This window comes from Amborella trichopoda, chromosome 3, assembly GCF_054954075.1.
Source record: "Amborella trichopoda isolate Santa Cruz 75 chromosome 3, AtrichopodaSantaCruz75HAP2 v2.0, whole genome shotgun sequence".
NCBI lineage: Eukaryota > Viridiplantae > Streptophyta > Magnoliopsida > Amborellales > Amborellaceae > Amborella > Amborella trichopoda.
The window spans coordinates 7661882-7733970 of record NC_142338.1 but is presented as its reverse complement, the minus strand read 5'-3'; the positions used below and the strand labels follow the sequence as shown (position 1 = coordinate 7733970).

Below are 72089 nucleotides of genomic sequence, written 5' to 3'. Positions count from 1 at the left end.
TAGACTAGTTTATAAAGCTTCTCCGAAGCGAGTCGATTCCTCCTAGTAGTGTGCAACCACTGAAACGTACTCTAGTTGCGCTCACAGCCAGTAGCAGAGCATGTCTGAGAGAGCACCTTGATTGCTATCCTCTTTAGGTGAGGTGCATCAGTACCATATAGCTCCCACCATTCAGCTGGATTAAAATGCAAAAAGCATTGTAAGGGCAAGAACAATTCATAAGATTAAATATATGAATGAACAAAATATTAGCTAGAGGATAACCTGGATCCATCTTAGTTCGAGAATTCTTGGCAAGTCTAGTTTCGAAAGATCCTATAGCATCCCTATACATAGCAAGCTAAAACAAATATATTCCGTTTTAGTTCATTATTCCTCACAAATACAACAACTCAATGAAGTTCTTACCCAAATATTAAATAATACCTCTTGTATTGCTGCTACTTGGTTTCGATGACTTCTCTCCAACCTTGCAATAATGTATCTGACCCCTTCCATAATCTTGTAAGGATGTTCAAGTGTCAAATAGAAAAATTTTGGGTTGAAGTAGTAACCTAGAAAATATATAAATAGAAAAATGTCATTTACAATTTCATAAAAAAGATTTAAAATGAAACATTCTAATGATATAAATATATATTTACCAGCATAATGAATTGGACGTCCAAATTTGGTGTTCCACCTCCTTTTTATAATCTCGATAACTTTGCTAGCAAAACTACACTTCTCCCCAATAGCAAATTTCGCCCTCTCTATACCTTCATAAAGGATGCCCATGGTAGCTTTCTTGTCAGTATGCACCATTCTTAACACTGTGACCAAAGGGACAGTGGCCTCTACGACACTTGAATATCAAGACCAGAACCTCCTATTTAAGACTATGTCGTCCACTTTTATATCGGTACTAGACTTTGAGAGGCGGTCATTTAACCACTCTTCACAGGTAAACAATATCTTTAATACATCTTCAGATTCTCGAATGGAGTCCACAGCTAAGTAATCGGATGCAAAGCGGGTTATGGCAGGCCTGATTATCTCTTTTTTCTTAGAGTGTTATCCGAAAAAAAATAAAATTTTAGAGTGGTTGTATATAAATCTCGACACTAACCTTGCTTCCTCTAGAGTCTCCTTTACAATTTTGATCTCACCGATCTCCTCTAACATAAGATCGATGCTGTGTGCAGCACACGCGGTCCATACTAGATGCTTCCTCTTATCCCTCAACTTACCGCCCGTAGAAACACATGCACACGCATTATCCGTATTAAACTGAATTACATGTTTATCTCTCACCTCCTCTACTATCTGATCATATAGTCGTGCCAAGAAGTTTGCGTCCTTTTTTATCCCTGATACTTTTTTGCTAGACAAAAAGGTTGTACCTTTTGAGGAATAGGCCAAGAAGTTTTAAAACTCCTTTTTGCTAAGTTTATTCAACCAACCATCACTCATGAGAGTAATGCCTGTCATTGGCCAACTCTGTTTATATTCTTCAGTCCACTTTGTAACTTCCTCCACCTCTTCATCTAATATTGGCCCACTGAGCTCATATGTCGTCGGGGGTTTTACCCTGGGCCCTACTTTCTGGATTGCACTGACTATAGGTGGAAAATATGGGCTATTGGCTGCATCAAAAGAAATCCCTTTATCGTATAACCATTACCAACATATTTCCTCAACATGTTTCTTGTACTTTAACCATGCCTTTTAGGGTCAACTGTTGTGACTTAGGCTTTGAGAGAAATGAGTCTATACGACCATGACCTGCAATACTGACACTCCTAGATAAGCTAGGAACTGTTTCTTCAACGTTTGATTCTTGTTGACACATACCGCCGCTAACCCCTCCATACATATTTGAGTTGGGCCCTCCATACATGCTCGACCTGGGCCCACCATGCATATCTAAGCTGGGCCTACCATACATGTCTGAGCTAGATCCCCCATGCATGTCTGAGCTAGACCCACCATGCATTTCCTCTGATATTGTTCATGTAAACTCATTCTTGTGGCCATCTCCAGGTCATTATTATATTGCTCTTCTAGGTCATTATTATATTGCTCTTCTGGATCATTCCTGCTTGATAGCGTATCCTCATTTATCTTATGTTTGGTAATTTTTTTACCTTTGTTAGCCTTAAGAAATGCCGCCATCTGTTTTTTTACATTACTAGGGAAACTGCTGCATGCAGAAACATCTCCCTTAATCCCTGCCAAGTGTTGCTTGAACCTATGTACCCCATTACTTATCACTCTTTGGCAGCAATTACAAATAATTTTGTCTTTTTTGTTGGGATAAAGTCTGACCCCATGTTACCATGCAGGGTCTTCTGCAGATCTTGACATGATTCAACTGTTTTAATATGTAAAAATTTAAAAATTAACTTGACAGTTCAACAAGAAAAATAATCCCAATGTGTAGTGATAATATGTTGCTGTAGTTCATGTAGTTATATTTGTTATTGCAAAATACTTCTATTGACTATAATATTTTCGTACATATCAATTACAAACATACATGATAATATAATAAAAAATGCAAACTCCAAACATGGCTACAACTCAATTATCAAGAATATACATTTTTTGCATTAAAAATTTAATAATAAAATTGAAAAAATGCAAGATAATATAATTGTCATACATGCGATGATTTTTTTACAATGATATTCACTTTAATTCCTCACGATAATACAATTTAAGAACATGTATTTTTTGCTTTCAAAATTTTAAAAATTGAAAATACATTTTTAATGCAAAACTATATTAAAAATATAATACAGTTTTGCATTATAAATATAATAACATGTATGTTTTTACATAAATATTCTATCAACATGTACTTTTTTCAACAAAGACTTTAACAATAAAAATTAAAAATATGGTTTAATACCTCATGATAATCAAAACCTGGTCACTATTTTCACATCTTTTCGGAAAATCATGATTTTTCAAAAAAAATCGATCATGTACTAAACAAATAAATAAAATAAAAACAATTCTTCACAGAGCCACCTAACATCAGTCATTCCAACTCAAAAATGCATTAACAACAAATTCAAAAAGTACAATTTTGTATTAAAAATATAATAAATGCATTTTTTTGCATAAATAATCTATGAATATACAATTTTTTCAACAAAAACTTTAACAATAAAAGTTAAAAAAATGATTTAATACCTCATGATAATCAAAACCTGGTCACTATTTTCACATCTTTTCGAAAAATCACGATTTTTCAAAAAAAATCGATCATGTATTTAAAAAAAAAAAAAAAAACAATTCTTCACAGAGCCACCTAACATCAGTCGTTCCAACTCAAAAATGCATTAACAACAAATTAAAAAACTTCAGTTTTGCATTAAAAATATAATAACATGCATTTTTTGCATAAATAATCCATCAACATAAAATTTTTTCAACAAAAACTTTAACAATAAAAATAAAAAATATGGTTTTATACCTCATGATAATCAAAACTTGGTCACTATTTTCACATCTTTTCAGAAAATCACGATTTTTCAAAAAAAATCGTTCATGTATTAAAATAATAATAATAATAAAATCAATTCTTCACAAAGCCACCTAACATTAGTCATTCCAACTCAAAAATGCATTAACAACAAATTAAAAAAATACAGTTTTGCATTAAAAATATAATAACATGCATTTGTTTGCATAAATAATCTATCAACATACAATTTTTTCAACAAAAACTTTAGCAATAAAAATTAAAAATATGGTTTAATACCTCATGATAATCAAAACCTGGTCACGATTTTCACATCTTTTAGGAAAATCATCATTTTTCAAAAAATTCGATCGTGGATAAAAAAAAAAAAAAAGGTACAGCAAACTCAAACAATAAAAATTAAAAATATGGTTTAATACGTCATGATAATCAAAACCTTGTCACGATTTTCACATCTTTTCGAAAAATCACAAATTTAAAAAAATTCGATCATGGATTAAAAAAAAAAAAAAAAAAAATATGTTTTTCACAGAGCCACCTTACATCAGCCATTTCAACTCAAAAATCCACTTCCAAACGAATAAATTACATCCAAATGAGTATATGTTTTGATGAACAATACTATAAGGAATCAAAACCCTAAATTATGAACACATTATCATCAATAAATCAAATCAAATCGATTAAATTAAGCAAAAAAAAAAAAAAAAAACGCAGTTCTTTGCAAACAACAGTCATTGAATCTAAAAAATGAAGCTCAAATTGAATAAATCAGATCAAATTGAATACATCTGATTATAAACAAGACTATACGATTCAAAACCCTAGAATCTAACACATTATTTGTAATATATTGTGAACAATAGATCGAAAGGCGGAAAAAAAAAAAAACAGCAGAATTTTTTTTTCCACTGACATCACTGTGTTCTTCTAAAAACTCAGGCTGTAATTGAGTAAATTAAATAAAATTAAAAATGTTAAATGATAAAAGACACGATAAAGATTTAAAACCCTACAAATTTAACTGATTATTTTCAAAATATGGACTGAAATTGATCAAATGGGCGGAAAAAAAAAAAGAAGGCAGAGTTCTTACCTGGTTTCGTGAAGCCGTGGCTTCAATCTCCAAATTAATCTGTTTTTCTCAAAGATAATCACAAATTCGTAACATAAATTTCTAGGGAATACATTTACGATCAATATGCCTCAAACTTTTCACAGATTCATGCCCTATTTGGCATGAAACAAAACGAAAAGCGGAAACCTTAAAACCCGCAACTTTCATGATCGAAAAAATTGAAAATTTTCCTCCATTTAATGTATGAAAAAGCTGAAAAAAACTGCATAAAGCCTGAATATTCGATCACATGGTAAAAAAAAGAAGAAAAATGATAAAAAAAAGACAAAATTTGAAGAAACCCGTGAAGAATACTGTGCAGCCCGTGTTCTTCACGGGACTCACTGATTCGGTACAGTGAATCGGCGATTCACTGTACAGAATTGCCCGGTTCTCTCTGGATCCGGGCGATTCCGTGTAAAATACCGGAACCGGCACGGACTGTGCCGATTTTCGAGTCGAACAGGGTGAGTCCGGTTCGACTCGGCATTTTTTAAAACACTGGTATGACCACATAAAAATCTTTTTATTTTTTTTAACATTAACTGTTAGTAGTGGTTTAATAATTTTTGAAAGTATAAATTAACCCCAAGAAACATATCAATTTGCCAAAACTATTGTGGACAACGTCAAAACAGAATATATATTATGTTACAAAATATTACGACACACAATAATTGTAACTTATATCTATGATAATTGACATGCATCGAAGTATCAAGCCACAAATAGGTTATTGAAGTGTCTCCAATTTGCGTTTGCATAACAACACTGCTTTTTGAATAGTGGTAACGTACATCTGCTCCCTAGGTTTGAAGTCCTACTTGGGAAGATTTGCTTAGTATGAAATGTTAGGAACTGAATAAAAATTATTAGATAATTATTATTAAAAAAAAAAAAAAGAATTATGAGTTTTTTAATGCTTCGATGCGCGTCTTTAATCAATTGTGGGAGTTTTTTTACAAGGGCATGAAGTTGTAATTATGATTTATTTATTGATTTATTTTTGAGATTAGGTTGGTTACACTTCTAAATTTTGGAATCCTAAAATTAATCCTTGATAGTATAATACCGTTTTTGGCTCTTGGACATCTCCTAGACATTTTATTTCCTTGAAAAAGTTACACCATACCGGAAGGATATCAGAGAGAAGAGTCCAAAACTCTGGTGTGTTCACATGCTTCATAGATCGTACCTTGTCTGAATTTCAGAAAATATCTACCTGGATACGTTGATGACTAAAAATAAGCCAATTTCATTTCACAATTAGAGCCCTACAAGTTCGGAATGGAGTTGAGATCTTGGTCGTAGCAGCAGCACCGGAGCTTAGCTACGGAACCACAATTACAGGTCTTAAGTTTTTATTCCCACTTACACGTTTGAACATCATTAACTATTTTCTGAAAAACGGGTAGGGACCTGTATTCACCAGACATACCCGAAAGGGAAAAAAAAAGAAAAAAAAACAAAAACAAAAGAGTGAAAGTTAAGCACCGTATATGCGTTGTTAATACTTTATAAGGAAAATTACACATATATCCGTTATATTTTACATTATTACGGATGTACCGAATAATTTTCGTTATTACATGTCTATTCGTTTTTTACCTTTTATAACGTAATTTTTTTAAAAAGACGACTTTACCTTTTTCGGGTGTTCAACATTCGAATTGAAGGGTTTTTCGGATGTTCAACATCCGAAAATAGCTGAAAGTTTAACGTTTGTAGTCAAAATAATTTCGGATGTTGGACATCCAAAAATGACACATTTTCGGATGTTGAACATCCGAAAAAAACATGCGAAAAAAAACCTTCTGGAATTTCACAGGCATACTTTCGGATGTTGAACATCTGAAAATGTGACATCTTCGGAGGATGTTGAATATCTAAAAATATGACATTTTCGGATGTTGAACAACCGAAAAACGTGACATTTTCGGAGTTTCAACATCCAAAAAACGTGACATTTTTTGATGTTCAACATCCAACAATAATTTCGTATGTTGGACATCCGAAAATGGCATATTTTCGGATGTTGAACATCAAAAAATGTGCCTGTGTAATGTGAACGTTAAACTTTCAGGCTATATTTGGATGTTGAATATCTGAAAAACCCTTCAATTCAGATGTTGAACACCCGAAAAAGGGTAAAGTCGTCTTTTTTAAAAAATTACGTTATGAAAGATAAAAAAGAACAGACATGTAATAAAAGAAACTTTTTGGTATATCTGTAATAACGTAAAATATAATAGATATATATGTAATTTTCTCTACTTTATAATATATCTTAATTACATTAACACACGTCCCCAGATACTATAATCTGCATGATGTACCTTCTGCTCAATATATTTAGTGTAGGAAAGCACTACTTGGCCCCATAACCTGGCCATGGGTTGGGCCGACTAGCTAGAGTCGAATCCAAGAAAGTCGGCTCGATTTGGGTAGGTCTTGGCCAGATCAAAAAGTGTTAAAAATAAAAAATACAACACATATAAGGTATTTAAAGTAAAATTAAATAAAATACATTTAAATGAGATTAGAAACGTATTAAAAAATGGCTTTTGAAAAAATCAATTTGTGATCAGGGGCATTTTAGAAATAATCTGAAATAAGGGAAAAGGTCAAAATAAGTATTCATAGCCAAAATAATTAAGAGGCAAATGATAGAAAACATAAAAAGCATCTTACAAATAAATTTTTTATTTTTAAATTTTTTTATAATTTATTTTGAGACCTTTTTTAAGATCTCAAGTTTGATCACCAAAAATAGGATACTCGGGCTTGACAGGCTAGCGAGCCCGATTTATTCGAGCAAGTCCGTGTTGGCTCACCCAAGTAGTCAGATGCTTATTTGATCATTAAATATATTATGGAAAGTATACAAAGTGACCATTTACTTACAATACAAGGAAGTCACAATCACTTATATCCATCAGTATTCAAACAAGAAGGTTGTGAACTAGACTCCAACTTTAAAAAAAAATTTATTGAATTTTTTGACACAATTTAAGCCATCCAATTTGACTTCTAATTATTAATACCAATTATGACCTTGTTATGCAAAAATAAATGGTAGCCTAGTGTACAATCCCTTATATTATAGGGTGGGAGTTGAGAAATTGCCCTGTCATAAAATGCACGTCCCGGAAGCTATACATACACAATAATATTAAATTATGTAGTTGGTTAGATAAAACGATACTCAAATTGGGGATCCCTGCATCTCCCTAGCATTTGTATTTGATTTTTTCCACTTCAAGTGGCACACTCTGGACCCATGAAATAATTTTCTTTGTAACCCCTAAAACGTTTGAAAAGCCCATATTTCTCTCTCTCTAAATTATTACGACTCAAAGTACAGTCAAGGTCTGCCTCTCTCTCTAAATTACTATGTCTCAAATTAAAGTCAAGATCTCCGCCCCTCTCTCTCTCTCAATCTTGTCAAAGTCATGCGAGGACCATGACAACAAGCTGGTTGGTCCTTCGAAATCATGTTTCACAGTCATGTTCTTGTGGTTGGTAACCCCAGGTGCAGTTTCTCTCCCCCTTTTGACGACTCCTAAGGCTTTGAGCAAAGAACAATGAGCCTTCTTCACACTTGCCTCGACCCTTCCCACATGAATAATTCCACTCCATTAACCCGAAACAAAAGCAATCTCCTCTAATTCTATAAATAAGATCCCTCTCCATCAAACCCATTACCATAACTGAACCAAAACACAACATGGCTATTGCCTGTCAAAACCCTTTCTACTCTTCTCTCTCTTCCTCTCCTTCATCTTCTTCTCTCTCTTCTTCACTCTCTTCTCAATTCTCTTCTCTCTCTTCTTTGTTGAGTTCAAAGAGAGGCAGCAGCGCATGGATCTCGATGTCTAGGCACAGGGTGTCGCCATTGTTGAGCTTGAAACTTTTAGAAGCTGAGGTGAAGAGGAGGACTGCTCCATCTTTGGAACCTTACATGAATCATATCCAGATTTGCAACAGTGGTTTGGTAAATAAACAATGATCTTGAAAACCATTTAATAGATTTTTTTTCTTGTTCTATTGATTTATAGTTTTATAGTTGATCAAAAGGTCGACTTTTTTGTGTAAGTATAAGATGGGGGAGCTAAGATTTTGTTTGTGCGTTAATGCTTACAGGAAAAGAAGGCTTTTCTCCTCCCATTTGTTTTTGATGGCCAAGTGATTGGTTACATACACCCAAAGTAAGTCGATCGTATAATTATACAATTCCATCTTCCAGTCTCTCTTTTCTTGTTGAATTGTCCTGTGAAATTCATCTCTCTCTCTCTTCCTTCTTCCCTCTGAAATTCATCTCTCTCTCTCTCTCTCTCTTTGGTTCTTATGGGAAAGGGTTATGTTAATGTAGGTTCGCAGAGCATCTTGGTGATTTCGAAGAGGTATTAGATGTTGATAAGAGCGGGGGATGGCGACGGGAGAGATTGAAATTGAGGTTGAATCCGTCGTTTGAGACGCGAGAAGAAAGAAGTGATGCAATGGATTATGTTGCTAAAGAGTTGCATAAGAAAGGATTACTGCCAAAGCCTCATGGAGAGGTGAGCAGCATACAAAAACTCTCTCTCTCTCATATGCACTATGGTTCTTCCCATGAATTCTCTACCTTTCCAGAGAGAGAGAGAGAGAGAGAGAGAGAGAGAGAGAGAGAGAGAGAGAGAGAGAGAGAGAGAGAGAGAGCTTAAGTGTTTGCTTGCTTTTTTGTAGACGAAAAATAAGAAAGGATGCCTGGTTTGCTTCTATACTGATTTATATGCATTGCTTTGCATGGACGCAGCGCTACGCAGTATCTACACACTTTGACGGGGAAACTCTCTTTTCTGTTGATAGAAACTATGCGCCATATTTTGGCATACAAGTGAGTTAGAGATTGTAAATAGCTCAATACTTATTCTACTAATACATCTCATAAATCTCTCTCTCACGCATCAATGGTGGTGTTGGTTATAGTTACCAATACTGACACTCAACTGACGGTCCTATTGGACCGCTGACCGGTGCCATTATTTCGAAAGTAAAAATTAGATTTGATTGAAAACTAATCAAAACTAGTATTGGCTGTTTTTAAATGGACCAAACCTTTCGTGGCCCGTCCAATCCTCCTAACATTGGTGTTGGTTACTTTGCAGGGATACGCAGTGCACGTTAACGGTTTTGTAAAGTTCAGAGGAGAGGAGAGGATTTGGGTTGGGAAGAGGAGTATGTCTAAGAGTACATATCCTGGCTTACTCGACCAACTCGTCGCTGGTGGACTAGTAAGTGCTGATCTCGATCTCGATCTCGATCTCGATCTCTCTCTCACATCGGTTGAATGACTATGAACCATCATTGCTCTAAATTTGCAGCCTATGGGATTAACATGCAAAGAAAACGTAATAAAGGAGTGCTGGGAAGAAGCCGGAATTCCACATGAAATAGCTTCCACGTAAGATACATCTCCAAATTCTCAAGCCTTTGTCTTTGTATTTCATTTTTTTATTTTATTTTTGAACGACTGTGATTGGAATATTATTAGGAAAAAGTTTATACAAGGATCCAACCTTATTATGCAGAACTACATATGCACCTCAAAAATCCATCGGAAAATGTTGTTTTAATGTTGAAAAGCCCTTTGATTGATCATATCTCAACATCGAGATGTCTCATAAATAGTGTATTTTACAACATATTATCTACACTATCCATTTTGAAGATTTTCATATGTTTATAGATCTTCTTGATTTTAACTATTTTTTAAATTTAAATTTTTATAATTAGATATTAAAATAGATTTTGAGATAATCCTAAGAACATTTTATATCAAAATTATATACCATAATAAAATTTGAAGGTGCACCTTACCTCTACACTTACGGATACATCTGTATGCCAACTGCACCCATATTATTATTGGAAAAACGTTATACATGGTTACAACTTCTGTAGTAAGGTGCACCTCAAAAATCAACAGAAAAGAGTGTTTCAAAGTTGGAAAGCCTTTCAATTGGCCTCTTGACCTCAAGATTTGTGGCTATAAAGAAAAAAAAGAAATTCAAGTTCTAAAATAATACATCTTGTAATAAGTTATCTAACCATCTATTTTCAAGATTTCACATGTTTATAGACCTGCTCAATCTGCATCATTTTGAATTTTTAAATTTCTTAATTAGGCTTGGATGTGAATTTTTAAACCATAATAAAGTTTCATACACCATAAATATATCATCAGAGAATATTGAGAAGGTGTATGTTACTTATATAATGTAAGGTGAGCACCTTATACAAAACTTACCCATTATTTTTTCCTTATTGTTTTTCTATGGTTTATTATTATGTCCTCCAAAGAAGAGTGTGAAATGATGAGAGCCTCTCTCACGTTCATTACAGGGCTGTGCCAGTGAGTGTCTTAAGCTATGAGCAAATTGAAGGTTGCAAGTTTGAGAGATATGTGCTCTTTTGTTATGATCTACATCTTCCCCTCCATTTTCTGCCTCAATGTAATGGTTAGTGGCTTTCTCTCTCTCTGCTGTATTTGTGTGAGATAGAAATCTAACTAAAATTTGTGTCCACAGATGGAGAAATGGAGTGTTTCAAGCTTATGTCAATGTATGAGGTACAATCAGTTCTTGAAAGGTCCACCATGTTCAAGCCTAGTTGTGCCATTGTCACCACAGATTTTCTCATACGCCATGGGTATGAAAACACTCTCTCTCTCTCTCTCTCTCTCTCTCTGTTATTTCTAATTTGTGATCTACTTTTGGCAGCATGATCAAGCCGGAGCAGCAGGGGTACGTAAGGTTGTTGACATGCTTGGGAAGGGGAATTACCAATGACTTGATGCGTTAAATCAAATGCATGCAACTTCAATATTCATTTGTGTAAAAAATTCGCCAGTTTCCACATTTAATACTCGTGTTAGTGTACAGAGGAATATCGTCTCCATTGTAATTCGTCTCCATTGTAATTTCCTATAGCAGTGGAGTATACTTTTTAATAATACACGTCAAAACATTACATTTGTCCCTCTTGTTTCCTTTCTTGAGGATTTATTTACGTACGGACAAAGTTGGAAAGCCTTTCAATTGGCCTCTTGACCTCAAGATTTGTGGCTATAAAGAAAAAAAAGAAATTCAAGTTCTAAAATAATACATCTTGTAATAAGTTATCTAACCATCTATTTTCAAGATTTCACATGTTTATAGACCTGCTCAATCTGCATCATTTTGAATTTTTAAATTTCTTAATTAGGCTTGGATGTGAATTTTTAAACCATAATAAAGTTTCATACACCATAAATATATCATCAGAGAATATTGAGAAGGTGTATGTTACTTATATAATGTAAGGTGAGCACCTTATACAAAACTTACCCATTATTTTTTCCTTATTGTTTTTCTATGGTTTATTATTATGTCCTCCAAAGAAGAGTGTGAAATGATGAGAGCCTCTCTCACGTTCATTACAGGGCTGTGCCAGTGAGTGTCTTAAGCTATGAGCAAATTGAAGGTTGCAAGTTTGAGAGATATGTGCTCTTTTGTTATGATCTACATCTTCCCCTCCATTTTCTGCCTCAATGTAATGGTTAGTGGCTTTCTCTCTCTCTGCTGTATTTGTGTGAGATAGAAATCTAACTAAAATTTGTGTCCACAGATGGAGAAATGGAGTGTTTCAAGCTTATGTCAATGTATGAGGTACAATCAGTTCTTGAAAGGTCCACCATGTTCAAGCCTAGTTGTGCCATTGTCACCACAGATTTTCTCATACGCCATGGGTATGAAAACACTCTCTCTCTCTCTCTCTCTCTCTCTCTGTTATTTCTAATTTGTGATCTACTTTTGGCAGCATGATCAAGCCGGAGCAGCAGGGGTACGTAAGGTTGTTGACATGCTTGGGAAGGGGAATTACCAATGACTTGATGCGTTAAATCAAATGCATGCAACTTCAATATTCATTTGTGTAAAAAATTCGCCAGTTTCCACATTTAATACTCGTGTTAGTGTACAGAGGAATATCGTCTCCATTGTAATTCGTCTCCATTGTAATTTCCTATAGCAGTGGAGTATACTTTTTAATAATACACGTCAAAACATTACATTTGTCCCTCTTGTTTCCTTTCTTGAGGATTTATTTACGTACGGACAAAAAAAAAAGTAAATAAATTACAAAATGAGTCTAGTTTAGCCAAAAACTTGCATGGAGCCCCGATAGTTTTTTATTTTTCCCATATTGCCATGGTTTAAGAATGTCATCTTTGGACTACTTTTAAATTCTGTTTTTTAAATTTTTTTCGATAATATGGCTGTGTTGTGGGGTTTATGCCTATGCCCAAACTGTCTGAAGATGGGGACCTCAAATTGCTCTCTATATAGCTGGGCTGAGGCCAAATGCGGTCCAAGTTACCCATCCTCAGCCAACTATGTTATGCTATTATAATGGGGACTTCGGACCGCTCTATTGTTGGACTTTTGATGGGAAGTGATAAAACACCAAAGCACCCAGGATTACTGCAGTGTCGCGAGACTAAAGATCGTAGAGGTCAGGTCATTTCTCATAACAATGAGAACTCAAAATTAATTCTCTGGTCTGCCTCTCCATGGCTATGAAACCCTTCTTGAAAAGGGAAGGGAGGAGGCCGTTCTCCAACGTTCGGTTTTTTTCCTTAAATCTCTGAGAAACATGGTCATGTAATCCTGGGAGGTGGGTGGTTATTTTTACCTGTTAGATAATGTTACTTTTTCTCTCTAAAAAGCCTCCCTATTATAGTGATAAGCATAGATTTTTTAATAATATAAGGAGAGAAATATTTGAGGGCCTCATGGCCACCCATACGTGCCAACATTCTCCCACTTGGCCATGCGGGCCAGGTATATTGAAATAATATCACTTAGTAATTTAACATTTATGAACATATCATTGTCATGAGGCATTTCACGTTAGTGCGGTTATAGATCTCATAACAAAAGATATCCAAAGTCATGTTATGGGTTTTTCAAGTTAATGCGGCTTTTCCTATCATGACCAAGATATTAAAAATATCCCATTTGGGAGTTTTTGACTTAAATATTTAAACTCCCATCAAAGCTACATGCTTTATAATACTTCTACACTCAATCCCTTTATTAAAGGATCTGCAATCATATCTGAAGATGAGAAATAACTTACAATTATTTCATTCTTTCTAATAATATCATAAATGTAATGATAATCAATTTCAATGTGCATACCCTTGGAACTATGAGTTCCATTTCTAATTGATGAGATAATTGCCTGATTATCACAAAAAAATTTAACTGGTCCGTCGGTTATATCTAGCTTCAAATCATTTATGAAGAGTTTAATCCATACGGCATAAGTTAAGCAATATATTCGGCTTCCGTAGTATACCAAGCTACACAACCTTATTTCTTGCTAGACCAAAAAGCACAACCACCTCCAAAGAGGAATACAAATCCTGAGGTTGATTTTCTATCATTTGGGTCTCCTGTAAAGTCGGCATCATAGTACCCAGTAACCTCCAAGTTATCAGCTTGGAAGCACAACTTGTGATTTTTAGTTTTCTGAATATATCTGAGTATCTTTTTTACAGCTTGTCAATGAGCCATCCCAAGATTACTTTGAAATCTACTCACAAGACTATATGCATGACTCAAATCATGTCTTGTACACAACATGACATAATTTATACATCCTACAGCTTGAGCAAATGGAATTTTCTTTCATTTCAGCTTTGTTAATATCATTTAATGGACACATTTTTTTTGACAATTTCAAGCCTTTACAAACAAGTGTATCTATGGGTTTACAATTTTCCATCTTAAATATCTTTTAAAATACTTTCTAAATAATTTTCTTGAGATAAACATAAAACTCTCTAACTTCTATCTCTTGTTATCTTAATGCCCAATATATATGAGACTTCTTCCATATTTTTCATCTCAAAATGGGAATTTTGCCATGATTTGGTTGGTTAATCATATCAATATCATTACCGACTATCAAAATATCATCTATATATAGTGACAATGTAACAAAAGTGCTTCCACTATTCCAGACATATACACAATGGTCTAACCTATTGGCTATATAACCAATCTCATTGATTGCATTATGAAAAGTAAAATAGCATTGCCTAGAAGACTGTTTTATAACATATAAAGATTTCTTAAGTTTGTATACGTTGTCTTCTTTCCCTTTAATTGCATATCTTTCTGGTTGTTTCACACACACACACACACACACACACACACACACACACACACACACACACATATATATATATATATAATTATCCATTTAAGAAAGTTGTTTTGACATCAATCTGAAATAATTCTAGATCATAATATACAACTAATGCTAGGATGATCCTAATAGATAAAAATTTTGCTACAGAAGAATAGGTCTCTACATAATCTATGCCCTCCATTGGGTAAATCGTTTAGCTACCAACCTAGCTTTATATTTAATGGATCCGTTTGCATTAAGTTTTATCTTTAGGACCCATTTACAACCGATGACTTTTTTATCTTTAAGGAGGTCAACCAACTCCCAAACTTGATTTCTTTTAAAAGAGTCAAGTTCATCATCCATAGCTTGAGTCCATTCAGCTGAGTCATGTGAGCTAATAGCTTCATTGCAGCTTTGATGTTCATCTATTGTATTTTCATTCATTGAAGAATAATTAGCTTCATTCATAAATGCATAAAATTCTTTAAAAGTCATAGGTGAGGCTTTAGTTCTTTTAGGCTTGTCTGGTATACTTGATTCAATTGAATCATTCTCACCAAATGTAGAGGGAATATGAGAAACATGGTCTTCTAGACCCTTATTTTTATCAATTTCATGTAAATCAATAGGCTTATTTAAAATATTTTCATCATCTATATTTTCTAAGAAATGAGCATCACGACTCTCTACTAATGATCTTGTATCATGGTTATAGAATCTATACCCATTAGAACTTTCTGAATAATCTATAAAAGAGTATTTTATAGTTTTACTTGGTAGTTTATCTCTATTTTGTGGTGGTATAAGCACAGGTGCCCAAGAACCGAAACTTTTAAAATAATAAGGTAAGGATTTTTACCTGTCCATAATTCATATGGAGTCAAGTCTATAGATTTAGTTGGAGCACGATTAATAATATATATTGCAGTGTTAATTTCCTCACCCCAAAATTGAGGTGATAAATTTGAATGGCTCATCATAGACATAACTATGTCCATTAGAGTTCTATTTCTTCTTTCAGCTATATCATTTTGTTGTGGTGTATATGACATGGTTGTTTGGTGAATTATATCATGCTCTTTACAAAATTCAGTAAATAAGGCTAAGCAAGATTCACGTTTTCTATTTATTCGAAGAATTTTAATATGTCTACCTAACTAGTTTTTAACCACAGCTTTATATTCTTTAAAAGCTTCTAATGCATCTAATTTCGTACTAATTAGGTATACATATCCATAACGTGAATAATCATCTATAAATGTTATGAAATATTTCATAGCTTTGTGTTTTTACATTTAATGGGCCACATATATCAGAATGAACAATACTAAGTAGTTCACTGGACCTTTTCCCTTTAGAGAAAGGCTTTTTAGTTAATTTGCCAAAAATACAAGGCTCGCATGTTTTGAACGCAAATTCTCCTAAATTAGGCAGCAAGCCTCCTTTAACCATTTGATTCATTATGTCTTTATTTATATGTCATAATCTTAAGTGCCATAAATATGGATCATCCATACACATAAAAGCATCAAAAGAGGCATCAAAATAACCAGAAAAGGATGAACTTTCATTAATATTCGGTCGGTACAAATTGTCAACTTTAGTATTATACACTAATGCTCTAGAATGCTTCCCAATGGTGACACGATTAGACATGGATCTTATTTCATTACCCTTGTCGTCTAGCCTAGGAACAAAAATCAAATTACGTCTCATATTGGGTGCATATAAATTATCAGTCAATAGGATGTTTGTTCATCCTAGTAAACACAGCTTGAAAGTACTGCCACTAAGTATGTCACAAGAGGTGTCATTCTCATATAAATCTGCTGGCTACAGGCTGCAATCTCTTTCAACTCTGTGAATCCGTCCTTGGTCCTCGAGACATGTCGAGTGGAGGCTGAGTCGACCTACAAATTTCTCAAGTCATGCTCGACAACTATTAATTTTAGGATTACACAAATCATGTCCTTTCTTTTATTTTGATTATTTCGAACATGGTTGTTTTTCTAGTTTCTATTTTTATTTTTCAGCTTAGGACAATTAAACTTGATATGTCCAATTTCCTTACAATGAAACAGGTCTTCTCAACCTTATTCTTTTGATTTATAAAATTTCTCCCCTTTCCTTTATACCTATTATTTTTTTTATTATTGTAAGGTTTCTTGGGAATCTGATATGATGAACTTTGGGCAAAATGGAACTCATTAGACTTTTTCCTCATTTCTCTCTCAGCTTCAATATTGAGGTGCATGAGAAGATTCAACATAGTTATCCCTTGTGCAGAGTGGTTTAAAGCAATTACAATGGACTCCCAAGATGGAGGGAGACTGTTAAGACAATAGACACTTGCATGCTATCAGGGACTGGATTCCCGGCCGCAGCAAGGTCCTTTGCGAGTACCGTCATTTTATTGATATGCTTAGACACTAAGTTTGATATTTTCATTATGCAAGAATTATATTTTTCTAGCAACAATTGCTTATGGGTCTCAGAAGTGGTCTCATATTTTTCATATGGGCACTCATCATACTTTGAGCTGTGGTGTGATCCTCAAAGACTCTAATTAAATCATCATCCGTAAAGCTTAACATAGTAGTCATAGCTACTTTATCATCTTCTAACCATTTGTTAATTCGGCTTCTGGCTTGACCATTGGTATTAAACTATAAAACTAGTGGTTATGTATTTAGGACATAATCTACCTTATATTGGAAAAGAATATATCCAATTTTTCTTTTCCACAGAGAAAAATTGGTCCCATTGAGTTTTTAAAGTTTGGATAGTTCTGACATGACTAGCTTCGATGTCATTTTAATTTATTTATTTATAGATAGTACATAAAAGTTCAAAAAAATTAATTTTATTTAAGGAAGGGTTGTCTGCTAGCTAAACCAATAGGTTTGCCGACTCTCAATAAGCTGCAACCTCAAAAAAATAAAAAATTCTCGAACAGTTTATGTTCGCACTGCTATGATGCAACAAAAGATTAATAAAGTAAGGCAACAAACTACTTTATGTCAAATCTTGCATAAGAATAATTTTCATAAATATGTGAATATGTTTTAGCATAAGAGAAAGAGTTTGCATATTTGATATTTTTAACAAAAATATGGGCATCACAAAAATGAATTCACAAAATCAAGATCATGAATTTTTTTACTTAAAGAGACCAAAACATAGGATAATTATGCAATGCAATGACAATTATTATTCAAATAGAATATGTATAAATATCCCTAAATTATAGTCCAAGCATAAAAAAAAATGTACTAATAGAAAATTAAATTATCGACAGCAGTTATATGTCTCTTTGTCTTTCTCTCTAAAATTTCAGCAATAATATCGTGTGTATCTTTCTAAAATATGAAGAGTTTTGACTCTCCTCTAAAAATTCTGCAGCACAAACAATTTAGGGGGTCAATAATTTCACTTGCAAAGCACGGATCTACTTGCTTGCTAAGAAATTTTCTATTAAAGGTGAGTGAGGCGCACAACAGGATACAAGAGAAAAAATAAATAAATGACGCATGATCTCTTGATATTGAGCAAATATAGTAGGTCAAAACAGCAATCAACAGTGGTTCAATTTTATTAAGAAGAGCAGTATTCTAAGTGCAAGATGGCAAATAAAGAATATCTTAGAGAGAGAAAAAATATTGCAATTAGGGTAGAGAAAAAAAAAAAAAAGTATAGACCTTTTCTTCTATAAAAAGGTCTTTTATTTTCTAAGAGGGAGGGAGAGAGCAACTATTTTGGAACTCATGTATTGAGGTTAAATAGATATTAATATTCTGCAACAGATAACTTTATTGTGCTTCCTAAGAAGTAGATAAGCACTAAGTTTTGTAATATTAAGATTAAATAGATACGCACTAATATTATGCAAGAGATAACTTTATTGTGATTCCTAAGAAGTAGATAAGCACTAAGTTTTGCAATGGGTAGAAGATATGCTTCTCTCAAAGTTTTACAAGAGATAAATCTATGCGGGCGATGGACGCTCTGTAGCCGATGATGGTTTAACAAAGAGAAAACACTAAAAACCATATTTCAGTAAAATTCAAAAGATTTCCATAAAATTTTCAATGAATAAAGTTGCACTGTGAACAAATGGTCTCGCTGAGCTGTCAACAATTACTTCTATTGAATCAGTTCGCCTCAAAAAAAATATTGGTTACACAGTAGCACGCTGAAAAAAAAAAAAGTCTAACATTAAAAAAATGTTACCTTGATGATGAACAAGAAATAAAGCGGAGAGAGAAAAAAAATTATGTGGTTTAATTCTTGTCTTTGCGTAATTAGGTTGCAAAATTAGATGAAAAAAAGGATAATCGATGAGCACGAATTAAACATGAAAATAATATAAAGAAAACAAAGATCACATAAAATAAATAAATAAATAAATAATGAAACTTGAGAGCAAGGATAAAAAATAATAATTAAATAAATATAAATAATGGAACCTGCTTTGATATCAATGTTGGACTTTCGATGGGACGTGATAAAACACTAAAGCTCCCACGATTACTGGCAGTGTCACAAGACTAGGGATCGTAGAAATCAAGTCTTTTTATCCTGAAATATCTGAGAAACGTAGTCCAGTAATCTTGAAAAGTGGGTGGTTATTTTGTACCCGTTAGATAATGACACTTTCTCTCTCTAAGAACCTTCCTAGTTTAGTGATAAGCATAGACTTTTTAATAAGATAAGGAGAGAAATATTTGAGGGTCCCATGACCGCTCATACATGCCAACATCTATGGAGTCACCAGGGCTGTCCAGATACAGTATGAGGTCCCCATCCTAGGATTGTCTAATCTGAGTTCTAATAGTAGAATATAGGTAGTCCGAGGATGGAGACCTCGGACTGTTATTTGCACTGCCCTAAACCCTAAGCCTTAGGTCATAGCCGTATTATCGAAAAAAATTTAAAAAGCAGTACGAGTTCTTGGACTAAAAGGCAATATGAGAAAAACAAAAAAAAAAAAACAAAACTCAAGGAAACCTACCTTCTGCATAAATTTTGATTAAATTAGACCCATTTTATATTTTATATAATTTTTTTATATCCGTACATAATTTCTTATTTATATAAGGAAGTAACCGAAATATCATGCCTTCCCCATTCAACCCATGCACAAGCCTGGTCACCTTAATATTTGAACATTTGATGTGAAATTGGGTGGTTGTAATTATTCCTTTGACCAAGTTCAAACTTAAAAAAAAAAATTTCGAACTTTATGCCACATCCAAGCTATCAAATGTCACATCGGATGGTTGTAAGTAATTGTGACCACCTTGTATAAAAGGTAAATGGTCGCATTGTATACAATCCCCTCGATAAAATACCTTTAGTTTCATGGCTTCGTATAAAAATTAACGTCAACATTGAATAGAGATCGCCTGAGTTATGGAGGTTGGCATCCATATGTTGCATAACCTAAAATTTATATTTTTCTATTGGAAATAATGGTATCGTGATTCTTAAGTGGACTCAAAGCTTTATATATAAAAAAGGGTGAGGTTTATATAGGGTGCCCACCATTTTTCCTGTGCCATTCAAATAAGATGGACATCTAAATCTCATTGGAAGATGTAATTCTGATGTTGAAAATCTTACGATAGCTTAAAAATTCATGTTCAATCTTAATTATGAAATTTAAAATTATAAAAATATACCGATCGAATAGATATATAAACAATTGAAAATCTTTCAAATAACTTGTTACAAGATATACTGATTTTAATATTTGAAATTATCTCGAGGTTGAGATGATTAATTGGATCTAAATTCGAAACACCCTTTTCTATTAGAATTTTGAGGTGCACCGTACTCCTACAATATAAGGTAGCGATCTTAACAGCTTTAAATATATATATATAAGGTAGCGACCTTATATAAACTTTTTTTCCTCAAAAGAAAATTATCTCATATAACTCTTTCACCATATACTAAGTATGCAACCTTAATAGAAAAATATCTTGTATTTTGTACGAGTCCTCTGTTTTATACCAGCATACAGTTGGTACTCCCACCGAACATCCATTATCCGTGTTTATTTACGGAAACAAGTTGCTTCTCTATTTTAAGGCGGGCAAGCTTTCTATGCTTCCGTTACCGTGTATAAGTTTTATCTTCCCCTTTATCCAACAGTCTATTTTGAATGGAAGGCTAAGATTGTCCCAATCACAATGTCCAATCTCTACACTATTTTATTTGTAGCAGGCCAGATCAACTTGGCCCTAGCCCCGCCCTAATCCCCAGAAGGCCTGCCCATCCCGGTCTAGCCCATGCCAAAAAGGCCTTGACCCAAGCCAAGCCTAGCCCTGGCCCTGGCCCTATTAGGGCCAGACCAAGCTAGATAGAATTAAAAATAATAATAATTAATAAATAGAAAAGAGGACCAAACTAGGCTGACTTTGTCATGGCCCTAGTTCTGGCCGAGCCTCACCCTTGGGCTGTGGTGGTGGCTTAGCCCTGGCTCAGTCCTTGGGCCACATTTCGTGGTCCTTTTAGCTTTTCAGGGCCGACCCTGCTAGTTGGGGCCATCTAACCCTTTGCCACCCCTTTTTCGGGGAGCTCGACCTTGTAGGTGGTCAGGCTCACCATGTAATATGCACCCTTTGTACATTTGAAAAAGGATGAGAACACCTCCCCAAGTTAAGGAATTTAAACTTATTACCACGGGCAAGAATCTGCTTTTTGGGGTTTTGGTTTGCTGTGGCACTAGTCCCAAGGCTCAATCTTGCGCAAATTTGAAATCACATCCTAAAGAATAATTCAAACCAGTGTTTTAAAAAATGCCGAGTCGAACCGGATTCGCCCGGTTCAACTTGAAAATCGTGAAAAGGGGACCGGATCGCCTAAAAAATCGGAAATCGTCCAGTTCTAGAGAAAACCGGACGATTCTGTACAGTGACTCGTCGAGTCACTGTGCGGAATCGGCGAGTCCCAAAAGAACACGGGTTGCACAGTGTTCTTCACGGGATTCTTTGAAATTTGTCATTTTTTGATCATTTTTCTTGTTTTTTTTGCATGTGATCTAATTTGCAGGCTGTAAACAGCTTTATTTAGCTTTTTTAAGGATTAAATGGTTGAAAAATTTGGTGTTTTTTTATCACGAAAAATTTGGTGTTTAGGGTTTCCGCCTTTTTTGAAAGTTTCATGCCAAATAGGGCATGAATCTTTCAAAATTTGTAGGCATTTTGATCGTAAAGCTGTGAATCAAAACCTTTTGTTACTAATTTGTGATAATCGTCGAGAAAAACAGAGTTTTTTGGAGATTGAAGGCTTCGGTTCACAAAATCAGGTAAGAAGTTTGGGTTTTTTTTTTTTTTTCCGCCCTTTGATTTATTGCATGGCATATTTTGAACATAATGAGTTCAATAATTATGGTTTTTAATCTTTATTGTGTCTAGTATGATTTAAAATTTTCAATTTTACGTAATCTGGTCAATTGCAGCATGAAATTTGAGATGAACACTGAGATGTCTGCGGAAAAAAAAAATTCCGTTGTTTTTTTTTTTTTTTTCCGCCTTTTGATTTTGTTTTCATGATATATTAGAAATAATGTGTTAAAATTTTAGGGTTTTGATTCCTTATATTGTTGTTTATCAGAAAATATACTCAATTCGATGTAATTTATTCACTTAGAGGTGGATTTTTGAGTTAAAATCGCTTATGTAAAACGGCTCTGTGAAGAACAGAATTTTTTTTTTTTTGTTCTTTTTTTTTTTTGTAACCCATGATAGAATTTTTTGTAATCCATGACTGAATTTTTTGTAATCCATGATCGAAATGTTTGTTTTTTTTTCTTGTAATCCATGATCGAATTTTATTTTTTATTTTTTATTTTTGTAACCCATGATAGAATTTTTTGTAATCCATGATCGAATGTTTTGTAATCCATGATCGAAATGTTTGTTTTTTTTTTTGTAATCCATGATCGAAATGTTTGTTTTTTTTTTGTAATCCATGATCGAATTTTTTGTTTTTTGTTTTTTATGTAACCCATGATAGAGTTTTTTGTAATCCGTGATTGAATTTTTTGTAATCCATGATCTAATTGTTTTTTTCTTTTTTTGTAATCCACTATCAAATTTTTTGTTTTTTTTTGTTTTTTTTTTGTAATCCATGATCGAATTTTATGTAATCCATGATCGAATTTTTTGTAATCCATGATAGAATTTTCTGTAATCCATGATCGACTTTTTTGTAATCCATGATCGAAATGTTTGTTTTTTTTTCTTGTAATCCATGATCGAATTTTTTGTTTTTGTAACCCATGATTGACTTTTTTGTAATCCATGATCGAATTGTTTTTTTCTGTTCTTGTAATCCACGATCAAATTTTTTGTTTTTTTATGGTTTTTTTTTTTTTGTAATCCATGATCGAATTTTATGTAATCCATGATCGAATTTTTTGTAATCCATGATCGAATTTTTTGTAATCCATGATCGAATTTTTTGTAATCCATGATCGAATTTTTTGTAATCCATGATTGAATTTTTTGAAAATTTGTGATTTTTTTTTTTAATCCATGATCGAATTTTTTTTTGTAATCCATGATCGAATTTTTTGAAAATTTATGATTTTTTTTTTAAAATCCATGATCGAACTTTTTGAAAATTTGTTAAATTTTTTTTTTAATCCATGATCGAATTTTTTTGAAAAATTGCTGTACTTTTTTTTTTAATTTCTTTTTATCCATGATCGAATTTTTTGAAAAATGATAATTTTCTGAAAAGATGTGAAAATCGTGATAAAGTTTTGATTATCATGATGTATTAAACCCAATTTTTAATTTTTATTGTTTGAGTTTGCTGTAATTTTTTTTTTTTTTTTTCCATGATCGAATTTTTTGAAAAATGATGATTTTTCGAAAAGATGTGAAAATCGTGACAAGGTTTTAATTATCATGAGGTATTAAACCATATTTTAAATTTTTATTGTTAAAGTTTTTGTTGAAAAAATTGTATGTTGATGGATTATTTATGCAAAAAAATGCATGTTATTATATTTTTAATACAAAACTGTATTTTTTTTATCTGTTGTTCATGGATTTTTTAGTTGGAATGACTGATGTTAGCTGGCTCTTTGAAGAATTGTTTTTATTATTAATTTTTTAATGCAAAAAATGTATGTTCTTGATAATTGAGTTGTAGCCATGTTTAGAGCTTGCATTTTGTATTATATTATTCTGAATGTTTATAATTGATTTGTACGAATATATTATTGTCAAAAAAGGTATTTTGCAATAACAAATAACAATGAATATGACTACATGAACTACCGCAACATATTATCATTACACATGGTGATTATTTTTCTTTTTGAACTGTCAGGTTAATTTTATACTTTTTACATCTTAAAACAGTTGAATCATGTCAAGATCTGCAGAAGACCCTGCATGGGAACATGGGTTCAGACTTGATCCCAACAAGAAAGACAAAATTATTTGTAATTACTGTCAAAGAGTGATAAGTAGTGGGGTACATAGTTTCAAGCAACACTTGGCAGGGGTTAAGGGAGAAGTTTTTACATGCACTAATGTCCCTAGTAATGTAAAAAAACAGATGGTGGCAATTTTTAATGCTAACAAAGGTAAAAAAATTGCCAAACATAGGATGAATGAGGAGATAGCTAGTTTATATACACCATCAAGCAGAAATGATACAGAAGAGCAATATAATAATGACCTAGAAGAGCAATGTAATAATGAGCTAGACATGGCCACAAGATTGAGTTTACATGAACAATATCAGAGGGAACGTGGGTTTAGAATGCCCGGTGGGTCTAGCTCAAACATGCATGGTGGGCCTAGCTCCGATATGCATGGTGGGCCTAGTTCAGATATGCATGGCGGGCCCAGCTCCAGAATGTATGGCGGGCCCAGCTCAAATATGTATGGAGGGGTTGGTGGCAATATGTATCAAGGAGAATCAGTTGTTGAAGAAATTGTTTCTAGGTTACCTAAGAGTCCCAGTATTGCAGGTCATGGTCGTAAAGACCCATTTCTCTCAAAGCCTAAGTCACAACAGATGACCCTAAAAGGCATGGTTAAAGGTACAAGAAACATGTTAGGGAGATATGTTGGTAAATGGTTCTACGATAAAGGGATTCCCTTTGATGCAGCCAATAGCCCATATTTTCCACCTATGATTAGTGCAATCCAGAGAGTCGGCCCCGGGGTAAAACCCCCGACGGCATATGAGCTCAGTGGGCCAATATTAGATGAAGAGGTAGAGGAAGTTAAAAAGTGGATTGAAGAATATAAACAGAGTTGGCCAAGGACAGGAATTACTCTCATGAGTGATGGTTGGTTGAATAAAGTTAGTAAAAAGGAGTTTTTAAACTTCTTGGCCTATTCCCCAAAAGGTACAGCTTTTTTGTCTAGCAAAGACGTATCAGGGACGAAGAAGGATGCAAACTTCTACGTACGACTATATGATCAGTTAGTGGAGGAGGTGGGAGATAAGCATGTAATCCAGTTTATTACGGACAATGCGCGTGCATGTGTTTCTGCGGGCAGCAAGTTGATGGATAAGAGGAAGCATCTAGTATGGACCCCGTGTGCTGCACACAACATCGATCTTATGTTAGAGGAGATCGGTGAGATCAAAATTGTGAAGAAGACTCTAGATGAAGCAAGGTTGGTGTCGAGATTTATATACAACCACTCTAAAATTTGATTTCTGTTTATAGAACACTCTAAGAAAAAAGAGATAATCAAGCCTGCCATAACCCGCTTTGCGACAGATTACTTAGCTGTGGACTCCATTCGAGAATCTGAAGGTGCATTAAAGAGATTGTTTACTTGTGAAGAGTGGTTAAATGACCACCTCTCGAAGTCCAGTATCGGTATAAAAGTGGACAACATAATCTCAAATAGGTTGTTCTGGTCTCGATGTTCCAGTGTTGTAGAGGCCACTGCCCCTTTGGTCACGGTGTTAAGAATGATGGATGCTGACAAGAAAGCTACCATGGGTATCCTTTATGAAGGTATTGAGAGGGCGAAATCAGCTATTGGGGAGAAGTGTAATTTTGCTAGCAAAGTGATCGAGATTATAGAAAAGAGGTGGAACACCAAATTTGGACGTCCAATTCATTATGCTGGTAAATATATATTTATATCATTACAATATTTCAGTTTAAATCATTTTTTTATGAAATTGTAAATGACATTTTTCTACCTATATATTTTTTAGGTTACTACTTCAACCCAAAATTTTTCTATTTGACACTTGAACAACCCCACAAGATTATGGAAGGGGTCAGATACATTATTGCAAGGTTGGAGAGAAGCCATCGAAACCAAGTAGCAGCAATACAAGAGGTATTATTTAATGTTTGGGTAAGAACTTCATTGAGTTGTTATATTTGTGAGGAATAATGCACTAAAACGTAATATATTTGTCTTAGCTTGCTATGTATAGGGATGCTATAGGATCCTTCGAACTAGACTTGCTAGAAATTCTCGAACTATGATGGATCCAGGTTATCCCCTCGCTAATATTTTGTTCATTCATATATTTAATCTTATGAATTGTTCTTGCCCTTATAATGCTTTTTACATTTTAATCCAGCTGAATGGTGGGAGATATATGGTACTGATGCACCTCACCTAAAGAGGATAGCAATCAAGGTGCTCTCCCAGACATGTTTTGCTATTGGCTGTGAGTGCAACTAGAGTATGTTCCAATGGTTGCACACTACTAGGAGGAATCGACTCGCTTCTGAGAAGCTTCATAAACTAGTCTACGTTCATTATAATTTAAACCTCGGAGAGCGACAAATAAGAAGGAAGCTTGAAGACTATGGGCCGATAGACTTAGACACAATATTTGTCACAGACACAGCAGACCAATGGGTAGTAGAAGAGGAAGAGCCAGTGTTGCACAAGAGAGCGCTCCTTGAGGCTATCGATGATGAAGATATTGAAGAAAGTGATGAGCAGCATGAAAGAGGAAGCAGTCAGTCAATGTATCCACAATATGTCGGTGATATTGCACCTAATGAGGGAGAGTGGGAAGGGGGTCAAAGAGAAAATGAGAGAGATGATGATTCTAAGGCCACCCTATCACAGCCATATTATTCACATATCGAGTCCCAACAGCAACAGTGTAGGGATGAGCACGACAGTGCAGGTGAGCATGAAGGATGGACAAGCTTCGGGGATTTTGGATTGGGAACACAACAAAACACTAACACTCAGGGATTTGGGAATAGTCAGACGCCCGCTAATATCGATGATTCGTTTTTAGATCGAATCAATGAATTGTCAAACGAATTCAATCAATGGCACCAGCGTGACCAAGAAGAACAACAACATCGTCTATCATTTTATTTTTAGATCGTATGTTACTAATTTTATGCTTTATTGCAGTCCATGTATGTTGATATACTTATTCCATGATAATTATATGTTTATCCTTTTGTGTGATGTAAATTAAATGCTGAATGGCGGTTCATGCAGGGAAAGAACATATCAATATTCGCATATTCATTCAAAAACATGAAAATTCTTAATGGAGTACCCTCATTTCTTATTGAATTCCTAAAAAACAATATTTATAATGAATTTTAATAATTTTTTCGGATTTTTTTTAAGCTTTATTCTGACCGATTCACTCGATTCCCGATCCGGATCGCCAATTCGCCGATCCAGATCGGTTTTTTGGAAGCCCGATTCGGGTCACCGATCCATTTTTTAAACCATTGATTCAAACAATATCCACTCCTACAACGAGCTTAAGACCACCCATCCAATTGTTAGAATTTAGATTCCTACTCAAGACGATTGTTTTCTTATTGTTAAATGGGAGGAAACAATTATTTTCTTTTAAACTTCTATTAAAAAAAGAAACACCTCCTCAATTGGAAGTTTTGCCTCTTGTGGGTAGAATCTAATCTCACTAGAAGAATAAGCTCCTTAATGGTAAGTGTAGGTGCCCATGGGGCCTCACATGTGTCATATTTTTATCTCTTAATTTAATTAATATTTATCTTAATTAATATGTTTTAATATTTATCACTAAAAAGCTTCTTTGATAGAGAAAATGATTTTTATCCAATGATAGAGAAAATGATTTTCAAGAAGAAAGCTGAACGTTGGAGAACGGCCTCCTCTCATCCCTCTATATGTAGGATTACATGGCTATGGAGTAGTACACAGAGAAAAACACATAATTAATAGTTCTGGTAAAACACTGATATGTACGATTTATAGTCTAACGACACTGCCATCAATACTTGGGAGTTTGGTGGGTTCATATCTTCCCCACAAACGTTCAACATTGGTATCAAAGCGAAGTTACTGTCAACTTGCTGCTGAGATTTCACATTATCTATTTTATGCTCCTTGCCTAAGCAGTCATATGACACATGTATAGGTTATTCAAAATAGAGATAAATTACAAAATAGATATAAATTACAAAATAAAATTGTAAAATGTCCATTTATAGGTTATTCAAAAAATTCTAAGGGCTATAGATTCTATAACCATGATATTAGATCATTAATAGAAAATCGTGATACTCATTTTTTAGAATATATAGATGATGAACCTAGTTTAAGTAAGCCTATTGCCTTACACGAAATTGATAAAGATAACCCTATTTCTCAATCTCCCTCTAGAATTGGTGATAATGATTTAATTGAACCTAGTATACCAGATGCATATAAAAGAATCATAGCCCCACCTATGACTTTAGAAGAATTTTATGTGATTTATGAATGAAGATAATTATTCTCCAATAAGAGATTATTCAATAGATGAACCTCAAAGCTACAATGAAGCTACTAACTTGCATAACTCAGTTGAGTGGACTCAAGCCTTGGATAATGAACTTGATTCTATTAAAAGAAATCAAGTTTGGGAATTGACTAACCTCTTTAAAGATAGAAAAACTATTGGATGCAAATAGATCTATTGATAAATATAAAGTTAGGTTGGTAGCTAAATGTTTTACTCAAAGGGGGCATATAGATTACGTATAAACTTATTCTCCAGTAGCATAATTTTCATCTATTAGCATTATCGTAGCATTAATTGCATATTATGATATAGAATTATTTCAAATGGATGTTAAAACAGCTTTCTTGAATGGAGAATTAAAATAAGATATATGTATGGAACAACTAGAAGGATATGTAATTAAAGACCATGAAGACAAAGTAAAAGCCAAGAAAACAAAGTATACAAACATGAAAAATCTTCATATGGTCTAAAACAGTCTTCTAGGCAGTTGCATTTCATTTTTCATAATGAAATCACTGAAATTGATTATGTAGCCAATAGATTAGACCATTGTGTATATGTTTGGAATAATGGGAGCAATTTTGTTATTGTGTCATTATATGTAAATGACATTTTGCTAGCTGGTAATGATATTGACATGATTAACCATACCAAATCATGGCTAAGTTCCCTTTTTTAGATGAAAGATATTGGAGAATCCTCATATGTATTGGGCACTAAGATACAAGAAATAGAAGTTTGAGACTTTTATGTTTCTCTCAAAAAAATTATTTAGAAAGTATTTTAAAGATATTTAAGATTGAAAATTGCAACCCCATAGATACACATATTTGTAAAGGCTTGAAATTATCAAAAAAAAATGTGTCCATTATATGATAGCGACAAAGCTGAAACGGAAAGAATTTTATATGCTCAAGCTGTAGGATGTATAAATTATGTGATGTTGTGTACAAGACTCGATTTGACTTATGCATATAGTCTTGTGAGTAAATTTTAGAGTAATCATGGGATGACTCATTGACAAGCTATAAAAAAAATACTTAGGTATATTCTAAAAACTACAAATTGTACTTTCAAGCTGATAATTTAAAGGTTACTGGGTACTCTGATGCAGACTTTGCAGGAGACCTAGATAATAGACTAAAAACATCAAGACTTGTATTCTTCTTTGGAAGTGGATGTGTTTCTTTGTTCTAGCAAGAAACAAAGTTGTATAGCTCGGTATTCGATGGAAGCTCAGTATATTGCTTACAGCATAGCTACAACGTATGCCATCGAGATTAAATGCTTCATAAATGGTTTGAAGCTGGATATAGTTAACGGACCTGTTAAAATTTTTTGTGATACTCAGGTTGTCATCTCATCAATTAAAAATGGAGCCTATAGTTTTAAGTGTAAGCACATTGAAACTGATTATCATTACATTTATGATATTATTGTAAAGAATGAAATAATTGTAAGTTATTTATCATTTTCACATATGATTGCAGACCCTTTAACAAAGAAATTAAGTGCAAAAATATTATCAAAGCATGTAGCTATGATGAGACTTAAGCATATCTAAGTCAGGAACTCTCAAATGAGATATTTTTCTTTGATATCTCTGTAATGAGAAAACAAACCGTATTAGCATGAAAAACCCCATGATATGACTTTGAATGATCTCTGTATTATGAAATGCATAACCACACTAACATGAAAAACCTCATGAGAATGATATACTCATAAATGTTAAACCCACATGTGGGTGGCCATGGGGCATCACATGGGTCATATTTTTCTATCTTTATCGAATTAATATTTATCTTGACAAATACATTTTAATGTTTATCACTATAAAGAGAGGATGTTTTTTATCCAACAGGCAAAATATAATTACCCATCTCTTTAAAAAAAACAAAAAACCACATTTTCAAAGATTTCAAGAAAAAAAACCAAATGTTAGACAACATCCTTCCATCCCTCTATAAATAAAATTTCTTGGCTATAGAGAGGCACACATAGAAAAACACATCTTTTTCGTTTTGTTTTCTCTTTCTTTTTTTTTTTTTCTCTTTTTCTTTTTTTTTGACAATGCCAAAGGAATGAAACTTGAGACATTGGGTTATGAACACCTAACCTCCACCGTCTTGCCCAAGCCCGATTACTAATTCATACTGTCATTTCAATCGTTCAAATGTTAATGATGCTTCTGCATTGAAGCTCCACAACAATCTCGTGCATAATCAACATCCCGGCAATGATACTTAAATTTTCTTTATTATTTATAATTATAAAAACAAGAGTAACCCATATGCTAAAATGAAAAATAGAAGAGAATGCGACAGCAAGATTGACTGTCACAAACAACAGTGTTTCATCAAGATGAACAGTTCCAAAATCCCATATTGAATACACAGTTATACAGGATGTTTTGAGAAGAAAACAACAGAGGTCTGACCACCCTAAACAGGACTCAATGGGGAAAGAAAGGCCCAGGATCATATCATACACTGTCACCTTCCACTCGAATCAAAATAATTCAGAGTAACCCTGTAAAACAAATTGGCAGCACACTCTTTTGCCATAATTTTCAAGTATGAAGAATACTCTTCATCTTATCGCTCACACTAAATCCAAAATCATGCTAGCTTTCCCAACTCCTCTAAAGAATAATTATCCCCGTTATAAATACTTTGAAAGAGTTCCGACCGCCTTTCCACGACCAAATATCATCTCCGTAAGTTCAATGCAGAACGTCTCCAAATACCCTCTCTATAATCTCTATAAAAGACAAGGCAAGAATACAAGCACAACTACATCTTGTTTCAGGTTTCAATGTTTCAGGTTTCAACAGTTGATGCCACACTGCTGGACGTCGGGGCCAGTGACTCTGGTGGTGAAGGGATCAATCCTAACCCAGAGGAGAGAGAAAATGGAGGCAAGCAATACAGACCAAACCACGACAATTGTTGGGGTCCGGTTCTGCCTTCCCATGAGACCTTTGAGGAATGGGTACAAATGGACAATCACCCAAAAAGCGAAAAAAAGCTTCCCGAACAATGGACCCCATGATTGGTATCCACTATTGATAGCATAAGAGATTCCAGCCACCACACCAACAAGGTTGATAATGAGGAGAGTGGTTGGCGGTATGAGGAGAGTGGTCCATTTGAACATGTAGAGCTCGGCAAAGTCTCCATCTTCATCAGTGGCCTTTGAGGTCACAGTGAAGTTGGTATCAATGCCTGCTAAGACTTTAAGAAGACCTTGGAAGACAGCAAAGAGATGAGCAGAAACACCACCAATGACCCAGAATTGTTCATTTCTCCACCACTCATCGATGCCAACGCCACTCCATCGCATCTCGAGTATACCAGTGGCAAAGATGGAAAGGAAGAGAGAGATGAACCAGATACTAGCGATGTTACTGATCTGCATGGACATTGAATTCATGCTATGTGAGCAAATGCTCAAAGGGGCAGGTGTGTGTACGTGTGTGTGTGTGAGCGAGAGAGAGAGAGAGAGAGAGAGAGAGAGAGTCCCTTCATAAATGTTGTGCTGAAAAGAGAGAATGAATACCTGTGGAATGATAAACTTCCCGGTGAGGAGACAGACAGCCGGCAAGGTACAATACATGAGCAAAGGAATGGAGGTGATAGGGTAGATGGTGGTGCTGACGTATGCAAACCTCTCAAGCCATTTCAGCCTCCCACTATAGCCATACCATATAGGGCAATGGCGACTGAGAAAGATTTCAACTGAACCCAAAGCCCAACGCAACACCTGATTTAGACGATCTGAAAGGTTAATGGGGGCCGAACCCTTGAAGGCAGGGGGATGAGGCATACAATAGATTGACCTCCATCCACGAGCATGCATTTTAAATCCTGTAAGGATATCTTCTGTAACTGAGCCATAAATCCATCCAATCTGCAAAAACCAGCAGTTTGGTTATTCTATAGCAACAGCATACATGCCATTCGATTAAGTGAATAATTGAGTAGCAATTTGGTGATCAATTCAATTGATAGATACAGTGAAAATCATTCTCAAAACTATATCCAAACAGCACCCATATGAAAATAACAATAAAAAACAATTAACTAGCTTGACATTGAAGCAGAAATCAAGTAAGATCTATCCATTCCTCTCATGCTATACTGTCGAGGAAATTTTTTCTTTCTTTTTTTTTTGAACTGGTTAACTTTGTCAAGGAAATTTACGGATGATTTATATAAGGAAAAAGTTTATATAGAGCCGGGGCTCTAAACAATCAAATTAGAGCCCACCACAAAAATTTGACTAGAAGTTGTTTTGATGCACAAATATCCTCAAATTAATCATCTCGACCTCAAGATGCATGGAAATGAGAAAAAAACGGATTTAAAGTTTTGGAAATAGTGCATCTTGTAACGCAATTTTGGACCGTCAATTTTCAAGATTTTCAAGTTTTCAGAGATCTGCTGGATCTACACTATTTTTTAAGCTTGAAATTTTATAATTCATCATCATCATTTTAGCCTATTCCCAAGTAATTGGGGTCGGCTATATGAATCTTGATTCTCCATTCTGCCCTATTAAGGGTCATATCCTTACTGAGGTCATAAATCCCCATATCTTTACGGACTACTTCCAACCACATCCTTTTGGGCCTATCCCTCTTTTCAGTCCTTCCACTTGATCTAACTCGCACGTCCTAACAAGTATTGTACTTCGTCAGCCCCACACATGGCCAGCCCACAGTGCCAGCTTTAAATTTTATAATTAAAGATGAAAATATATTTTAAGGCTATCACAAAGATTTCCAGTATTGAAACCATATTTCTCGACATTATTTGAAGCTGCGATTTACTTTGATTGTTTAGAGCCTCGGCTCTATACATACCGCCCCCTTTATATAAAGCATAGATATTTGCACAGAGGTACAACTTAAAAGTATGAAAAATGAAATGGTTGGCATATGCCAATCAACTGCAGAAAACATTTTCAATATATTCTTGATATACAAAAGGGATATAGTTAGTTAATCTCAAGTGGGCTTGGGCAAGTAAATGGATGAGTGACTTTATTTCTGTAGTAAAAATGAGACAATTATCCATATGTGCCAAAATTTACATAAACCAGAAACCAAAAGAAACAGAGATGGGGTTCACCTCACTTCCCCAATCTGTCTTGTCCTCGTATCCGCAGCTGATAACATGGATGGCCTCTTTGAGGAGTGACTCAGGGGTTGCAGACTGAGGGACACCACCATGTTCCATAAGGGTGGATGCAACAAAAACAGTTGATTGGCCAAATCTTTTCTCCAAGCTCATTTGAGACATAAGGAGTGATTTCTCATCATCAAATCCAGCACCTGTTATTCATCAAACAAATGAGGAAGAAAATATCTGAAAGGAAAGTCTATCTTCTCCTTCCCTCCCTCCCTCTCTCTCTCTCTCTCTTCTCTCTCTCTCTCTCTCTCTCTCTCACACACACACACACACACACATACACACGTCAGAGCTAGTGTGTGTGTGCACACACACTAGACACAAATACACATATGTGCGTACACCCTATGCATACATGTATATATGCATTATGCACATCTGTATGGACATATTTCTACGTACGTTCTATGCCTGGATGTGTCAGTTGCTGTACACACAGGGCAACAGGGAAGCCAACTTGAAAATATGTTTTATCAGCAAGAGCTAGTGCTTTGATCCTAAAATTTGACTGCATGTGAAACTAGGGATTGAAAATTGGAATGATTTGGGAAAACCATACATGTACACACATCTTCACAAAAAAAGTATCTCTTATGTATACTCAAGTTCTTCCTCAGCTTTATTATGTAACTCTGTTCAACATTTGTGCATTAGCATCCATGTTTTCCACAATATGTACTACCAATTACTACTACCCATATCTAAAGATGAAATGCATTTCAGGAACCTTACCTTCAACCCCCTCCTCTATGTCTTCAAGACTAAATATTGGAACAGTGGTGTCCACCTGCTTGTTCGATTTCTTCTTGTCAGAGTGCTTTTTACTTGATTTGGAACCCTTCTTACGCGATCCACCACAGCATCTCGATAGAAGGTTTGGTTTGCTGTGTTTGTTCTTAAGAGGAGGCTCATAACCATATAAAGCAGTTCTGTTGAAAACACATCCGGTACCCACATAAACAGGTCCTTGGATACCATCCAAACCTCTCAAGTTGATCTAATGATAGAAACAGAAATACAGTGAAATCTGAAGATTGGCAAAGAATGGAATACAAATGCGTCTATAGCTTTCAACAAAGAGCAACAAAATAACTGAAAGAGCTGGAACTCACGTCAAAGAACACAGTATTTCGGTTAGCATATCGATCGTTCAAATCAATACCATCAAATCTTTGAGGGAACTGGACATAACAAACTGATCTTCCAAGATTTGGATCCATCAGGAAACACATAGCCTCACGCAATGCCTTGCTGTTATTTATGTAGTGATCACAATCAAGATTGAGCAAGTAGGAACCATTGGTAAGAACTGCCGATACGCGGACCTGCATTAATACAAGAACATATCAATTGCTACAGAGAAGCACAACATAATAACAGAGGAACTGAGGAAGTCATTTAGATAAACACATACTAGTGCATTCATGGCACCAGCCTTCTTGTGATGCTGGAAACCTGGCCTCTTCTCACGAGACACATAAACTAACCGAGGAAGCTCATTGCCATCACTGTCGAGACCTCCACTATGGCCCAAAAAGACCTACAAGAAATAAGGCAGTAGAACAGATCACAAGCAGAAACCCGCTATCCATATTGTATAATAATGAACTCAATTTGCAGACATGCAACATTTCACAGCCAAAATCATCAGTCATCTACTTCCCGGGAGTCTAAAGATTATAGAGAGAACCAAAAAGAGAAGTCCAGAGTAGGGTTTGGCCTCTTGGTTCAGTTATTTGGGGTTAAGGGCGACACCAAAGCATCTGAGGCTCAAATCCCAGCAATCCCACCCAATACAAGAGAGAGAGAGAGAGAGAGAGAGAGAAAGAAACAAGTTTGATGATAAGATTGAACAAAGCAATCAAATTAAGGCCAAAGTACTATAATAAATACAAGGCAACCCATCGCAACTTTCAAGATCTACGTTGAACCTCATCAAAAACCACAATTGCCCATAAATATGACATATTATGTGCATGTGTAATCATTAATTTCGAAAACCCTGAAGATCTAAAATGTAATGAAAGCCATAAAACAGATAAAAAAGAATTTACTTTAATGAAAGAAACGCGACAGTCATAATAGTCAAGATGCCATAATCAGTACACAACATCGCCAAATCTGAATCCTGAAAACATGGACATAGCCAAAATCAAATGAATGAAACCTGAATCATTCCAGGATGGTCTCTGGTATTGTTCCCTGGCCAAGGAGTACCATCTTGCATAATCCAACCCTCCTCAGGAACCTTTTGTGCCTTTGCAACAAGCATATTAATGCGTACTTTGAACTCTTCATATTCCCTCTACAAAAAGAAGTTAAAAATCCATCAACAAAAACAGTTAACAGAAACAAAACTTCATGTATAATGTTAAATTTTTGCATCCCTACCTTCATGGCTCTTCGGTCTTTAACAAATGAAGGATGAACTTTATCTTTCAAATAGTCAATCTTCTGAGCAAAATACCATTCAGGGGCTCGAGGCTCAATGCTGTACTTCTTGCAAAAAGGAACCCATTTTCTTGCAAATTCTGATGTCTCAGATAGGGCCTCGAATGTCAACATAGCAGCACCATCATCAGAGACATAGCAAGATACCTTGTCGACCGGATAGTCCACTGCTAGAATCGATAACACTGTATTTGCTGTTACGAGAGGAGGTTCTTTTAAGGGATCGACTGTACTAACAAATATATCAACAGCAGCCAACTGAGATGGCTCTCCTTCTCTGTCATATCTGTTGAGGGAAACCCATAAATTCCAAATCATAAATACACAAAATGGCAAAAATTGGGGTAGTACAAGTAAACATCAAAGTAAAAAGGAAATGAAACAAACAAATGAAGATAATCTGACCTCAGTGCTAGCCTATCAAGGTAAGTCTCGCGGTTTACAGGGAACCATTTTGGGAATTGATCCAATATCCAAGAGATGGCGAACCATATCTCACATATGACAGAAATCAACCAGAGGGCATATGCATTTCTCACAGGATTCGTGATACGATAATGTAAGAAAATGCTGAGGATAACAAGCCGAAGAACAATGACCATCCTATAAGGGTTAATCCTTGAAGAGGAAATTGAGACCTTGCGAGAAAGTGGCTGACGGGCTTCATCATTCCTGTATCATATAAGAAACATACCAAAAAAATTTAGTCCTGCATGGTACATTACCCGTCTGGCATAGCTTAAGTAACTTGGCACCTAGAGAAACTGAAGAACGGAGCCCTTCATATGGCTGCAACACCTGGTGTTATGAAACAATTAAGGAAACTTAAAGAATGATATCTTCTGGTGAACTATCATGATATCTTAAGGTCAACTGTTATTATTTCTTTGTAGCTTCTAGAACTTTCTTAAACATGAGTTAGAGAGCCAATATTACAATTTTCAGAACGAACTCCAGGACTAAATAATTCTATTTTATTTAAAATTAAACCTAAGGCTCACACAGGCACTGAAAAGGAAATGATTTTACCATTTTATGATTAACTAATTTTTAAAAGGGGACCTCTCAAGAATTTTTTCATGGAAAAGAGCTTTTCAGAACCATTCACAATGTAGAGCTCATGTCATCATTATTTCCATTTGGTGTACACTAAAGCCCTAAAAGCCCCACTTAGATGGGTCGCAACAACAGAATCTCTGCTTTTGGAATTTGTTGTAAGTAGATCAAACAAAATTAGTTTTCTTGATCAAAAAGAAATTTGAGAAAATATGTGATATTTTTTTGAGAAAAGTTAACCGCACTATCGCACGAAATAATTCTCCAAGAGCTCTGCGAGGACCCTATCTCTGCATAAATTAAATTTGAAACCAAAATACTTGTGGATTCGATAGGATTGTTTTAAAAAATTCAACAATTCTCACAGACCCACATTTCACATCAGTCAAATATGCCCTTAATATTTTCAGTAAAGATAAATTGAAATGGAGCAATCTGAGTGCTCAACACTAAATCCTATTTGATCCACATTCCATAAGGTAATTAAGGCAGAGATACTGACTTTCTCAAAAAAAAAAAAAAAAATTAAGGCAAAGAGACTGCCGGGGTCTATTTCTAGGAACCTTGAGCCATACCCCAAACCTCACAGACCATCAAATAACCTCAGGTTATATCATCCCCAAGGGCATTAAAGAACACAAATAGTAAGTATCCTTCAAACTTGAATTAACTATAATGTTTATAAATGGAATCAATAAGATATTGATACAGTTCCACTAACATCATCAATTCCAACACAAATCTGATAAAAACACGACTCCAGTATGTCTCACGGTAAAGTAATCATTCAACATCAATAGTTGCAGGACATTGCTGCTCAAGACCTAGTTCACCCATCAACCCCATCATTACATCGGAGAGAACAGAGAGACTACTAGCCCACCTAAGCTGCCTAAAAATAGCTTCTACAGGGCCATTGCCTCCATGGTGATGGTGAGCCAACCATGGGTTTTCCACATCACCAACACAAACTGGTTACCATATAACCAAGCCCATGCACCAAATTAGCAAGGGTATATTTTCTTCTATGTTTTTTTTGTAAGCAAGAGGAAGTTACCTTACAGGTAAACTTCCCATGGAAAACAGAGGCATGTTGACCATCACCCAACTTCATGTGTGTGTTCCAAATTTCCCTCTAAAAGGAAAATTCTTCTCCGTGAGAGGATCGTTTAGACCGAGTGCAACCCTATCTAGATCCAAGAGTTTATGTAAGTAGCACTCTGTGACCTCAGGCTGATCTTCTTTGGGAGATAAAACAAACCCATGAGATACACCAGATGAGCCATTGAAATTAAAGAGAAAACGATAAGTGGGTGTCCCCTAACACCACCAACCACCCACACCCCCACCCCCACCTAAGATGGAAAAGAAAAGAAGTACACACACACACAAAACATCCATATTATTCATCAAGCACAGATGCAGAGGCCAAATGTTACTTGATGACATTCCAACTCCATATTCTATTCAATATGTTTGCTAAGGAGCATTCTTGCTTTCAAGAAGGAACTTATGAAACTCCCAAGCCAAAAAATTGTTTGACCACCAATACATAAATATCAGTTAAAAAACTTTTAGTAGGACATAAAATGCATTTTCTGATAGCCTTGCGTTATTTACAAGTAGCTAGGCTATGCTAGATAAATCTAAAAGTCTTTTGGAGCATTGCTCAAATCGCTAATCATTGGCAACAAAAAATACGCACACAAATTAATGAAGCTATGTGTGCATGTCGATGATTTGAATTTGACCTAAAATTCCTAACAGTATATATGCACATGGGTGGACAATGATGATCATCACATCAAGCAGTGATGATATATACACATCTTGATAAAAACATTGAATCACCAGAGTAGCAAGAAATAATGACTAAAGGGGCATTCATTAAGGACAGTTAAAAAAACTCACAATAAAGGATCCTCCATATTCACATCAGTTGCAGCATCAATATCTCCTCCTCCTTTCCCTTCAGAAGCAGCATGCCCACCATTAGGCATCTGTACCACATTCTTTTCCTGCTTCATCTTCCAACTATCAACTCTTTCCTTCCAAGCAACATTGCCAAACCCTTGGGAACCAAATTCTCTTACAGGATCCACAACCCTAATATTTGCTGCAAATCAATTTTCCATGACATTTTAGTTTGACCCACAGCCGCATGAAAGGACAGAGCAAACCCAGAATGAATAATACAAACAAAATTAGAAAGAAGACAGAAAGGCTGAACCTTACCAGGTTGGTGGAGATCTGAATAAGGCAGTGGATGCACACGCTTCCCTCCACCACCACCACTGGCAGGAGATGCCATTGTGGGATGATCTGGCGAAGCTGCTGGAATCTCTCCAGAGACCTGAAAAACTCCAAAATTTCATTCTAATCCTATATTTTGATGGGTTTTCATTACAGAGCAAGACCAATATCAAGTAAATGCAGCTAACAGAACAAAGATCAACATGGTTAAAGAATGCATCTCACCAGTTGTCCATTAGTAAGTAAAGGGATATGATTAAGGGGGGTTTCATTTGTATCATAGGCCGGAGGCGCAACATCCTCCCCTCTTCCATAGCTCATTTGCCAATGCAGCATAGCCTCTGCAATCTTCTGCTTCTGATTCTGATTACCAGATGGATAATTGTAATCACTTGCAACATCACCAACATCATCATCATCCCCTTCATCACCAGGAATGCGAGGACTTCCTGTGAGAGTATGCACATAGCCCAATATTTTTCAGAAAGACGAGATATACAATGTTTCAAAATAGTCCATGATCAAATTGAGCCACAATTTCTATGGCAGAGCCCATAGAAAAATTCTAAAGAAATAAAATCAGTAAAAATACAAATTGTGCAGAACTAAGAGAAATGAAAATGCGGATATCTGTAAACCTTTGTGCCTCTTGTATCGGGTCTTGCATTGGGGACAAGACTGATTGCCATCCTTTCTCTCATATTCGTAGCAAGGCCTGCAAACTGGGAAGGAGCAGACATCACAGGCAACAAAAAGCTCTCCTTCAGCTGTCACACCGACATCATCACCACATATCTGGCAGACCTGTCCGCTTATATGTTTCGAGGGTTTCATCTGAAACCATGGAAATCAACAATTACCATGTTGAGCAAAAAACCCTACTGATTCAAATCCAAAAATAGAAAACATAAACAGTTAAAACTTGATTTCTTTTTCCTCATTCAATACATTAAATTGCATAGGATGATCTGTACCACTGGATCCTAATAATAATGTAGTAACCACAATCTAATAGCTGAAGTGTGGTATATGACTCGACACATTGGATAAGAAAGTGATATCAAATAGTAGATCAGGGTGCAAGCATGTTTGATTGCAGATTCAGCCTACAAAATGGGAGTCTAACAAAGTTCAACCATGTACATTGACTTACAAATCCTAAAAAGGCGGATTCATACCCCTCTTTACATGAGAAACCTAAAAAGGAAAATGAGGCAGAAGCATCAACCAGAAACATAGCAAGAAAATTTGAGTCCAAACTTTGAAATCAAATTAAGGAAAATGATAAAAATACTCACAGTTGGATCTCCTTCTCGACCCGCCTCCATTTGTAAGCTTCGAAGAAAGCTTCTGGCCAAATGACCACTTGATGATTGGGTTCAAGAGATCCCTTTGCTACAATCCTGAAAATTTACACAGATCTCGCATCTAACTAAATGGACAGACCTTCACACCAGACTTTGTCCTTTTGCCCTTTCTCTTTTCAATGTCTCCCTTAGAAAAACCTCACATTACCTTGAATTCTCCATTTCTAGCCAGATCTAACACAAATCACCACGGTCAAGTCGAAAAACCAGCCACTTGCCCTGTAAAGCCTTGATCTTTGAATTGAGTTCCAGAATCACAACAAAACGCCTCAAAAACCACCCGCTTGGCTCAATAAAAGAAAACGGAGCAAATTTGCAGAGTCCCTTGCTCAACCAATTCGCCCTAATTCACGCAAAATACACACTCAAAATCCAGACTATTCAATTTCTCAATGAATTTGCCTCAACCTAAACCAGAGAAAAGGACACCTAAGCTGCATGGCAGGCTCAAGCTGTCCGAGCTGTGACAGCTTCAGGTAAGCGAGGCCTACCTTTCCCCGCTCCTATAAAAATGCCCTAAATCCGAAAGAGACACATTACCCACTTTTCTAATATACACATCTGATAATTGATACAAAAAAGAAATGGCAAAAGATAAGAGACCAGCTTACTCACTATTCCATGATATAATCTTCCTTACAGAGCTCAAGCCTCTGTAAAATTTCCATAAAAAGTAACTACAGGGGACTGAAAATTACGAGACGAGATACAAATTCCAAGCCCCAGTTATTAAAGGTGATAAAAGAGAGAAAAAGGTGACATTATTCGGGAATCTAGGGTTTAATAACTCGTAAAAGGAGACCTAAAATCACCATTAATCCAGATTTTAAAGAAATGCAACAATCAATTAACAAAGAAGATGCCAGGACATTCGACTACTCAATAGTCAAACATCAAGTGCACCGATTTCTTCACCAAATCGAAAGCGAAAAGTAAAAACATTAAAATTGACCGCTGGATTTCACCGCGCCAAGATTTACCATGGCCTTAATAGACGGCTACGGTCTCATTCACCAGCTAGGGTTCAATTCACCGGAGACAAAACCCGTGTAAGCCCGGTGAAATACATGAGTGAATCACAATGTGCGCGATTTAAGGGAGCTCTGCTCATAGATTTTGACAGACATGCTATGAGTTTTTTAACCCCGATCTGATTTTTTAATTTTTCTTTCGGACAGTGAAAAATCAGCCGTTTAATTTTTCTTTCGGACAGTGAAAAATCAGCCGCTCACCTGTGGCGCGTGAGGGCTTTTATGAAAAGAAGAAGTTTACATAGGGCCGACCGAGGCTTCTAAATTAGAGCCCACCTCAAAAAGCTCACTAGAAGAGGTTGTTTTGATGCCTAGAATTCTTCAAATTGACCATCTTGACATCGAAATGTATGGACATAAAAAAAAAAAAGGATTTCAAGTTTTAGAAATAGTGCATCTTGTAACGTATTTTTGGACCGTCAATTTTCATGATTTTTAAGTTTTCATAGATCTATTCGAATCACACTATTTTTTAAGCTTTAAAATTTATAATTAAAGATGAAAATATATTGTAAGACTATCATAAATATTTTCAGTATTGAAACTACATTTCTTGATACTATTTGAATGTGTGTTTTTTAGAGCCTTGGCTTTATACAAACTGCACCTCGAATGAAAACAGTAGCCAACGGCCCAGGCCTCATCCGAGCTAGTCATGTCAACTCTGACTCTAGTCCTATAGCCCACCTAAGGTTTGCTTGGGCCTAGCCCTGATGGGCCAAAGAGACCCCAACCAAGTAGTTTACTTCTATTCCCTCGTTCAAAAGGCCAACTTGAAAGGTTTTTTTCAATTTGAAATTTTAGAAACTACTTAAGAATAACTAGATGATTATTCTTAAAAAGATTGAAATTTGGGCTTCATAATACTCTGATCTCACCATCAAAAAATTAGATAGTTTGTATTCAATCTCGAGACATTATTTCTTTTAAGTGTATAAAAGGTGCAATAAAGATTTTTTTTTTTATTGAGAATAATCCATAGGTTGAAATGGTTACCTCCTTAAACTTTAGGATACTAAAATTAACTCGATGTGGGGTTTTATCCAAGGGAATAAATAGACATTCTACATCGGATAGAGTAAAATGTCTATTGGCATAATATTTTTACTAATCTAAATAATACAAAAAGAGAAAATAAAATAATGGGCATAAAATCTGATATTTTCCTCAGTCACAATGAACCGAGAAGGTAAACGGAAGGTGGGGGATATATTAAATGAATTATATAAGGGATGATGATTCTATAAGGCCTAGATTTTATGAAAATAAAATAAAACCTCACTTCAAATTTTAGTTCAGAAAACACTTTCGATAACGAAAATTTTCATGATGGATCTAACATCTATTTTCATTATTGATAATGAAATTCAAAATTCAAAAAATGGTGCAGATCTTGTGGATCTACAAACATTTATTTTAGGGTAAAATGAACGATATAGATAATTTGTTACAATTTACACTATTTTTAGATCTTGAATTTTTTTTTTTTTTTTACAATCATAATATTCAAACCAAGATAATTGATGTAAACGTTTTCTAATGGATGAATTGTAATTTTCGTTGACTTATGAGATGAGGCTTTTCTTATTTTGGTAGGGCTGCAGCCCTATCAAACCATTTTCCGCATTCAAGAATCCACGTCAGCTTTTAGTGACGGCATCGTCGGGAAGAATAGGAAAGAGAGGCCTCACTGTCGGTGACCGACAGCACGATCTGCAAATCGGGTTTCTACACCAAATCGGACGGCTAATATCGTCTAATTAGGTTAACGTTCGATTATTAGAGAAGTAGAAGATGCTGCGTTAATGACTATAATACCCTTAGTTTGAGGATGTTTAATATTTTCAACTATTTGAGATGGGCAGTACGAATTTTGATCCGTAATATTATAATATTAAATCATACCTTAAAAATTAAATTTTGGAATGGATTTTACTAGATGGACTTTTTAATTTGTAATATATCACTAGGTTGTAGTTCCAGCTCGTATTACTTTTTATCGTTTTTTCAGAGCTAAATTTTTGAAGAACAAAAAAATAGCTTACATTTTTTAAAATTTTATAAATAATCAACAACGTGAGAAATGGATTGAAAAATCAATCATGTAATGTTCCAATTTGAACAAAATTTAGAACTTAGTCATTTGAATATCTAAATATGATCGGGATTTTAAAGAACCTGCTAAACAATAATTATACTATTGTAATATTTTAACTTCAGGTAAAGTCCTGATAAATATCCATAAATATTCTAATATGTTATACACAAAGTGTGGGTGTATTAGGGTATTGAATATATACATTTTTTATTGATGCATTTGAAAACCACTAACTATTTTAAAAAATGGGTATGGGCTTGTATTTTCTACTGATTTACTTAAAAAAAAAAATCCTTATATATGTATTGCTCAATATAATTAAATAATATAAATTATTTCTCAAAATCCCCTATATGATTTACACATGCAATTACATTGTTCAACTACATTGGATGATGCATTTGTAAGACTTCTACAAGCAATAATTAAATGGGTGTGGCTTGTATAAGGTTGCAACCTAAAAGATTCCAATTAAAGCACATATCTAAATTTGATCCTAACGTGCAATTTTGGTGTCAAAGCTTATTGGGATGACATAAGAATCTATTTTTATATCTAATTATAAAATTTTAAATTGTAAAATTTGTTCAAATCAAGTAGATCTATAAATACATGAAAATAGACGGTCCAAATAATAAATTGTAAGATGTACTATTTTTGGAATTGAATTTTTTTTTCTTTTTATTTTCACACATCTCCATATTGGGATGATCCATCAGAAAGCTTTCCGACATTAAAACAATATTTTTCGATGGTTTTTTGAAGTGCAATCTAATTCTACATTCTAAAGCTACAACCTTATATAAACTGTCCAAAATTAAATTATTAGGACTCCAATAAAATGCAAGCTGGGTGCCAAGCTACACGACAGTCATTTGCTGAATACATAAGGGTGTTATTTGAGAGTTAGGAAAGGAAGGGTGCTAGTGCAATTTATAGGAAGAAATTGGGACAATACAGTCCACTTGTACAGCTGGAAGGTGTCGGTGGTTCAATTTTGCTTTTCTTTGCATATTTTAATTATTTGGTTGGTTTATATTAATATTTGAATATTAATAGGTTCAAAAGGAAGAGAGGAAAAGATGAGTGGGTGGTTGCTTGCGGATGGGATATCCCCATCATGTGCTATTTTTCTTCTCTCCACAATCGAATATGGCCCAGAATAATCACTTTCTCTCTCTAACTTGGATTCTCTTTCTCCCTCTAGATTTATTGTCTCCAATAAAGAGGAGAAAATAAAACACAATAGCTTTATTTGTCTCAAAATATTTTAGGAACCTACCTTCAGTTAGGAAGGAGAAAAGGACTACGACTAGTAAACCCTTTCTTCTAATATCATGAAATAATATTAGATTGAACGGCTTGGGTTGTGTCGAATTTTTTTTTTAAGTTTGAGTCCAGTTGTTGCTACCCGATTTGAAAAATATAGATGAGAGTGTAGTTTGAGAATTTTTTTTTGGAATTTGAGTCTAATCAATGACACTCATAACTATCCGATTTGAAATCTGAGTCACAAAAGTTATATACCATTGCTACTAAAAATCAGTAATCCGTTTATATACCATTACTATTGCTTTTTAATACTTGTGTCTCATAATTCAATACTAGCACAAGTGAGGAAACAATGCTCCACTGCTATATAGATAGAAAGGAGGGGGGAGTCGTTAGAGAGAGCGGCACCAAGATTTTTTCCATTCATATCCCGATTGCAGCTGGCCATCGCCTCTATTATTCCTCTCAACCAAAAGGGAAACAAAATCCAATTTTTATATCTGGATGCAGTGTATCCTCACTCTGAAACGATCATCTCGACATCAATCAAATTAGAGGCCATCTTAAAATCTTAAAATTTTCATTAGAAGAGGTTGTTTTGATATCCAAATATCTTCAAATTGATCATCTCGACATCGATGCATGAGCATGAGAAAAAAATGGATTTTAAGTTTTGAAAATAGTGCTTCTTGTAACGCATTTTTGGATTGCTAATTTTCAAGATTTTTAAGTTTTCATAGATCTGCTCGATCTACACTATTTCTTAAGCTTTAAATTTCATAATTAAGTATGAAAATATATTTAAAGGCTATCACAAAGATTTCAAATATTGAAACCATATTTCTCGACACCATTTGAAAGTGCGCTTTACTTTGATTGTTTAGAGCCTCAGCTCTATACAAATTGCACCTATCTAGATAATACATTACAAAATGAATCTTAAAAACTATAAATCTTTGTTTTTTCTCACATCCATAGTAGTCGAGGTCAAGATAATTAATTTGAGAGTTTTTCGAAACCGAAGCTGCAAATTTCAATAAAATTTGAAATGGGGCTTACCTAAACCTTATTTTAGCCTTTTTCTTTTTTATTTTTCTCACATGTTAGACAAAAGTGCTGGTGTATGTGACTGAATTTAGTGATCATTTAGAAACATGGATCTTCTAAGTCCTAATATCATATTTGATAATTGTCTGAATAAAGTCGACTTATGGTGAAGCCATTTAATTTATAGTTCTATAATTTCTTAGAACCATGATGACTATGATAGAGATCATTGGTGGATGCGACGGTGGACGGATACATGTGTTATGTGTTTTAAGAAAGGAAAATAGTTTGATAGGGATGGAGCCGTCCATTTCACCATAAAATTAAATGTTTATAGATTATAGATCCATAAGAGCTGTGCCATTTTTTAGTTTCAAATTTTATTATCAGCGTTGGAAATTAATTTAGATCCATCATGGAGATTTCTGTTGCCAAAAGTGATTGCTAACCGAGAATTTAAAAAGAGGCTTTTATTTTGTTTTCAGAAAGCCTAGGCCTTTAAAAAATGATGAAAAAAATTACAAATCAGGGCAGGTGGTTGGTCTCACAAATCTTTCTCAGGGTCGGTAACTCACTGTCCTCCCTCGTACAAACCATGGTTTGTACTTTTGCCAAAAGATTTCCTACTCCCTTGTGAGTATACTATCCATTTACTCCATTAGCTAAAACTTATATTGGGAATATATTTTAGACCTCAAAATTTGAGGATATGATTTCTAGAACATGGCAACCAACCTCAAAGAAAATATAATAACATTTAACTCTGCTCTCTATGTGGCTAGAGAAAAATGGCATCCCAAGATTGCTCTAGAGTGAATCTAGAAGTTCCCAAAATCCAAAAAAAAAAATTTCTTTGAAAATTGTCATCTAGTTACAATTAGATAGATCTAGAAATTTCAAAAAAAAAAAAAGAAAAAAAAAGAAAAGAAAAAAGGCCTCCCTAATAACTATTTACCCAAAAAAGTAAATATATAGTATGCTCCTACGGAAGCATAGTAAACCTGCTCCTTACTTTTTTTTTTTTGTACTGACTTGTCAATAATAGCTGGTGGTCTCGCCCTTAGCCCTTCATATCTCAAATAAGATGAATATGGAATGTGGATTTTGGGTGGCATATGACGTGCATCGATAACAAAAATGTTTCTTTAATACAAGTTTGATAACAAGGATTTGGGACTTTGGGATTGAAAATTTTCTGAAATCTAGAATTTATATTTCACATCAGGTTTATCAATAGTAAAATCGGGATTTTGTACTTTACAAGGAAAGCTTTTGATTTTTATTTAAATAATTAAGGTAAATAGAAAACCTTACACCCTAAAGCCCTTGAAAGCCCTAAACACTAAACCCTTACAGTGAGGTTAATAATAATAGTAATAATAATAAAAGCCCTAATACAAAACCCCAAAAACCTTGAAAAACTTACACATACAGCCATGCCGGAAAATTACACAAAATCTGCGACTCTAGCCACTTTTTCCACCACGAGCCTAAAAATTCACCAGAAAACTCAAATTTCCAGTTACTTTTGACGGCACAAGAAAGATTTAATTGCAAGAACCAATCGCACATAGGACATGTGGACTTCTAATAACCATTGATTTTCGTATAACCATTAAACTTAAAAAGAGAACCATAAGAAGCATCAGCTACATATACACATAAAAATCTCTATGCTCATAAACACATCCCAGAGTACTAGTGCATTAGATCTCATTAGGGCCCGAAAATTATCAGTGCCCTAATAGAATATGTGACCATTCAGAAGCCCATTTTAACTGCAATATGAAGTTTAACAGTCACACAGATGAAATGGACCCTTATTTTTTCTTTGACAATTACGGAGATTTTTTTCCAATGTCAAATCAATTACATTTCATCTAAAAATAAAAATCGATCCACAGCTGATGCTTGGAAAACCAGGGCCAAATATCCAAACTAAACCAGCAGTATTGCATTAGATCTCATTAGAGCCCGAAATTATATGTGCAATGTGACCTTTGAGACGTCCATGTGTCACAAACCATGTTACCAACAATACAAAGTAAAACACACACACACAAAAGAAATGGCCTTGTTGCAGAAAACAAAATTAAAGAAACAAAAAGCTCTTCCATGTCAGATCAATTAACATTTGATCAAAAAGAAAAAAAAACAGAAAAAATAATTTCAATCACAATTGATGCTTGGAGGTAAAGCTGGCACACCTCCAAACTAATGAAGGAAAGCAAATCACCAGTGGTGGGTTCTTCATATATTCCAATATGGTTACCGACTATCTGGCAAAGAGGGTGGTATCCATGACAGAAGCAAAAGTATGACTCTGCTCGCTCCCCTAGATATTAGATCCTTTATTATTACAACCCAAAACTTGTTTGGAAAGGTTTGTAATTGAGCCCTAACTCAAATTTCTAACATAAGGGAAACACACTTAACTATTGTAGCATCTAGAAGTTTCTAGAGGACGGCAACTCTACAAAAAACTTTAATAAGATCTTCACTTGGCTCAGTTGTATCTTTGATTTGCACTCGTCTGGACAAGACTACATCTCAGATTTACAAAGTTCAGAGTGATTGATGCTTAGTAACTAAGTCGAGTGTGTGATAAATACCTTGAAAGTAGTGGAAAAATGTGTTAAAGATAAGATTCACCAAACCACAACTCTTCCCCCACATCTCTTTTCCCAATAATAGGATGGAGCATGAATACAAAACTAGTTCAGAAAAATACTTTATGAAATTCATCATACGAATTACCTAAATTGTAACTGAATTTAGAAAACATTTCTAAATGATACAGATCAAATTTCCATGAAACATGCTCTTCATGCCTCCCGTAAACCACTGTCTCAAGAAAACGTCACAAACATCTCTCTCAAAAAACAGTCTCGACTCTCTCTCTCTCTCTCTCAGCACGCTTGCAGGGGCAAGCTTTAGGATCAACCAGTGCAGGCTCTCTCTCTCTCTCTCTCTCTCTCTCTCTCTCTCTCTCTCTCTCTCTCTCTCTCTCTCTCTCTCTCTCTCTCTCTCTCTCTCTCTCTCTCTCTCTCTCTCTCTCTCTCTCTCTCTCTCTCTCTCTCTCTCTCTCTCTCTCTCTCTCTCTCTCTCTCTCTCTCTCAGAGCATGCATGCAGGTCCAAGCTTTAGGATAAACCAATGTAAGGTATAGCATCCCACAGTCATCCTTTAAACCTGAAGAGAACCCCAAAATGCCTCATTAGTGTCTCAAGAAATCTTCCAAAAAAGATTCTTCAACCCACATCCAAAACAAGTGAGAACCACACTGTTTGTAGATGTGTCAAGCTTAATGTTGAGCTTCACTCTCTCTCTCTCTCTTAGAGCACGCATGCAAGGCCAAGCTTTAGGATCAACCAGTGTAGGGTGTAACATCCCACAACCATCCTCTAAACCTGAAGAGAACCCCAAAATGCTTCATTAGTGTCTCAAGAAATCTTCCTAGAAAGATTCTTCAACCCACATCCCAAACAAGTGAGAACCACACTGTTTGTAGATGGGTCTAGCTCAATGTCTGTATAGCATAAGGCGAAAGCTTCCTCAATTGAACCTTTGAAATATCTTGTAGGCATAAAGCACGTAGAAGGAATAGCAAAGCTTGAAAATCCATGCCCAGAAGCAAACTTAAACACTTTCCATGCTCAATAAAATTTTAAAAAAGGGTGCATATATATATATATATATATATATATATATATATATATATATAGAGAGAGAAAGAGAGTTGAGAGAGTGAGGGATGGCTCAATCTAGAGTCAAATGGTGAGTTGAGTCCCCAACGCTTCCCCACCTTTGTAGCTTTCTTCAAACAACAGTGTGTGTGCGGTCTAGCTTATATGTATATCTCTGTGAGTGAGAGAGAGAAAGAGAGAGAGAGAGAATTCAATGCGCAATCTAAGCTCACCTAGTGTGTGGAGGCCACAACCCCACCCTGCTTTATTTCTTCAAGAAGCGGCTTGGATGCCAATATCCTCAAGAAGCATTGGAGCAGGTTTCTCATCAGATGTTTCCATGTCCTCAGCATCTCCATCTCTAGAGAAACATGCTGAGGCTTCTGTAGAATAAAACAACCAGATGCGGTATCTGCAACTAATGAGACACCATAACCAGGGGATCTATAACCAAAAAATCTCCCTTAAAAAACCAGGCAAATATTTGACAAATTTTAAACAAAAATTCGAAAAGAATTTAACAAGTTATATTGCAACCCATCCAGAATTAGTAGTAGTTCATAAACAAAGATGGATAATTTTCTTCTATATTTCAATGTGTGGAGAAAAGTGAATAACGAGGTTGACACCCCAACTCGGAGTAGGCACGAAAACCCTATCTATTGGAAAAACCTTTATAGCCCCATTGATTGTTCTTTCCCTGCATATGATCCCTAGGTTGCCAGAAGTGCAAGGTTGTGAGTTCTTGTATTTTCTTACTGTTTCCAAAGAGGAAAGAAAGGATTCATGATGAAGGAGACCGAGGAATCTTCATGCAGATTCACTGTGATGATATTGTAAAAAGGAAGCGGCATGCAGAGAAAAGACTTTTAATACCTTACAAGAGAAAAGATGGTAAAAGAGAGATACCAAAAACCATAAAGGTAAGCATTCGCACAAACCCCACAAAAAAAAAAAATCAACTTCCGTTCCTCTGTAACCTTGTCAAAAAAAAAAAAGAAAAACACATTTGATAAAATGTTCTACAATTATAAGACACGCATGGAGAAATAATACACCATAGGAGTAACATCATTTATCTCCAGAGATATTCAATTTGAAAAATTGTCCTAAACTGAAAACTACATGCAGTGTTCAAAAACTCTCTTCCAATTTTTCTAACTCGACCGAGTCAACTCAACTCTCAGGGCCTCCAAGTTTTATTATCAGAAGATGGGGTTCAGCTAAGTTTTCTTATAAATTAAATGTAGGGGAAGCATTTTGGCCTCAGTTTTGTCACGATATGTGTTTTCCTCTTTATCCCAACCAAAAAAGGAAGTATATTTCATCTCAAGTTTGAGTCTTGCTTTTGGCACATAAATTTGTTTCAACATTGAAAAACTGTGACTTTATCTGCAAATTGAGAAACCAAGATAAGTTTACTTGGTTTTGGCTGTAACTAGTGCCATCACCTGCCTAAGCGGGCTGCCTAGGCCCCCGTGCGGGTGAATTTTTTATTGTTGTTATTCAATGAAAACCATACCCTTAACTATATTACTTTTTTAATAATTCATCTCCCCAAATCTAAATCAAGTAGAAATTCATCCGATGTGGAGAACAATTGGCAACAAACATTTAGAAGACAAAAATACCCCTTACTATGTTTGGCTCAAATTGGAACATTCACTACGAACGTGGTACACCTTTTTCCATAGTTATCAAGGCCGGATTAGACCACACAGCCCAACCAGTTGGATTGCCAACCAGTGCTTTGGCTGGTCTGGTCTAATGCAAACGCTAGGATTGCGGCAACCAATAAAATCAATGTTTTAACAGGTTTTGACGTATCAGACCGGCCAATTTTGACTAGTTAGATTGGTTAAACAAAATTGAACATTTTTTCTTTGTAATATATTTTTGTGTTTTTAAACTATTATTCTTAGTTGTTCTTTATTTTATGAAAATCTGGTCTAAACGGATAGACCGCCCTTTGGTTAGACCAAGCCGCTCAACAATTCTGCAGCTAGTTTGATCTTGATAACATTGCCTTTAATTGTTATCATGAGAAACAATTTCCAGTTTCCCTTAATCATGATTAAGCGGTAATAGATATGATAACACCACACTAGGCATCAACAACTAAGATAACCAAATACCAATTACTATTTAACCACAGTGAGAACTTCACCTCCAGCATACTACACCTTTACGCAGTTACAGACATGATGACTTTTAACAAATTGATGTTGATCAGTTCCCATGCACTTGCACTTAAGAATACTGATTACACCTTTTTTGACAAGTAAAATAAGACTAACTATTAACTATGAAAGATGAAACAAACATCACACCTTCCTGAAAGTTAAGCTGAAAGATGACCATCACGAATATTGACATCAGGCAATAGCCGATTGAAAATTACACGAGCTGCATATCGCATGCGGTGCACCATCTCAAGAGATACCCTTATTATGTAGGCTATTCCTCTAATGCGTTTGACAATTCCTTCATCAACCAAGTTAATTGCCTGCAAGCACAAATCTTTTCAATGGACAGGATGAAACCGATAAAAAGGCAACAAATCTACTCTTAGGAAAAACCAAAAAGAAAATCTAAAAGCATCATCTCAGTTCTTGCACGATAATAGCAAAAAGGTAGCACATATCCCAAAAACAAAAAAGACCAGACTTACAGATAAACTGTTTTGGATTATTGGAACCTTTAAGCACACTTCACACCGCCCTCAGGAAGAGATCCACAACTTATGATTTTAAGTTCTAGTCTTGTAGGAACTCTAAAATGCTTCAAAATATGCAACATATTGGTTTGGAAAGTATCAACACAATCTTTGTGATCATTGGTAATTCCTACAAAATAACAAAATGCACATTGAGATTTTAAGCAGAAAAACTTACAAGAAGCATCTTAGATTAAGCGTGTGAAATGGGGCACAAGCAACGAGAAGCACGCAAGTACTTAGTCAGTCCAAAAAAGGGTTTCATGCCTTGTTTGTATGAATGCAAGCTCCTCTGAGTGTGATGTATGCCATTGGCGAAGGTAACATTGAGATGTCAGCCATATACGTGAGTAAAACTAACAAATATGTGAGTAAAACTAAAAAAAACAATGCAAAGAGCATTATAAACTATATTACCCCGAAACACCTCTTCCACCAGCCGTTTTGAGTGCCGACATGTTCCAACATGGCAAAATGGGTCGGACATGATCAACATGTTAGTGAAATGGATAGTTGGTGTGTCTGAGAGCATGCCTAATTAGAAACGTGTGTCATGTCTTGAGGAATATTGTATTGCCTATTTTATTGGGTATGCTCGTTTAAAAGTCCTCAAATTTGACACCTCTTGAGATCCAATGATCAACTGCACTTACTTTTTACCTTTTACTTTTTAAAGAACATGGACATTTAAAATCAAAACACCCTGATGCAAGGGGGAAAAAATAATAAACAGAAAATAAAATTTGAAAAATAAAATAAGAGGCTTGAGAGATTATACCCTCAAATTATTTCTTTATTATCTAATAACCTCTTGTTCAAAAGAGACCCATTCCCTTTATATCATCATCATCATAAGAGCCTTTTTCCAATTATATGGGGTTAGCTACACGAATCCTGGTCTACCACTCTGCTCTATCAAGGGTCATACCCTAAGTGAAGGCCAAAAGTCCCCATATATTTTCTCACTACTTCCAACTATGCCCTTTTGGGGGTACTCCTTGCCCTTTTCGGGCCTGCAACTTGAACTAACTCACACCTCTTAACAGGTGGTACACCACTGCATATGGCCAATCCACCTAAGTCTATGTTCTCTCATCTTATCGCCTACTGGAGCTACACCTAAGTTCTCCTGAATGTATCCATTTTGAAGTCTATCCTTTCTTATCATGCCACTAATCGATCTAAACATCTTCATCTTAGCTACACTTATCCCATGGGTATGTTGTTTATTGACCGCCCAACATTCTGCCCCACAAAGCAAAGCTGGTCTCACAGCTGTCCTATAGGACTTACCATTCAACTTCATTGGTTTACAATGATCACATAAAACTCTAGTTGTATATCTCCACTTCACCCACCTAGCTCTAATTCTATGTGTGACATCTTCCTCAATCTATCCATTTTCATAGATTATCGACCCAAGATATCAAAAGTGCACTCTTTTTAGAATTTTTTGGCCATCAATCTTAACTACTTTCTTGTTTCTATTCTTATTATTACTAAACTTGCATTCCATAGACTATGTCTTAATCTGGCTAATTTTAAAACCTTTCAATTCTAAAGCATCCCTCCAAAGTTCTAACTTTGTGCTAATGTTGCTTCAGGTCACATTAATCAAAACTATGTCATCTACGAACAACATACACCACGGTACATCATCTTACAGGTACCTAGTTAGATTGTCCATAACTGAGACAAAGGTATAGGTTTAGTGTTGACTCTTGATATAGACCTATTGTCACTGAAAACTCAATCGTCTCTCCACTAGTTATTCGCACACTAGTTAGCACTTCCTCGTACATATCTCTCACCAAGTCGATGTAGTATCTGGAGACTCCTTTCGTTTTTCAACACCTGCCAAATTATATATCGAGGTACTCTATCATCAGCTTTTTCCAGATCAATAAATACCATGTGAAGGTCTTTTCCCTTTGTCTTAAACTTTTCAATCAATTGCCTAAGTAGGAAAATAGCCTCAATTGTTGACCTCCCTAACATAAAGCCGAATTGATTTTCTGATACACTAATTTCATGCCTTAGTCGTTGCTCAATCACTCTCTCCCACAACTTCATAATGTGGCTCACAAGTTTGATCCCTCAATAGTTCGTACAATTATGCATGTCTCATTTGTTCTTATAAATAGGTATTATAGTACTTTCCCTCCAATTCATCTAGCATTTTCTTTGTTCTCAATACCTTGTTGATTAGCTTGATCAACAATTAATATCGATCTCCCCCATGCAATGCCAAACCTCTATCGAAATATCATCTGGTATTAAAGCCTTTCCTATCTTCATCCTCTTCAAACCTTCTTTCACATTCGATATCTTAATCTTACGAATGTATCTATGACCTTCGCCCTCATTTATAGCAATGGTTCATTTTACCGTTGTATTTCCATTGCGTTTAAAATTTAATAATTTTTTAAAATAAGCTAAAAATATATAATAAAAAAACAACCAAGGACTCTCTATCCCACTTATTTCTCAGTCCCATGCCTCTCTATCTATCTTCCTATTTTTTATCTCCTCAATCCCACGTTTTTCCCTATCTCTATCCCTCATTCCTTCTCAAGTAAATCTACCTAAAATCTCTCTCAAATAATATTTCCTTTGATTTAGGATACATCCAACAAGGCTCCCTCCTTATCCTCACGTACAATCTCCTCCCACCTAACTTATCCTCATGCACCACCTCCTAATTCCTAAGAAAAAAATAACCAGAAAAATAATACCATTAAAATTTTGAATTATCTTCTTTTTTTTTTTTTTTTTGGTATCACCTCCCTCCCTCCCTTCCTAGATATCCAAAGTTTATCTTCCATGCATTCACAACAATCACACAAACACATAAACAAAGTTTCATTTAAGGACCCCTCTCTCTCTCTCTCTCGCTCATTTAAGGACCCCTCTCTCTCTTTCTAATTTAAATGAAACTATACAAAGTGTATGTCTCTACTTTCATTAGAAAAATAAAAAAAGATCTCTCAATTAGTCTCTCATATGATCTAAACCTTTAGCTAAAAAATGCACAATGAGAAACTCCTTTTCTTTTTCTCTTATTTGAGAGGTTATTGAGGGTAGGAATGGAACCCTTGACATCACATTGTGACCCCGTCACCCTGACCACCAATGCTAAGGACCCACTTCTACGTCAAATTCAATCATTCTATACAAACAAGTTCCAAATCACCTTTTTGTTCTTTAGAAGCATTGACAATCCAAACGGATGGAACTTCAATAAGGAGCTTTAAATATGTTATATTTAATAAATTTATATAGCTTAAGAATTCTTACACTTTTTAATCTTTATAATTATTTATTATTTTCTTTTATAAATTGTATGGATGTAATCGTGAGCATCCTCAAAACAAAAATTGTATGGACGTTTTGGCCTATGTGTCTTGATTTCGATCTCCATGTGTCTTAACACTTTGGATTCATGTATTACACGTTTCACTATATGTGCCTAGGTACAAGCGATTATGCAGCATCGATCTTCCATCACACATGAAAATTCGCAAGATTTACATGGCATTAACCCCTCAGGCTTACAAATTCAACAGAAAATGAAGCCATTGTCAATGTTACAATGGCCTCTACATAATGCATATATTTTCTTTTTAATATTATGACATCAATAGAGTCATTTAAAAATATAGAAGCAACCTGGTATATTCCATGAAACCACCTAATGTTGAAGACGGCCCCATCAATGCAATTTGGGAGCTCAAAATGATCTCATTCCATGGAATTTACATGCTTTTTTTTCCCTGATATTTGCAGTATTTATTAAAGTTGATGGGGTGGGGGGGGAAGTTAGGCTAACCATTCAGTTTTAAAGACACTTCACTCATGACACTATTAGTGCATTAACATAATCAAATGATCAACATACAAAAACCAAATTAAGATAGTAAAGTCCCTTGAGGTGCAATAGGGCCAACAAACTCCCTCTTTTGTCTGCAAACCCAAATTGGCTAATCCATTGGTCTCACTATGAACATAAGAATACTTTCGAACATGAGTACCTCACAGAGCTCAAGCATCCATGCCAGAATGCCTGCAAACCTCCAAGGAGAAAGCGACTCATAGAAACACCTATCGATTATATTTTGGAGATTATTTTCTATCAAAAGCAATCAGGTGATACATAGATTGCAAGAAGAAGAGCATGCTCTCCACCTGCAAGGCATAATAGTTATCAAAAAGTCTAAGAGGGTCTAGAAGACAGCTCACTCCCAATTAAGGAATAGCCCCCAACACCTTCCAAGCCCAAATTTCATTTGAAGTCGAATTTGAATTCTTATGTGGAAGTTGTGGTCCAGAGAAAATGGGGTCTAGGTTGCAATGAGCTATGGAGCTCCAAACCATCAATGAGGCTAGGAATTTGGAACATAGTTACAAGAATCTCTCTGTTGACATCGCGATTTCGATTGGAATCGCGATTCGGTGATTCCGACAAGGAATCTTCACATAAAACATTTCCTGGAACTTAGGAATCTCGATTACGTAAGTTAGGAATCTTGTTTCATACCTTTTTAAGAATCTCGATCTCATTATTTGTGGAATCTTGGTCTCAAATTTTTTGAATCTTGATTCCAACATTTATTGAATCTTGATTCCATGTCTTATCCCTGATTCCACATGATCAATTTTGATTTTGAATATAGAATTTACAACATACAATGCCTCGGTGCGTAGGAGCAAGGAACTGCGATTCAATCAACATAGAATTTTGCTTCAACTCCATAAGATACTTGTTTGATTTCAAAATCTCTCTTTACCCATGTGTTGCTTTTTAATTAATGCAATAATGTATCCATGCATGTGTTTGATGTTTAGACTCCATTTCTCCACTACCACAATGGCATAATGTAAATGCAAGCAAAAAATATAATAAAATACAATAAATAAAATAATAAAAAACAATTTGAAGTACATAGCGTCCAATTTCCTGAAGGGTTACCAACATTTAAAGGTAATTGGAGTAGAAATCTTCATTTGAATCAAATGCTTCTAATAGTGTAAATGCTTCTACTAGTGCTAGGAGTAGCTCAAATCACATTTCTAATAGTGCTAGGATGAATTGCCTTTTCTTTAAACAATAATTGGACAATATTTTCTAAATATTATTTTTCCTTGATTGGGATTTGGATCTAGACCAGCCTTGTCTTTCATGTCTCTTTCCACTGCTGTCAACAAATCTCCCTCTAGCCATTAAACCATTTGCATGTGGCTGAGCATTATCCTATCTCTTTCTCAAATTATTAGAGAGAAGAGTCGAAGTCACATCCTCGATCTCTATGGTACCTTTTCTATAGAGCAATATTGTGACTAGATGCTCATACGAATGAGGGAGTGAGGATAACAAAATTATAGCCTTATCCTCATTATCCATTTTAACACCAATATTCAATAATTTACAAATAATTTTATTAAAATAATTCAGATGTTCATGGATATTTGTACCTTCATGCATCCGCAGGGTGTATAATTTTTGCGTAAAAAACAATCGATCTGTGAGGGACTTCGTCATATACAAACTCTCAAGTTTCGACCAAAAACTTGATGTTGAATCCTCATTGACGATATTAAATAGCATTTCATTTGATAAACACACTCAAATAGTGCTCATAGCCCTCAGATTTAAATCTTCCCAGTCCTCATCATATATGAATTCTGGTTTTTTCGACTTTCCTTTCAGAGATTTATGTAAACCTTGTTGCACTAGCAAATCCCGAACATTGATTTACCAAATTCCAAAATTATTTTTGCCATCAAATTTTTCCACCTCGAATTTTGCATTCGTGACTTTTATCGCCATACCAACAACCCTGAACAGGGCTCTGATACCAATTGGGGCTGTTTGGAAAAATGCCTCTTTCAATTACTCTTAAAGGTATGTAAGTTCTCATGACCAATTAATGATGCCTATTTTTGTATATTTCAAGGTTTAAAACCTCACATTGAGACCCAAATTATCAATTACGAGCTATGGGCAATATACTGGTATTGGGCCTTTGGGTGAATCATGCTTGTTACATCTGGTATAATGATCACTGGCATACTAGAGATCCTGATAAATAGGATATTGTAATTCTTTGGTCGATATATGAGATTTCTTGAAGAATTTCGAATAATGAATCACAGCTTAAACTAATAAGGAAATAAAAAATAAAAAAATTCTTGGTGGCCGTCTTGTCTTGATGGTTTTGGGGGCTTCACTTCTTTGACTTCACTCCCTTCTTTATGCATTTTGTGATTTTGGCCATCTTGGGTTTTGATGGTAATGTTGGAATATCTACATAGAGCCGAATAATTAGTATGATTCATAGCCATAGCATTTGGAACGCTAACAAGTTTCACTGAGTACCTATTCGCTTCTTTATCTATTAGAAAACAATAGATACATCATTTAGAGGTTTTAGGAATTTTGTTAAAGTTGTGTGACAGTCAAGTAGGCACCATGAAGTTGTTCTGCCAAATACATGCTTTCTATTAAATATGGAGTATAATATGTTATAGTGGGAGTTCATTATTAAAATATATAAATTTACATTGGTGACATCTGTCGCACCATTTTTCAAATTGTACTTGTTGGAAATGCCTGGTAACTCGAATCACTTTAGGAATAGGAATTGCGGCTGGCTAGAAGATTCCTATTTCCGAAATCAATGTTTGTACAATGGGAATCGCGGGAAGCAAGATTCATATTTTTTAGGAATCGAGAATTGACCAAAGTAGAGTCGAGATTCCACCACATATGGAATCAAGATTTTGACCTCCTTGGAATTGAGATTCCTACCTCCTTGGAATCGACACACAAGGAATTTAGATTATGAAATCCTAGGAATCGAGTTTCCAACGTATGTGGAACCGGTATTCGCACTAGTTTGGAATCGAGATTCTGACATATTTGGAATCCAGTTGTTGACGTATGTTGAACTGGAGCCAGTTTGGCATCTGGAATCATATTAGTTTAGAATTGAGTTTGATATCAACTGGCAATCGTGATTTGTAACTCTATGGAGTTAAGCATGAAGCCTCATAGAAACAAGTTTCCTATATCAACGACATTTCGAGTTTTATCGACTTAGAAGCTATTTAAGCAATTGATGTCAAATGTCTCTTATTAGACTTGTAGAAGGGTTCCTCAGATTTGAAGTCAATGTATTGATTATTGAACTTAGGGTCAAGCAGTTCACTAGGGAAATTATCTACGAAAAATACAAATGGTATCCCATGGATTTCTAAATTGTGGTTCTGACTTCATTATAATCCAAACAAGTGGTATCAGAGCCCTGTTCAGGGTTGTTGGTATGGCGGTAAAAGTCTTGAATGCAAAATTCGAGGTGGAGAAATTTGATGGCAAAAATAATTTTGGAATTTGGTAAATCAATGTTCGGGATTTGCTAGTGCAACAAGGTTTACATAAAGCTCTGAAAGGAAAGTCGAAAAAACCAGAATTCATATATGATGAGGACTGGGAAGATTTAAATCTGAGGGCTATGAGCACTATTTGAGTGTGTTTATCAAATGAAATGCTATTTAATATCGTCAATGAGGATTCAACATCAAGTTTTTGGTCGAAGCTTGAGAGTTTGTATATGACGAAGTCCCTCACAAATCGATTGTTTTTTACGCAAAAATTATACACCCTGCGGATGCATAAAGGTACAAATATCCATGAACATCTGAATTATTTTAATAAAATTATTTGTGAATTATTGAATATTGGTGTTCAAATGGATAATGAGGATAAGGCTATAATTTTGTTATCCTCACTCCCTCATTCGTATGAGCATTTAGTCACAATATTGCTCTATAGAAAAGGTACCATAGAGATCGAGGATGTGACTTCGATTCTTCTCTCTAATAATTTGAGAAAGAGATAGGATAATGCTCAGCCACATGCAGATGGTTTAATGGCTAGAGGGAGATTTGTTGACAGCAGTGGAAAGAGACATGAAAGACAAGGTTGGTCTAGATCCAAATCCCAATCAAGGAAAAATAATATTTAAAGAATATTGTCCAATTATTGTTTAAAGAAAATGCAATCCATCCTAGCACTATTGGAAATGTGATTTGAGCTACTCCTAGAACTATTAGAAGCATTCACACTATTAGAAGCATTCGATTCAAATGAAGATTTCTTCTCCAATTACCTTTAAATGTTGGTAACCCTTCAGGAAATTGGATGCTAGGTACTTCAAATTGTTTTTTATTATTTTATTTATTGTATTTTATTATATATTTTGCTTACATTCACATTATGCCATTGTGGTAGGGGAGAAATGCAGTCTAAACATCAAACACATGCATGGATACATTATTGGATAAATTAAAAAGCAACACATCGGTAAAGAGAGATTTTGAAGTCAAACAAGTATCTTAGGGAGTTGAAGCAAAATTCCATGTTGATTGAATCGCAGTTCCTTGCTCCTACTCACCGAGGCATTTTACGTTGTAAATTCTAGATTCAAAATCAAGATTCATCACGTGGAATTAGGGATAAGTAGACATGGAATCAAGATTCAATAAATGTTAGAATCGAGATTCAAAAAATTTGAAACCAAGATTCCACAAAGAATGGGATCGAGATTCTTAAAAAGGTATGAAACGAGATTCCTAACTTACGGAATTGTGATTCCTAAGTTCCAAGAAATGTTTTATGTGAAGATTCTTTGTCGGAATCACCAAATTGTGATTCCAATCCGGAATTATGACCTCAACAGAGAGATTCGTGTAACAATGTTCTAAATTCCTTGCCTCCTTGATGGTTTGGAGCTCCATAGCTCATTGAAACCTAGACCCCAGTTTTTCTGGACCACAACTTCCACATACAAATTCGAATTCGACTTCAAAAGAAATTTGGGCCTGGAAGGTGTTGGGGGTTATTCCTTAATTAGGAGTGACCTGTCTTATAGACCCTCTTAGACTTTTAGATAACTGTTATGCCTTGGAGGTGGACAGCATGCTCTTCTTCTTGCAATCTATGCGTCTCCTGATTGCTTTTGATAGAAAATAATTTCCAAAATGTAATCGATAGGTGTTTCCATGAGTCGCTTTCTCCTTGGAGGTATTATAGCATGGATGCTTGAGCTCTGTGAGGTACTCATGTTTGAAAGTATTCTCGTGTTCATAGTGAAACCAATGGATCAACCAATTTGGGTTTGCAGACAAAGGAGGGAGTTTGTTGTCCCTCTTGCACCTCAAGGGACTTTACTGCTTAATTTGGGTTTTGTATGTTGATCATGTGATTATGTTAATGCGCTAATAGCGTCATGAATGAAGTGTCTTTCAAACTGAATGGTTAGCCTAACTTCCCCTCCCCCCCATGAGCATGTGTGGGCATTGTGTCAACTTTAATAAATATTGCAAATATCATAAAAGAAAAGCATGTAAATTCCATGGAATGAGATCATTTTGAGCTCCCAAATTGCATTGATGGGGTCTTATTCAATATTAGGTCGTTTCATGGAATATACCACGTTGCTTCTATATTTTTAAATGACTCTATTGCTGTCTTAATATTAAAAAGAAAATATATGCATTATGTAGAGGCTGTTGTAACATTGATACTTAATGGCTTCATTTCCTATTGAATTTGTAACGCTGAGGGGTTAGTGCCATGTAAATCTTGTCAATTTTCATGTGTGATGAAAGATCGATGCTGCATAGTCGCTTGTAGGCACATATAGGGCTTGTTTGATAACTGGAAGCAAGTTCATGAACTGTAAATTGGAAGTTCTTGAAGAACTATAAATTAGAAGTTCATGGTTTCTGTGTTTGATAACGTCCTTGGGAAGTTAAGAAGTTCTTAGTTTCTGTGTTTGATACCTCCTCGGAAGTTAAGAAGTTCCTGGTTTCTATGTTTGATAGCCTCTTGGGCAGTTAAAGAAGAACTAGGTATCTGTATTGAATTAGCTTTAAGTAATAAGTAAGATGTAAATGTTAAAATTGAGACCTAGATATTATTTATTTATTATTAATTTGTAAAATATTACTTTTTGGAATACAATATCAATTGAAATAAAGTACAATATTATTTTTCTGTAATAACTTGAGCACTACTTACATTCACCACTGATGCATCCATATCCCAACCTCAAAAATATACGTCATTCACAATTAAAAAATATACGTCATTCATAAGTCATGCACATAACATTTGTGTGTTCTCTCTCTCTCTCTCTAAGATTATAATGGCACACAACATTTATATGTTAATATGTTATCTATTAAGGTATTTGTGATGCATGTCAAGCAATATTCACAATTCATGCATCCATATATAACCATGTACAAAACCAGCCCATTCAACAATAACCTATAATAGTTTAAGCATGCATAATTGAAAATGCAAGCAGTAAAAAATCAGCCCATTCAACAATGACCTGTAATAACTTGAGCACTACTTACATTCACCACTAATGCATCCATATCCCAACCTAAAAGATATACGTCATTCACAATTCAAAAATATACGTTATTCACAAGTCATGCACACAACATTTGTGTGTTCTCTCTCTCTCTCTCTAAGATTATAATGGCATACAACATTTGTATGTTATCTGTTAAGACATTTGTGATGCATGTCAAGCAACATTCACAATTCATGCATCCATATATAACCATGTACAAAACCAGCCCATTCAACAATAACCTGTAATAGTTTAAACATACATAATTGAAAATGCCCACATCATAGCTGTAATAAGGAAATGAAAATGTTGGTAATTCATGCATTTCTTATTTGCATAAAAAGACATAAACAAACCCATATCATAGCTGTATATCTTAGAAAAAATATATTACCATTGAATGTGAACTTGGATGGCTGCATTTATTCCAATGATCAAGCTCAAACTTCATAAGAATTTTTCTCGAACTTTGCAACACACCTAAGCTATCAGATTTTAGATCAGATGGTTATAACTTATAAATGATTGTGACCTCCATGTATCAAAAGCAAATGATCTCATTGTATTCATGACACTATTAAGTCATGTTTCTTGATGGCCTCATAACATGCAAGATCTTGAGACATCCTTATCTTTTCTTGAGTTTCAACCTAATCATTAGTGATTGGGATTCCAATGTGATAAAAATTTATCAAAAAGGCATGACTCATCATATAAATAGGGCTTCCTACTAACTTCAAACTTTTCCCAATCAGATTTGTGTAAAAAAATATCAAATTTGTCAAGCAACTCAAACTAGATCTTTGTTGCCATTTGGCTGCTCAAACTGATAGTGAATAGACTAATTTAATTGAACCTCTTAATAGATATCCAAATTGAATTATCTTTGATGAAGGTTTCTCAAACAATCTCTTAATAACCCATCAAACTTCATTTCAAAATGAGATCATTAGGCTAAACTTTTGTTAATAATAGCCACGTGAAAATTCGCAAATTGCAGTCTAATGCCCGAAACTAACAAATGAGTGAGTTTAATTCGATTGAACCCCTTACGGGAGATGAAATCGAATTAAATTTTAGCAATAGACCACAGAGAATATCCCAATCAACTTAGGTAATTTTATATTGAATTGAATCTATTAAGGTAGGTTCCTCTGGCAGAGAGGTTCGAGGTTGATCGATTTGACCACTTAAACACCTTGAAACATTGAATGTTGCTCTACTGAAAGTTCGTAACTATTTTTTTAGGGTCTCCTTTTGTAACTATGTTGAGTTTTTGTTTTTAACAAGACTACTTTTTTTAATCAATTTTAGTTGACCACCTTATCAGCCATCAAATCAGATGGAGTATTGACAAGAGTTCTTCAGACAATTCCCTACTTAATCCCAAAATTTCATATCAGAGTTCGGTTTCTCAGCCAATAATATTCCCCAACATGTCCAAATCGCCTAATTAAAAAGCCGATCATGGTGAAATTTGGAAAGTACCTCCAATGGAGTCCAGATTGTATGAAACTTGAATCACATGCTTATAATGTCTTTTCCTTTGAATTCTCAAAGTTTCAGCTGCATATAACATATTTAGGATAGTCATTCAATGTTTGCCATGGTCGGGTAGTTTATAAGAGATTGTGATTATGGCAGCTAACAGAAATGTTATCAGTTGCTATCCGAATATCGTGAATTTTGGCTAAAAGAATTATCTGACCTTCCAAATATCAATCCACCAAGTTTCAAACAAAATTTGAGGTTATTATGCCTCAATTCAATAGTTCACGACGAACCTTGGATCAACCTCTTATCCCTACCATACCTACTAAAGGGGTTATATACGGACACTCCCCAAGACGAACCTTGGATCAACCTCTTATCCCTACCATCAGATGAAGTAGTCTTGTTTTTAACTAGCCTACTTTTTTTTAATCAATTTTAGTTTCAAACAAAATTTGAGCTTATTGTGGCTAGGTTTGATGCAAACTAACCATTAAAGTGCCAACCCATTAGATTGTTGGACTTTTGAAAGCTCGGATATCATGTTGGATTTTTGAAAAGTCGTGATACCACTGTTGGTATCTTTAAATATGCATGGCTACTTCTACCACTATTTCGTTACTTTAAAATACACAGTCACTATTGGAGAGATAACTACAAAATTAAAATTTTTTTTTTTTATCACAAATACATTATATTTCACAAGTGCAATTCATTCCAATACATTGTGCCTATTTCGAGTCTTTTATAGCAATTATCAAACTACCACAAATAGGCTATAGGCTACAGGCTACGTGACAGCTTATTTCAATAACTCCCTATAACCTATAACTACCTACTATATAACTACCCACTAAGATAACTCATAACTACCCACAACTCATTAACTTCCCACATATCCATGACAGTGAGATGAGAAAGCTTCCCACATATCCATTAGAGAGAGAGAGACGAGAAAGACACAGACGACAACTCCTACATGTTGCCACATTTTCAACATAGATGTATACAAATTTTCTAAATTATAAAATAAACATAAAATTTCGGACACATTTGTGTTACGGTCTATATAACGTGAAACTCAATCTTTAACTAGTTTACACAAGCTGTAACCTCTTATACAAAAGTATTGGGTGAGTGTGGCCATTAAATGCCTTATAAGTGCTTGTAATAAAATATTTTGATATAATGGAATATGAACTTAGTGGGAGTGTGATCCCTCGTGGACTATACTAAGCAAATAACGTTTGCTGAATTGACCTTTACGAACTAGGCCAATTGGTTGGGAAAACCCCGTGTTACCTGGACATAGAAAACTATCCGATAAGGGTTCTAATAGGTCATTGCTTGATGAAGTCGGAGGCTGGTAGAATGAGTGAGCCGATGGATTGTGTAACCCTTATGTGTGATGGTGGCCTTCAGAGACGGGGGCCAAAGCATCATCCAAGTATCATTACATAGCATACTTATGTGATAGTCATTTTGGAAAAGTGAACCACTTTTTAGGGTGAAGCTTATGCATGTACGAGAGATATCCCTATTCACCATATGAGTTGTGGTCGCATCTGGTCTGAGTGACATCGGTATGTCTCTAGGGGAAGACTTGAAATCCACAAACTGTGATTACGACCCTTAACTCATCTGCCAGACTTTGGTGACCCATTAATGAGCCCCTGCATGGACTATGGGTCATGAAAAATACTGGGTCGGTTTGATAAAGCAAGTGTGACCTGTAGTCCACAGTTGAAGGTGGAGTGCCCCAGTGTTTATTGATTTAATTCCTAGACTATATGAATCATTTTCCTATCTAATGAATTTAATTATGTTTGTTTTATGATATATATGATTTTAAAAATATTATTTGAATTTTTCTAGACCTTTAAAGACTTTATTTATCAAATTTGGATTTATAAAAACATAGATATTGTTTTTACATTGATTTTAAATATTCAAATAAATTCTAAAATTCTTTTATTGATTTTTAAAAATATTTAAAATTGCATGGGGCCCATTGTGCACATGGTCTCACCATGGCCTATATGGTGGGGCCCATGAGTTCCTCTCATGGGTGGCACGCCTCACCCATTTAAGGGCTTTCCATTTATTTTTTAGATATATAACTTTGGCTTGAAGGCTAAGTTGTTGTGTGTTTTGGAAAAGTATTGGCTTGAGGAAGCTTTGTATGGATTTTTGGAAAGCATGAGAGGCTTGTGCATTATTTTTGGCATGTACAATATTATATTTGAAATTCTTTTATTTAATTTCTATTTGATGGGAAAATAGTTTAGGAAAAGGGGATAAAAGTTCTAACACCTTCCTTGATGTTGATGACTCATCTATAGAATGGAGGGCTCAAATCTCTCACCCCACAAGTCACCCAAGATCAATGATTCATGGTCAATCTCACAAGAAGAGGCAAGCTTTAGAAAACCCTAAGAAACCCTAATCCTATTTTTGCACTATAAATAAGAGGACCCCTTGCCTATAAATCTCTACACCAAAAATCTCTCTTCTGTCTAAATAGTTCTCTCTCTCTTTGGTAAATATAGGGGGCATGCCCCAACCCTAAAACTCTCTCTCTAGACTTAGTAAGGGGCACGCCCTACATCTTGGACTATCTGTCTCTCTCGAGGTTGACCAAAGGGGACACGCCCCACCTAGATGGTGTTATCTCTCTCTGATCTTGCTTTGATGAACTTAAGGGTTGGGTAGTATTAAATAGATGTTATCTTACTTAAACTAGGTCATGTGAGTTTGTATTTTTTTTTGTGATAAAGTGGAGTTCAAAGTTCCATTGGAGGGCTTGGCCTAAACTTGTTTTCCAGGTTGAGATTGAATGTTGATCGTTGATCTCGCACCGTCGGATGGCGGTGACTCAGTATGGGGTGTAACAAACCCGGTTCAGGTAAATCCGGCATTCTCTTTTTGTTATCATACTTAAACTAGGTCTTGTGAGTTTGTACCTAAGTTTGAGCTTTTTTTGTGATCAAGAGGAATTCATAGTTCTATCGGAGGGCTTGGCCTAAACTTGCTTTCCCGGTTCAGATTGAATGTTGATCGTTGATCTCGCGTCATCGGATAACGGTGACTCGATGTGGGGAATAATAACCTTGGTTGAGGTAATCTCTGGGATTCTCTTTTTGTTTTTTGCATATTTAATTATATTGTCTTTACATTCCCAAACATAAGATGTAGTGGTTATTTTCTATGTTTAAAGAAAAATTAGTTCAGTGGCATCAAGGTTTTTAGATATTGGATTTGTTGGTTTATATTTTTTTTGAAACAAAGAGTTATTGTAATAAAATTATTTCTAAGTGATATTTGCCAAAAAAAAAAAAAAAAAAATGGGCAAAGAAAAAAAAGGAAAACTCCGACAAGATCACAAGTCTTTTTTTCAAACAACTCCAATCTCATACATATATTATGCCATGCCCGCACGAGAACATGACCTGCATACACATATCATGTGACGTGTGCGGCGTTTGGATGCTTGACATACAATGAAGGCAGCCTAGTGGTTCATTTTGAGTTTTAACTTGCTTTGAAATTTTCCTTAACAAAACCCAAAAATACCATAAACCACGTACCTCAAGCATAAAAATACCATTTTGGCCCTTGTTATGTTTTAATTGGATTCTGTAGCCTAAGCAAAGATAACCGACCTATAGACCTCAGGGGATGGTTGCCCCACTTTATAGAGGATATATATAGAGATTGAATCACATGGAAATTGCCGAGAGACTACAAATAGTCTAGTATAAGTATGAGAATAAATCTCATAAGAAGTGAGGTATGCATAAAATATAAAGGGAGAGAGAAAGAGAGCTACCAATCGATTTTATTTCAAAAAGTTGGCGGAAAAAATCGGGTAAAAACGGATCACTAAAAAAATAATGTAAGTTATAGAATCGTGAATATTTTGGATTTGGTTCAAAAAACATAATGAAAAAATCAAATGTGTAAAAATGATAAAATATAGAATTATGATTTGCAGCTATTGTATAGATATACTAAAGCCGCTAAACGATAATTTATAGCCTTACTAGCGTCTTTAGAATAATACTTAACAATTTTTTGTTGAAACTTTAAATAAATCTAGCAATAATAGTTACTTTGTTGTCGCATCCCAAAAAGCATATCATAGATGTTTTGCGAGCATAAAATGAAACAACAACAACAATACTAAACACAAGAACTAATTAGTAAATAATAAAAATTATGAACCAAAGTACATGGTTATTTCTAAAAACAAAAACAAAAAACACCATCAATATACGATTGCAGCTAATTGAAAAAAAACACAAAGACCCAAATATGTAAAATAATGGTCCATCCAAAATGCTATGTTGTATACACCAATAAAATATATATATAAAAAAAAAATGAAATTAATCAAACTTCTTTATGCCAAAAAAAAAAAAAAATGCTAAAGAAAATTTGAATCTCACTCTGAATAGCTACTTAAATCTCTAGTATCATTGGATCTCTCACTAGCTCTTTACAAGGACGCTATGGGTTAAAAAAAGAAAAAGATTTTTCATTAGGTTGTTCTTTTAAGTTTGCCTATTATTTTAAAATGGAAAAAGTTTACATAAGGATGTTACCTTATAATGTAGAAATACGGATACCCCTAAAAAATCCACAGAAAAAAGGTAGTTTTAATGTAAAAAAACCTTTTGATTGATCATCTTGATATCGAGATGTATGACTATGAAAATTAAAAAGATTTGAAGTATCAGAAATAATGCATTTTACAACATATTATCTACACCGTCCATTTTCAATATTTTATATGTTTATAGATCTACTTGATTTTAACCATTTTTAAAATTTAAAATTTTATAATTAGATATAAAAATAGATTTTGAGATAATCCTAACAACATTTTACATCAAAATTATATGCCATGATAAAATTTGAAGGTGCATCTTACCTCTACACCTACGGATGCATCCGTATACAAACTGCACCTTTTTAAAATATATGATTATTTTAATTGTTTTTTTAGGAATATATTTCTTGTATTTTTTGTATATATTTTTTAAGATAAATCATTGGTGAAAGTTTTTATGCAATTGTTTGTTAAATGAAGAATCTTAATTTACTCCCACTGTTAATGTATTTATTTTTAAATCAAAATTCAATAATATTAAGTTAATGAAGAAATAAAGTTATAGAAAATAAGGTTTTTTGAAAAGCTTTTTTGAAAAACGATAAAATACGAATTTAAATTGGTTCTATTAAAAAGCAATAAATTTTTTAAGATCTTTTGAAAAAATTGAAGTTCTAAACGTTTTTCAAAAAATCAGAGATTTTTTGAAAAAGAAAGTGTTTTAATCAGAAACTTGGTAACTATTGGTGAGACTAACAAATAATAGAATTGGAGAAGAGAATAGATTGATTTTCTCCGAGAAAGACATCATGGAAAAAAACATAAGCGTCGCATAATTTTGGAGTGAGGAATTTTTCATTTTTGAGAGAGATGCTACAGAGAAAAAATGGGTTTTGAATGGATTCCTAGCAACAGACACCCTGACCTATCTCGAGGTGACATTGGAGTCGCGGTTTATGGAAACACCAATTTGTATCTAAATGTTTAAGAAATTCAGAATAGTATGTTCTAGAAAGAGAATTAAAAAAAAAGTGGATAAAAAAGGTGGAAGATAGAGTATTGTTACTCCAATACCGAACCAAAAGACTTACTGCGATACCGAATAAAAAGAATGCAAAACAAAAAAACCCAAATGACTACTTCAAACTGCACTTGAGTTCGAATCCCACGTATAGAGGGAGGGAGAAAGAAGTGAGCATATGAATTATAATTTGTTTTAGAGAGAGAGAGTAGACTTGGATTATGTTGGGGGTAGGGTATTGAGCAAGTCCATTGTACAGGTTGAACAAAATGGAGGATTAGAATTTGTAAATAAGTCCATTGTTCTGGTTTTTCTTATTATGTAAGTAGGAATTGTCAGGGTTATTTTTTTTCTTCAACCTTTTTTTTTTTTTTTTTTGACAAGGTTACATAATAATGGAACTTCAGATGTTAGATTATAGAAACCCATCCTCTACCGTATTGATCCAATCCTTATTCTTTCTTTTTTGACCTTTTAGAATGGGAAGAGGATTTTAATCAGAATTGATTGATGAAATGCTGAATGCAAAGCTGTTTTCGTTGACAGCTAAACAAATAGTAAATTTTTTCTTTATCTTAAAATAAAAAGAAATATAAAACACAGTCAAGCAGGAGATGTTGCGACAATGGCATACATGAAACCATAAGCATTACAATGACAATAACCAAGTTCAATAATCGAAAAGACAGCATGATGGATGCAAAACTCCTCTTCTCACCCTCTCAAGGATTCCTTGCTTTTTCCACATCATTGATGAGACTTTTCTCTTCTACTTTCTCATTGTTATCATCTTTGCTCTTTCCCCACATAACGCAATAAAAACCCAAAATTATGAGACATCCCCCAATCACACTACAAGTCATCATAAAATAAACAACCATCAAAATATTATATTAAATTACTTTCAAGTGTTAGTTTGATTCTAATCAAATTGGCCTATTATATTTTTTAACATAAAAATCGTACAATTTCTTGTAGTGATTGCATACTATATGACCATTTATTTTTAGTATAAGGAGTTCACAATCATTTTCAGCCATTGGATAGATTGCAGTGTGTCATAATATTCGAGAAATGTTTTTTGAATATCGTGCCCAATCAATGATGCATCCTCAATCACCTGATTTTATATCCAACGGTCAATAATCATTGGAACCTTCTTGTATAAAAAAAATAAATGGTCTCCTTGTATACATTTCCTTTCTTATATATCACATAAAATTCATCAAAATTGAATGACATTTAGAATAACGGGAGAAATGCAAACCTTCCCAAATGAAGGCGTTCCTTGAGGAAAAGGGCACTGAGAATCGCTGCGATGATAAGTTGAAGGGGAAAAAATAGGGCAACAAATACTGGTCCTCTCTTGGAGATGCACCAAGCATTTAAAGAATATCCAATTGCCGAAACCAAAATTCCCTGCATTGAATTTCCATGGTTTATTCGAAGAGGAGTATTATTTTGAAATTCCATTCACTTGTGCTAAGTTTTGACATCAGGATCAATGTTTAGATATCCTATTGATTCAGATTAGGGACTCAATTGGTTCCACTGCCACTTAAAACTTCCCTTTCACATTTTTTTTTTCTTTTTTTTTTTGAATTTATGTAATGGTTTCTTAGGCCCTCCAAAATCCCCCAATAAACTCATATTTTAGCTTTGATTTTTTATTTTTAACATGTTTTTTTTCTGTATCACTGATTCAGACCGAACAGATCGATCATCCAGTGATCCGATACGGATCTGTGGAGTGGACGATCTACCCAACTGAACTAACTGTTGAAACACTGGTT

General features: G+C 34.8%; 3 protein-coding genes across 8 annotated transcripts in view; 1 reads left to right on the top strand and 2 right to left on the bottom strand.

The window, feature by feature from the left end:
- Positions 1 to 8292: 8292 nt before the first annotated feature.
- LOC110006804 (nudix hydrolase 24, chloroplastic) lies at positions 8293 to 12686 on the top strand. Its single transcript, XM_088863188.1, has 12 exons — positions 8293 to 8583; positions 8733 to 8797; positions 8962 to 9148; positions 9385 to 9465; positions 9737 to 9862; positions 9953 to 10032; positions 10974 to 11089; positions 11159 to 11279; positions 11351 to 11374; positions 12052 to 12167; positions 12237 to 12357; positions 12429 to 12686. Exons 1-12 carry the CDS (start codon positions 8317 to 8319, stop codon positions 12508 to 12510), a joined length of 1386 nt encoding a protein of 461 aa, XP_088719314.1. The 5' UTR covers positions 8293 to 8316; the 3' UTR covers positions 12511 to 12686.
- Positions 12687 to 30814: 18128 nt separating this feature from the next.
- CEV1 (Cellulose synthase family protein) lies at positions 30815 to 41374 on the bottom strand. Its single transcript, XM_006838242.4, has 14 exons — positions 40828 to 41374; positions 40168 to 40363; positions 39755 to 39978; positions 39512 to 39629; positions 39188 to 39392; positions 36626 to 36892; positions 36161 to 36506; positions 35937 to 36074; positions 35184 to 35309; positions 34882 to 35094; positions 34502 to 34766; positions 33710 to 33912; positions 32136 to 32486; positions 30815 to 31988 (listed from the first exon to the last, which is right to left on the bottom strand). Exons 1-14 carry the CDS (start codon positions 40855 to 40857, stop codon positions 31404 to 31406), a joined length of 3267 nt encoding a protein of 1088 aa, XP_006838305.2. The 5' UTR covers positions 40858 to 41374; the 3' UTR covers positions 30815 to 31403.
- A 29464-nt stretch (positions 41375 to 70838) lies between these two features.
- The window catches only part of LOC18428947 (WAT1-related protein At2g39510), an 8865-nt gene continuing 7614 nt past the window's right edge, over positions 70839 to 72089 (bottom strand). For all 6 annotated transcript variants that reach the window (XM_088863185.1, XM_088863187.1, XM_088863184.1 and 3 more), the window contains 2 exons: positions 71564 to 71715; positions 70839 to 71148 (listed from right to left, as the gene is read on the bottom strand). In XM_088863185.1, the coding sequence (XP_088719311.1) occupies positions 71083 to 71148; positions 71564 to 71715 (218 nt within the window). In that variant the 3' untranslated portion in view covers positions 70839 to 71082. The remainder of the gene's footprint in view (positions 71149 to 71563; positions 71716 to 72089) is intronic.

Coding starts and splice junctions, on each gene's coding strand:
- LOC110006804 (XM_088863188.1), top strand. CDS start 8,317: ATGGCTATTGCCTGTCAAAACCCTTTCTACTCTTCTCTCTCTTCCTCT. Junction 9,466..9,736: donor CGCCATATTTTGGCATACAA/GTGAGTTAGAGA, acceptor GTTACTTTGCAG/GGATACGCAGTGCACGTTAA. Junction 11,280..11,350: donor GATTTTCTCATACGCCATGG/GTATGAAAACAC, acceptor TACTTTTGGCAG/CATGATCAAGCCGGAGCAGC.
- CEV1 (XM_006838242.4), bottom strand. CDS start 40,857: ATGGAGGCGGGTCGAGAAGGAGATCCAACT. Junction 39,393..39,511: donor TTCAGATCTCCACCAACCTG/GTAAGGTTCAGC, acceptor ATTGATTTGCAG/CAAATATTAGGGTTGTGGAT. Junction 36,893..39,187: donor AATATGGAGGATCCTTTATT/GTGAGTTTTTTT, acceptor TATATGATACAG/GAATGATGAAGCCCGTCAGC.